The 67,960-nt window shown below is 43.4% G+C and overlaps 4 protein-coding genes and 1 long non-coding RNA gene across 7 annotated transcripts; 2 read left to right on the forward strand and 3 right to left on the reverse strand.

Annotated features, from left to right (window-relative positions):
- Window positions 1–19,884: 19,884 nt before the first annotated feature.
- On the forward strand, window positions 19,885–32,328 carry LOC106572715 (proton-transporting V-type ATPase complex assembly regulator TMEM9). Of its 3 annotated transcripts, none has more exons than XM_014147144.2 (6): window positions 19,885–19,948; window positions 20,525–20,694; window positions 21,483–21,574; window positions 21,882–21,990; window positions 28,862–28,993; window positions 30,789–32,328. In XM_014147144.2, exons 2-6 carry the CDS (start codon window positions 20,599–20,601, stop codon window positions 30,939–30,941), a joined length of 582 nt encoding a protein of 193 aa, XP_014002619.1. In that variant the 5' UTR covers window positions 19,885–19,948; window positions 20,525–20,598; the 3' UTR covers window positions 30,942–32,328. The 3 variants fall into 3 exon arrangements, with proteins under 3 accessions (XP_014002619.1, XP_014002620.1, XP_014002621.1); XM_014147145.2 differs by having other exon boundaries at window positions 19,920–19,983; XM_014147146.2 differs by having other exon boundaries at window positions 19,920–19,952.
- Window positions 23,394–23,969, reverse strand: LOC123727346 (perforin-1). The gene has a single exon (XM_045696339.1). It carries the CDS (start codon window positions 23,920–23,922, stop codon window positions 23,536–23,538), a length of 387 nt encoding a protein of 128 aa, XP_045552295.1. The 5' UTR covers window positions 23,923–23,969; the 3' UTR covers window positions 23,394–23,535.
- Window positions 32,329–40,363: 8,035 nt separating the features above from the next.
- LOC106572721 (structural maintenance of chromosomes protein 1A-like) lies at window positions 40,364–44,066 on the reverse strand. Its single transcript, XM_014147150.2, has 9 exons — window positions 43,900–44,066; window positions 43,442–43,595; window positions 43,269–43,312; window positions 42,992–43,055; window positions 42,553–42,709; window positions 42,138–42,292; window positions 41,625–41,846; window positions 40,635–40,742; window positions 40,364–40,438 (listed from the first exon to the last, which is right to left on the reverse strand). The coding sequence occupies exons 1-9, from the start codon at window positions 44,028–44,030 to the stop codon at window positions 40,364–40,366; spliced, it is 1,110 nt and encodes a 369-aa protein (XP_014002625.2). The 5' UTR covers window positions 44,031–44,066.
- Window positions 44,067–45,219: 1,153 nt separating this feature from the next.
- Window positions 45,220–58,457, forward strand: LOC106592353 (proton-transporting V-type ATPase complex assembly regulator TMEM9-like; the record flags this gene model as incomplete). Its single annotated transcript, XM_045696108.1, is given in 5 exon segments — window positions 45,220–45,326; window positions 45,634–45,742; window positions 54,931–55,062; window positions 56,925–56,991; window positions 56,994–58,457. Coding segments are annotated over 5 exon segments (480 nt in total), but the record flags the coding sequence as incomplete, so codon positions are not given.
- Window positions 46,407–48,244, reverse strand: LOC123727347 (uncharacterized). The gene is made up of 2 exons (XR_006759301.1): window positions 47,892–48,244; window positions 46,407–46,958 (listed from the first exon to the last, which is right to left on the reverse strand). It is a non-coding gene; the product is annotated as an uncharacterized lncRNA (long non-coding RNA).
- Window positions 58,458–67,960: the final 9,503 nt, after the last annotated feature.

Genomic DNA, 67,960 nt, shown 5'->3' on the forward strand with positions numbered 1-67,960 from the left:
CTCTAAATACACCTCTGCTGTTTTCAATCAAGATCTCAGCGATCACTGCCTCATTGCCTGCATCCATAATGGGTCCGCGATCAAATGACCACCCCTCATCACTGTCAAACGCTCCCTAAAACACTTCTGCGAGCAAGCCTTTCTAATCGACCTGGCCGGGGTATCCTGGAATGACATCGACCTCATCCCGAGAGTAGAGGATGCCTGGTTGTTCTTTAAAAGTGCCTCCCACACCATCTTAAATAAGCATGCCCCATTCAAAAAAATGTACAACCAGGAATAGATATAACCCTTGGTTCACTCCAGGCCTGTCTGCCCTTGACCAGCACAAAAACATCCTGTGGTGTTTTGCATTAGCATCGAATAGCCCCCGTGACATGCAACTTTTCAGGGAAGTTAGGAACCAATATACACAGGCAGTTAGGAAAGCTAAGGCTAGCTTTTTTAAACAGAAATTTGCATCCTGCAGTACAAACTCAAAAAAGTTCTGTGACACTGTAAAGTCCATGGAGAATAAGAGCACCTCCTCCCAGCTACCCACTGCTCTGAGGCTAGGAAACACTGTTACAACCGATAAATCCACTATAATTGAGAATTTCAATAAGCATTTCTCTACGGCTGGCCATGCTTTCCACCTGGCTACCCCTACCGCAGTCAACTGCCCGACACCCTCCACAGCAACCTGCCCAAGCCCCCACCATTTCTCCTTCACCCATATCCAGACAGCTGATGTTCTGAAAGAGCTGCAAAATCTGGACCCCTACAAATCAGCCGGGCTAGACAATCTGGACCCTCTCTTTCTAAAATTATCTGCCGAAATTGTTGCAACCCCTATTGCTAGCCTGTTCAACCTCTCTTTCGTATCGTCTGAGATTTCCAAAGATTGGAAAGCTGCCACGGTCATCGCCCTCTTCAAAGGGGGAGACACTCTAGACCCAAACTGCTACAGACCTATATCTATCCTACCCTGCATCTCTAAGGTCTTTGAAAGCCAAGTTAACAAACAGATTACCAACCATTTTGAATCACACTGTACCTTCTCTGCTATGCAATCTTGTTTCAGAGCCGGTCATGGGTGCACCTCAGCCACACTCAAGGTCCTTAACGATATCATAACCGCCATCGATAAGAGACATTACTGTGCAGCTGTATTCATCGACCTGGCCAAGGCTTTCGACTGTCAATCACCACATTCTTATTGGCAGACTCAACAGCCTTGGTTTCTCAAATGATTGCCTCGCCTGGTTCACCAACTACTTCTCTGATAGAGTTCAGTGTGTCAAATCGGAGGGCCTGTTGTCCGGACCTCTGGCAGTCTCCATGGGGGTGCCACAGGGTTCAATTCTTGGGCCGACTCTCTTCTCTGTATACATCAATGATGTCGCTCTTGCTGCTGGTGATTCTCTGATCCACCTCTACGCAGACGACACCATTCTGTATACTTCTGGCCCCTCTTTGGACACTGTGTTAACTAACCTCCAGACGAGCTTCAATGCCATACAACTCTCTTTCCGTGGCCTCCAACTGCTCTTAAACGTAAATAAAACTAAATGCATGCTATTCAACCGATCATTGCCCGCACCTGCCCGCCCATCCAGCATCACTACTCTGGACGGCTCTGACTTAGAATACGTGGATAACTACAAATACCTGGGTGTCTGGCTAGACTGTAAACTCTCCTTCCAGACTCATATTAAGCATCTCCAATCCAAAATGAAATCTAGAATCGGCTTCCTATTTCGCAACAAAGCATTCTTCACTCACGCTGCCAACCATACCCTCGTAAAACTGACCATCCTACCGATCCTCGACTTCAGCAATGTCATCTATAAAATAGCCTCCAACACTCTACTCAACAAACTGGATGCAGTCTATCACAGTGCCATCCGTTTTGTCACCAAAGCCCCATACACTACCCACCAATGCGACCTATACGCTCTCGTTGGCTGGCCCTCACTGCATACTCGTCGCCAAACCCACTGGCTGCAGGTTATCTACAAGTCTCTGCTAGGTAAAGCCCCGCCTTATCTCAGCTCGCTGGTCACCATAGCAGCACCCACTCGTAGCACGCGCTCCAGCAGGTATATCTCGCTGGTCACCACCAAAGCCAATTCCTCCTTTGGTCGCCTTTCCTTCCAGTTCTCTGCTGCCAATGACTGGAACGAACTGCAAAAATTTCTGAAGCTGGAGATTCCCATCTCCCTCACTAGCTTTAAGCACCAGCTGTCAGAGTAGCTCACAGATCACTGCACCTGTTCATAGTCCATCTGTATACAGCCCATCTATCTACCTCATCCCCATACTGTATTTATTTATTTATTCTGCTCCTTTTGCACCCCAGTATCTCTACTTGCACATCCATCTTTTGCACATATTCCATTCCAGTGTTTAATTGCCATATTGTAATTACTTTGCCACCATGGCCTATTTATTGCCTTAATTCCCTTATTTTACCTAATTTGCACTCACTGTATATATACTTTTTGTTTTCTTTTTTCTACTGTATTATTAACTGTATGTTTTGTTCATTCCATGTGTAACTCTGTGTTGTATGTGTCTAATTTCTATGCTTTATCTTGGCCAGGTCACAGTTGCCAATGAGAACTTGTTCTTAACTAGCCTACCTGGTTAAACAAAGGTGAAATGTAAAAAATTTTTTTTTACAAAAAATAAGGCCATCATGTCAAAGAATTGAGCATCATGTCGAAGAAAAGGCCATCATGTTGAAGAAAAGGCCATCATGTCAAAGAAAAGGCCATCATGTCAAAGAAAAGGCCATCATGTCGAAGAAAAGGCCATCATGTCGAAGAAAAGGCCATCATGTTGAAGAAAAGGCCATCATGTCGAAGAAAAGGCCATCATGTTGAAGAAAAGGCCATCATGTTGAAGAAAAGGCCATCATGTTGAAGAAAAGGCCATCATGTTGAAGACTTGGCCATCATGTAGGACAGTGGTTCCCAAACTTTGTATAGTGCTGTACCCCTTCAAACAATCAACCTCCAGCTGCGTATCCCCTCTAGCACCAGGGTCAGCTCACACTCAAATGTTGTTTTTTGGCATCATACTGTAACTCTGCAATGTTGGGTTGTATTGGAGAGAGTCTCAGTCTTAAATAATTTTCCACACACAGTCTGTGCCTGTATTTAGTTTTCATGCTATTGAGGGCCGAGAATCCAGTCGCACATTGGTACGTGGTTGCAAAGGGCATCAGTGTCTTAACAGCACGATTTGCCAAGGCAGGATTCTCTGATCGCAGCCCTATCCAGAAATCTGGCAGTGTCTTCTGATTTAATTCCATTTTTACAGAACCACTTGTTGCAATTTCGATGAGGCTCTCTTGTTCAGATATGGGTAAGTGGACTGGAGGCAGGGCATGAAAGGGATAATGAATCCAGTTGTTTGTGTCATCCGTTTCGGGAAAGTACCTGCATAACTCATGCGTAACTCATTCAAGTGCTTCGCTATATCACATTTGACATTGTCGGTAAGCTTGAGTTCATTTGCACACAAAAAATCTTACAATGATGGAAAGACCTGTGTGTTGTCCTTGTTAATGCAGACAGAGTAGAGCTCCAACTTCTTAATCATAGCCTCAATTTTGTCCCGCACATTGAACATAGTTGCGGAGAGTCCCTGTAATCCTAGATTCAGATCATTCAGGCGAGAAAAAACATCACCCAGATTGGCCAGTCGTGTGAGAAACTCGTCATCATTGAAGCGGTCAGACAAGTGAAAATGATGGTCAGTAATGAAAACTTTAAGCTCATCTCTAAATTAAAAAAAAACATGTCAATATTTTGCCCCACTTCTGTATGTTGTAAAAGAGTTACATGGTCACTGCCCATATCATTGCGTAGTGCAGAAAATACACGAGAGTTCAGGGGCCTTGCGTTAACAACTGCATGCACGCGCGTTACCACTCCACTAAGTTTCCCTGTCATGGCTTTTGCGCCATCAGTACAGATACAAACACATCTTGACCAACAAAGCCCATTTCATGTCACAAAGCAGTCCAGTACATTCAAAATATCCTTTGAAAATGTGAAAAAATATGTTTTGGCGTACCACCGACGGCATTGCGTTTACCCCAGTTTGGGAATACCTGATGTAGGAGATAAGGCCATCATGTAAAATATAAGGCATTCATGTAAAATATAAGATCATCATGTAAAAGATAAGACCATCATGTAAAAGATAAGGCCATCATGTAAAAGATAAAGCCATCATGTAGGAGATAAAGTCATCATATAGAAGATAAGGTCGTCATGTAGGTGATAAGGTCGACATGTAGAAGATAAGGTCATCATGTAGAAAATAAGGTCATCATGTAGGAGATAAGGCCATTGTGCAAAAGATAAGGTCATCATGTAGGAGATAATGTCATCATGTAGAAGATGTGTCACGCCCTGATCTGTTTCACCTGTCTTTGTGATTGTCTCCACCCCCTCCAGGTGTCCCCCATCTTCCCCATTATCCCCTGTGTACTTATACCTGTGTTTTCTGTTTGTTTTCTGTCTGTTGCCAGTTCGTCTTGTTTGTCAAGCTTACCAGCGTTCGTCCTGTCAGCTCCTGGCTTTTCCCAGACTCTCTTTTTCTCGTCCTCCTGGTTTTTGACCCTTGCCTGTCCTGACCCTGTACCCGCCTGCCTGACCACTCTGCCCGTCCCTGAGCCTGCCTGCCATCCTGTACCTTTGCTCCACCTCTGGATTACTGAACTCTGCCTGAGCCTGCCTGCCATCCTGTACCTTTGCTCCACCTCTGGATTACTGAACTCTGCCTGTCTCTGAGCCTGCCTGCCGTTCTGTACCTTTGCTCCTACTCTGGATTAACGACCCCTGCCTGCCTTGACCTGTCGTTGGTTACAATACACATTGTTACTTCACACAGTCTGCACTTGGGTCTTACCTTGATTCCTGATAATAAGGTTATCATGTAGGAGATAAGGCCATCGTGTAGAAGATAAGGCCATCGTGTAGAAGATAAGGCCATCGTGTAGAAGATAAGGCCATCGTGTAGAAGATAAGGCCATCGTGTAGAAGATAAGGCCATCGTGTAGAAGATAAGGCCATCGTGTAGAAGATAAAGTCATCATGTAGGAGATAAGGTCATCATTTAAAAGATATGGTCATCATGTAGAAGCCCAGCAATAGAGCCATTTTAACTCTTCCCACAATGTGTGGCCCTTTATGTGTTGTATATGATGTTTAGAGAGAGGACGGGGGAGCAGACAAGGAGAACGTTATAGTGTGATCAGAAAATCCTTTTAGCATGTTGGATGGAAACAAACAGAGACAGACAGAAATCCACATGCACCTCACACCGCCACAAGCAAGCCTGAGGGAGGGAGGGAGGGAAAACAGTCAAAAACAATACAGAGAAATGAAAGAGACATGGATTGAGAGGTGGTGTAAATAGCTAGAGGGAAGGATGGGACTTTGTTGTTGGAATAAAAGGATGGGGTGTAAGCTTTGGTCTCCAGTGACAGCTGCCAGTAGGTATAACACACATACATTTATAGCTGCTAATAGGTTTAACAGGGTTTGGCAGGAGGGTTGATAAACTGACAACCATTAATATCCACAGCACAGTCCCAAATGACAAAAAGACAGATTTATGAATCTGGAAATAAAATGTAATATCTGGCGGTTTGAGTAGAACTCTGTAATCAACAACAGATAGGCACTATGACCATCTCGCACATCTCAAATGAACACGTCCATGTCACAATAATGTGTGTCACCACTTTTGTATCTCTACTTTCTCCAAAGCCTTGTTGGTAACATGCTAAGCCATCAAAGGTCATTTAGACACCAGTTAAGGTGTTTGTTTGGTAAAAGACTGACAGATCAAAGAGGAGAAACGAGCGTGTTGTCAGTTCTAATCCTACATGGGGGAACCTCACAGCTCTCTTGTCTGGGGAGTAGCACACACACACACACACACACACACACACACACACACACACACACACACACACACACACACACACACACACACACACACACACACACACACACACCTGGGGAGGTGAGGGTGCTTCCTGACATGCTCCTCACTGGGGAGGTGCAGTGTTGTTGCTGCGAGGGTCCTGGAGCCCCCTGGAGCTGCAGCATCTGATCCATCTGGTCCATCTGGTCCAGCTGCGGCTCCAAGCTGCAGGCGTATAGGTCTGCAGGCAGGCAGGCAGGCAGGTCTCCACCGGGCCCTCCTCTTCTGCTTCCACACATGACACCACGCTATGGAACCTGGCAGCTCTGAAAGCACTCCACACCACCCTGCCCTGCGTCCCCCGAACACACTCACTGAGTGATACATGACAGAGCACTGTGGCTATTAAAGATGGTATATAAGGATTTCCTATTCTCACAGGACTTCATATTTTGTATGAAATGTAACAAGCCTGTTCTGATTAGGAAGTAAAGATTTTAGGCACAGAAAGAGGCAAACTTCTTACATAAATAAATACACATAGATATATTCATACAAGTTTGTGCGCACTCACGGACACACACACAGTCTTTCTCTGAGAGAAGCAAAAGGGCTTGCTGTGAATCAACTGTAAACAGACAGAGTCTGAAGTCAATAGAGCCCCCTTTCACACCTAATCCCCCCAACACTTGTGAAGCGATCTGGAGCTAACTGAAGAGAGGCCTGGGAAAAGGATTACAACCGATGTTACATTTATCATAGAGTTATCCAGAACCCCCAACCGATGTTACATTTATCATAGAGTTATCCAGAAACCCCAACCGATGTTACATTTATCATAGAGTTATCCAGAAACCCCAACCGATGTTACATTTATCATAGAGTTATCCAGAAACCCCAAACGATGTTACATTTATCATAGAGTTATCCAGAAACCCCAACCGATGTTACATTTATCATAGAGTTATCCAGAAACCCCAACCGATGTTACATTTATCATAGAGTTATCCAGAAACCCCAACCGATGTTACATTTATCATAGAGTTATCCAGAAACCTCAACCGATGTTACATTTATCATAGAGTTATCCAGAACCCCCAACCGATGTGTTACTTTTATCATAGAGTTATCCAGAACCCCCAACCGATGTGTTACTTTTATCATAGAGTTAACAAGAAACTTATACTTTGAATTTCCTCGTACAACAAACCTCCTTTTACCTCTTGTGTTATTCTCTCTCTTTCTGTCTCTCTCTGTCTCTCGCTCTCTCTGTCTCTCGCTCATTCTCTCTTTCTGTCTCTCTCATTTGTAATTCTGTACAGCCTTTGCATTTCTTATTAGGAAGCATATCTTATTAGAACTGAATCCACCCCTCACTCCTCTGCACCTATGTATTTTATACTGTTTTAAACCCTCCATTATGTCTCTCTCACATCTGTCTCGCTCCCTTATTGACTTCATCAAGATCTTTTCTAACTGCTGGGAGAGAGAGAAGTACAGAGTGGGTAGGAGAGAGGTAGAGACACAGAGAGAGAGAGAGAGAGAGAGAGAGATACATATATAGAGAGAGAAAGATTGTGGGAGAGAGAGACAGACTGAAAGAGAGAGAGACAGACTGAAAGAGAGAGAGACAGACTGAAAGAGAGAGAGACAGACTGAAAGAGAGAGACAGAGTGAGGTGCGTTGAGGTGGGTTAGGGTGAGACGCTCCAGTGCTTAGCTGCCAAACAGAAGGTCCCTCCAGAGCAAAGCAGATGAGAAGAGAGGAGCGAAAGAAACGGCTGAGAGAAAAGAAAAGGATGGGAGTTTGATGTGAGCAGTCAACCCCCCTCAACCACTTCACCCCCTTCTCTCTTTCTCCAGCAGAACGTCTATGCTTGCTTTCTTAGTATTCCTCTGAAGCCTCAAGGGAGAGAGAAATGCAGACATGTGGACTGCTGGTGAGGCCCAGGCTGGGTGGTGTGTGTGACGGGGTGTTTGTTAAGGCCTGACAGAGAGGATAGGGAGACTAGCGACTTGAAAGGCCGCCACCAGGGACTTGGGCTGGACAAGTCCTCCCTATACCTCACCCCACTCTACCTCTCCTCCCTCTACCTCACCCCCTCGACTTCTCCTCCCTCTACCTCTCCTCCCTCTACCTCTCCTCCCTCTACCTCTCCTCCCTCTACCTCTCCCTCTCCTCTACCTCTCCTCCACCTCTCCTCCCTCTACCTCACCCCCTCTACCTCTCCTCCCTATAACTCTCCTCCCTATAACTCTCCTCTACCTCTCCTCTCTCTACCTCTCCTACCTATACCTCTCCTCCCTTTAACTCTCCTCTACCTCTCCTCCTCTACCTCTCCTACCTATACCTCTCCTACCTATACCTCTCCTCCCTTTAACTCTTCTCTACCTCTCCTCCTCTACCTCTCCCTACCTCTCCTACCTATACCTCTCCTCCCTTTAACTCTCCTCTACCTCTCCTCCTCTACCTCTCCTACCTCTACCTCTCCTCCCTCTACCTCTCCTACCTTTAACTCTGCCCTATCTCTCCTCTATCTCTCCTCCCTCTACAGTACCTCTCCCACATCTACCTCACCCCCCTCTACCTCTCCTCCATCTCTGCCTCTCCTCCCTCTACCTCGCCTCTCTATCCTCCACCTCTCCTCTCCTCCCTATATCTGTCCTCTACCTCTCCTCCCTATAACTCTCCTCTGTCTCGCCTCCCTCTACCTCACCCCCCTCTACTTCTTCTCCCTCTACTCTCCTCCTCTTCTCCTCTCCTCCCTCTACTTCTCCTCTCCTCTCCTTCCTCCACCTCTCCTCTCCTTCCTCCACCTCTCCTCTCCTCCCTCCACCTCTCCTCTCCTCCCTATAACTCTCCTCTGCCTCTCCCCCCTCTACGTCACCCCCTCTACCTCTTCTCCCTCTAACTCTCCTCTCCTCTCCTCTAGCTCTCCTCTCCTCTTCTCTCCTCTCATCTCTTTCCCCTACCCTACCTCTCCTCTCCTTCCTCTACCTCTCCTCTCCTTCCTATAACTCTCATCTGCCTCACCTCCCTCTATCTCACCCCCTCTACCTCTTCTCCCTCTACCTCTCCCCTCTAACTCTCCTCTCCTCTCCTGCCTCTAGCTCTCCTCTACCTCTCCTCTCTTTCCTCCACCTCTCCTCCCTCTACCTCTCATCTCCTTCCTCTACCTCTCCTCCTTCTACCTCTACTCCCTCCACCTCTTTCCTCTACCTCTGCTCTCCTTCCTCTCCCTCTCCTCTCTTCTCTCTACATCTCTATCCTCTACCACTCCTCACCTCCCTTTACCTATCTTCCCTCAACCTCCCCTCCCTCTACATCTATCTCTCCTTCTCTCTACCTCTACCTTTCCTCCCTCTAATGCTCCTCTCACTGTCCACATGTCCTTCTCTAGTCCTTTCTGTGCACAGTTCTCATGCCGACCAGATTCACATGACCAGTTAAAATCCCATCAATAATACTGAGATATATTCACTTCTGTGTTCCAAGCCTCGGTAGAGGTGACGTATGTTGTCTTCTTTATTAGTGCGAATGGTAAAGTTTGTGTTTTAGTAACTATAGCTACAACAATGATTCCCTTACAGAACAATTACTATCCCAACTATCCTCTCTATTGCTACTACCAATAAACCATACACACAAACTTTGTCCGTTCCACTTCCTCCTCTCCCCCAAAGTGTCCCTCTTCTGTCACCTTGAGCCTGGTCGTCATGCTTCCCTGACCGTTCCAAAGGTCACAGCTTGTAGCCACTGTCATTACCTGTCACTCTTCCCACACTCCCTCCCTCCTTCCCGCCATCTCTCCATCTCTCCCTCCTCAAGACGCTCTCTGTCATGGATTTCATTCCTCGGCTCTGGGAGACACATCAAAGTGACATTCTTAGTTGGGCTTTGAAGGTTAAGAGCGGAGAGAGTGAGAAGTGATCCTACTAGGAAATGAGCAGAGTGTGTGTGTAGCGTGTAGCTTGTAGCGTGTAGCGTGAAGAATGTAGTATGTAGTGTGGACATGGGAGGGAATGGAGAACATGCAGATGCAGGGCAGTAGAGTCAAGTTGACCAAGGTTGCGCTCAACAGGACCCTGTTAAAGTGTTAATTTATGTGTTTCATTGTATCAGACAGTCTGCCATTTACAATTACAGTTTTATCTGATTCTCAGTCTATCCACATCTAAGGATTCATCATTCTAACATTTTTGGAGGAACAGATAGTTGTGTTTCAGCACAAAAGCAGTCTAGTCTAATCAGGGAATGTTGTTACTGCGGGAGGAACCAGATGAAAGGGAGGCACTGCAGACAAGTCACTGTCCTTCATATTACCACTGAAACACTCAGTAAACAAAGCTATTGTAACATCTTTGTTTAATTGAAACAAGCTTGATTGAGAGGAGAAGGGAACAACTTAAAGAGACAGGGATGTGAACACAGGCAACTGTGGTGTCATTTCATCAACCAGGAGAGAGAAGGGAGTGTCGCAAAACTTTAATCACATCAGATCAATTATTCATGTTGTGGGCCCTGGTGATACACACCACACACACACACACACACACACACACACACACACACACACACACACACACACACACACACACACACACACACACACACACACACACAGACCTGACAGACAGACTGGCGGGCTGGAATGAATAATGCAAGCAGCATTTACACTGGAAAGTCCATCTCTGATCTCTGCTCAGTCTGTTAGAAACATTATGTAACAACAGGGAATGACAAGTAGAGAGAGAGGCAATGTATCAAACAGGATGAGACAAAACCCTCAAACTAAACCTGCCAGGTCACACCAGACCCACTGCAGTATTATACGTTTGTCCTGGCAACAGGGTAAAATACATTGTAGATGTATCCTGGCAACAGGGTAAAATACATTGTAGATGTGTCCTGTAACACCACCACAGCATTTTTTAAATCAGTCTGTTATACACATTACGACAAATGAGGACATATCGCTACAAAATTCATTGCAACTTGGAAGTTATTGCTGTCAAGGGAGAAGGGAGACGACAAAGACAGAGAGAGGTTCTGGGGGAGGGAAGAGGAAGGAGAGAGGATGATGGGCGTGGAGTGGGGATGGGGGGGGCGAAAAGAGGCAGGGAGGGGAAAACAGGTAGGGTGAGATAGAGAAAAAAAGAGAAAAAAAGTGTAATTCTTGGCTGCCACCATTTATCGTTAAATCCATGACAGGCACCTACCATAAGTCACTAAATAATCGCACAGAGATCCCTCATGTCCTCCTCTCTCCTTCCTGATGCCCTTGGTACCACCGCAGTGATAGGTCAAACTACTGCCTGTCGGCACCGGATTTGCTATATGGTGCGTTGGTTTTGTCTCTGACTTGTTCATTCCACAGGAGTTGTGTTGGGTCTACTGTACAAAAGCAGCGGTGCGTTTTTACTTCCTTTTTTCATGGAACCCCTTAAATACCTACTAAAGATCTAGGGTTGAGAATCACCACTACAAGGTGGATGGATAAAAGACGATGGAATATAACAGGACACAGTGTGTTTCTAACACGGCATCACCAGATAGTGATCCTGCATTTCAGAGGCCACATTAACTGTATTGACATCTGCATGGGAAACGTTCCATTGCATTAGCAATTCTCAATTCACCTTTGTTCTCTTCTTAAATTCCATTAAAGTTTCAGATATGTGAGACGCAGGAAGAGTATCCTTCTTTCTGGACATATATGACATGTTTATATCTACAGTGCTTTCTAAAAGTATTCATGCCCCTTGACTTATTACATATTTTGCTGTGTTACAACCTGAATTCATAATGGATTAAATATAAAAAAAATTCTCACCCATCTACACACAATACCTCATAATGACAAAACCAAAACATGTTTTTAGAAATTTTTGCAAATATATAGAAATATCTCATTTACATAAGTATTCACACCCCTGAGTCAATACTTTGTCAATACTTTGTAGAAGTACCTTTGGCGATTACAACTGTGAGTCCTTTTGGGTATGTCTCTAAGAGCTTTGCATACCTGGATTCTACAATATTTTACCATTATTCTTTAAAAAATCTTCAAGCTCTGTCAAGTTGATTGTTGATCATTGCTAGACAGCCATTTTCAAGTCTTGCCATAGATTTTCAGGGTGTTTTAGGTCAAAACTGTAACTAGGCAACTCAGGAAGTCTTCTTGGTAAGCAACTCCAGTATAGATTTGACTTTGTGTTTTAGGTTATTGTCCTGCTGAAAGGTGAATTAATCTCCCAGTGTCTGGTGGAAAGCAGACCGAACCAGGTTTTCCTGTAGGATTTTGCCTTTGCTTATAGCTGTATTTTTTTAAACCCCCCTAGTCCTTGCTGATGACAAGCATTACCATAACATGATGCAGCCACCGCCATGTTTAAAAATATGAAGAGTGGTACTCAGTGATGTGTTGTGTTGGATTTGCCACAAACATAACACTTTGTATTTATTTCTTTACTACATTTTTTGCAGTATTATTTTAGTTAGTGCATTGTTGCAAACAGGATATATGTTTTGGAATATTTTTATTATGTACAGGCTTCCTTCTTTTTATTCTGTCATTTAGGTTAATATTGTGGAGTAAGTATGTTGTTGATCCATCCTCATTTTTCTCATATCACAGCCATTAAACTCTGGAGCTGTTTTAAATCCCTGAGCAGTTTCCTTCCTCTCAGGCAACTGAGTTAGGAAGGAGACCTGTATCTGTCACGTCCTGACCAGTGAAAAGGGTAATTTTGCCATAGTAGAATGGTCAGGGCGTGGCAGGGGGGTTGTTTTGTGTGTTTTGGGGTTGGTTTGTTTCTAGGGGAATTTGTTCTAGTTTTCTGTTTCTATGTTTCATTTTCCATGTGTGGCCGAGTATGGTTTCCAATCAGAGGCAGGTGTCTTTCGTTGAACAAAGTTGTCTGTTCTACAACTAATTAACTAAATGATAATCAAAACACAGAAGAATACAGTATGCATCGGTCATAAATGCTAATAACATAAAGAATTGTTATATACAGTACCAGTCAAAAGTTTGGACACACCTACGCATTCCAGGGTTTTTCTTTATTTGTACTATTTTCTTCATTGTAGAAAATAGTGAAGACATCAAAACTATGAAATAATACATATGGAATCATGTAGTAACCAAAAAAGTGTTTAAACAAAGTAGCCACCCTTTGCCTTGATGACAGCTTTGTAGACTCTTGGCATTCTCTTAACCAGCTTCATTAGGTAGTCACCTAGAATTCATTTCAATGAACAGGTTTGCCATTTTAAAAGTTCATTTGTGGAATGCATTTGAGCCAATCAGTTGTGTTGTGACAAGGTAGGGTTGGTATACAGAAGATAGCCCTATTTGGTAAAAGACCAAGTGCATATTATTGCAAGACCAGCACAAATAAGCAAAAGGAAAACAACAGTCCATAATTACTTTAAGACATGAAGGTCAGTCAATAGGGAACATTTCAAGAACGTTCAAGAAGTTTCTTCAAGTGCAGTCGCAAAAACCAAGCGATATGATGAAACTGGCTCTCATGATGACCGCCACATGAAAGGAAGACCCAGAGTTACCTCTGCTGTAGAGGATAAGTTCATTAGAGTTAACTGCACCTCAGACTGCAGCCCAAATAAATGCTTCACAGACTTCAAGTCACAGACACATCTCAACATCAACTGTTCAGAGGAGACTACAGTACATGAATCAGGCCTTCATGGTTGAATTGCTGCAAAGATACCACTACTAAAGGACACCAATAAGAAGAAGAGACTTGCTTGGTCCAAGAAACACGAGCAATTTACATTAGATCTGTGGAAATCTGTCCTTTGGTCTGATGAGTTAAAACTAGAGATTTTTGGTTCCAACCACGGTGTCTTTTTGAGACATGTCCAATCATTTGACTGGTAATGTATATGTCATGTTAATGCCTTTAAATGGGTTGATTATGTTTGTTGGGCCGCACTATGTATCCTTGTCATGTCCCTGCCTGTCACACCTGAGGTGTAGAGGAGCGATGAGCACCATGTTAGAATGATGTACGGTGTCTCCCTTTGACTCTGATAAAAAGGTAGAGTGTGTCTGTACAGACGGACCGATGGATGGAGAGAGGGATCAATTCTTCCCTCTGTCCTCTTCCTCTCCATGTGTGATATTTATCTCCCCTTCTCCCTGAACAGGGATATTTTGGACACTTTGTACCTGTCTACAGAGATTAGCATGAAGTTGGGGGACATGCATGAAAATGTCATTGTTTTCTTGTGTTTTATTTTCCTGATGCTGTTTATACAGTGTGGATGATTCTTCATCCCCGACGGGGAGAGAGAGAGAGAGAGAGATAAAAAAAAAACGAGTTTTGTCTTCCTGGAATGGGGAACAATAAATAAGTAGTAATGAGGGAAATGCATGCATGCATGCGCGTGTGTGTGTGTGTGTGTGTGTGTGTGTGTGTGTGTGTGTGCATGTGTAAATGTGTGTATGCTTGTGTGTGTGTGTGTGCGTGCCGGCGCATGTGTGTCTGTCTGTGTGGGTTTGTTAGGAATCGTTTTCTGTCATCACTTTAGAAGACTGTGACCCCAGAACACAGTGGCACTGAGCTGCTGTGTTATTCAGACAGTGGCTCACCCCCCCATCCTCTGGAGAAGGCTAGTCTGTGGTTGCTGGGAGCTGACTGACTGACATTTGCACATCAAAATCGACTCCGTTTCCCCCCTAAAGACCTACACTGCTTAAGGAAAACAGTGGAGGGACAAGGGTCTCTGTTTGTGGAGGTGGTGTGTGTGTGTGTGTGTGTGTGAGAGAGTCGTGTAATGAATGGAATCCTGCTGTGCCATATTAGCCTCACTTGAATGCCACACAAGGCTCTGCTGCAATTCTGCCTATTAATTTAGGTGAGTGTGTGTGTGTGAGAGAGAGTCGTGTATGAATGGAATCCTGCTGTGCCATATTAGCCTCACTTGAATGCCACACAAGGCTCTGCTGCAATTCTGCCTATTAATTTAGGTGAGTGTGTGTGTGTGTGAGAGAGAGTCGTGTATGAATGGAATCCTGCTGTGCCATATTAGCCTCACTTGAATGCCACACAAGGCTCTGCTGCAATTCTGCCTATTAATTTAGGTGTGTGTGTGTGTGTGTGTGTGTGTGTGTGTGTGTGTGTGTGTGTGTGTGTGTGTGTGTGTGTGTGTGTGTGTGTGTGTGTGTGTGTGTGTGTGTGTGAGTGTGTGTGTGTGTGTGTGTGTCCTGCATGCCTGTGTGTGTCCATCATGTGTCACGGTAGCTGCCAGGGCTTCGTGTTCTGTCTGGCTGAATCTCCTGCTCTGCTTCAGCAGTCAGTCTCCTCTCAGTTCCCTCAAAGAGCATCTCTGTCCCTTAGAGGCTCTACCTCTTCTACACTGCATCCATTTCAGATACACTCTCTTCTCCTCATCCTCTTCTCCTCTCCCCTCGGCACCAGACTCACCACAACTCCTCTCCTCCTTTCTTCCTCTCCTCCTCCTCCTCCTCTTCTCCCCCTCCTCCTCCTCTCCCGGGGCTCAGGTGTGTGATTGACAGCTGTCCACTTATATGAGGCAGAAGAACACCAATAGTTCTCGGACTGAACAACACTAAAACTATTCTAAACCAGATTAACTGTTTCCTCTAACATTTCTCAGTTTTTCTTTTTATCAGCGTCTTAAAAAGTTACAATATGCAGAAATCACTCAGCCATTTCCTGGTTGCTAAAATTCTAATAAACTAATCAGAAAAAGAAACGTCCTCTCACTGTCAACTGCATTTATTTTCTGCAAACTTAACATGTGTAAATATTTGTATGAACATAACAAGATTCAACAACTGAGACATAAACTGAACAAGTTCCACAGACATGTGACTAACAGAAATTGAATAATGTGTCCCTGAACAAAGGGGGGGGGGGGTCAAAATCACAAGTAACAGTCAGTATCTGGTGTGGCCATCAGCTGCATTAAGTACTGCAGTGCATCTCCTCCTCATGGACTGCACCAGATTTGCCAGTACTTGCTGTGAGATGTTACCCCACTCTTCCACAAAGGCACCTGCAAGTTCCCAGACAATTCTGGGGGAATGGCCCTAGGCCTCACCCTCCGATCCAACAGGTCCCAGACGTGCTCAATGGGATTGAGATCCGGGCTCTTTGCGGTCCATGGCAGAACACTGACATTCCTGTCTTGCAGGAAATCACGCACAGAACGAGCAGTATGGCTGGTGGCATTGTAATGCTGGAGGGTCATGTCAGGATGAGCCTGCAGGAAGGCTACCACATGAGGGAAGAGGATGTCTTCCCTGTAACGCACAGCGTTGAGATTGCAGGCAATGACAACAAGCTCAGTCCGATGATGCTGTGACACACCGCCCCAGACCATGACGGACCCTCCACCTCCAAATCAATCCCGCTCCAGAGTACAGGCCTCGGTGTAATGCTCATTCCTTCAACAATAAACGCGAATCCGACCATCACCCCTGGTGAGACAAAACCGTGACTCGTCAGTGAAGAGAACTTTTGCCAGTCCTGTCTGGTCCAGCGACGGTGGGTTTGTGCCCATAGGCGACGCAGTTGCCGGTGACGTCTGGTGAGGACCTGCCAGGTCCTCACCAGATGAACGTTCACGCAGATGAACAGGGACCCTGGGGATCTTTCTTTTGGTGTTTTTCAGAGTCAGTAAAAAAGCCTCCTTAGTGTCCTAAGTTTTCATAACTGTGACCTTAATTGCCTACCATCTGTAAGCTGTTAGTGTCTTAACGACCGTTCCACAGGTGCATGTTCATTAATTGTTTATGATTCTTTACAATAAAGATATGTGAAGTAATTTGGATTTTTATGAATTATCTGTGAAAGACAGGGTCCTGAAAAAGGGACGTTTTTTTTTTTGCTGAGTTTTGTTTGACTAATTTCACTTTATGTGACAAAACCTCCAGTCTTCGTGTAGAGAATCATTGTACCATTCTAAACAGCTCTTAAATATATTTTTCAGCTGTTTGAAGCTGGTGTACAAAACCCAAAGTAAAAGACGCAAAAACAAAACTTAAGAATGGGAAGCATAGAAATTGCTCCACAGAACAGATCTACCACTTCTTAGACTTACTTTCAATGAGAATGACAGATCTATAACTCACATTTCTATGTGAATTTGGTCAGGTGGCCCACAAAGTGACATATTGCAGCTTTTAACCACCACTTTGTTTTGAAAGGTTTTCTCAATAGCATGTCTATAGTTCCAGTTCTATTTTTTTAATAAATGATGCTTCTATACTTTATATATCCTAAATATAATGAAAATGGTAGTTGTACCTCTTTAATCCATGGGGTTTCGCAAAATCATGTTGTGACATCCCCCTAGGTTTTAGCATTTTCTAACGGGGTAGGAGGTGAAGTGCTCCATTTACTGCTCTATGGCTGAACCTTATTTTAGTGGTCTACAATAGAACCTTTAGTCTACTGCTCTACGGTAGAACCTTTAGTTCACTGCTCTATGGTAGACCTTCAGTTTAGTGCTCTACAGTAGAACCTTTAGTTTACTGCTCTATGGTACAACCTTTAGTTTACTGAACAGGTCAAACTGGCTCTAACCAGAATAGAAAGAGGAGTAGGAGGCCCCGTTGCACAACTGAGCAAGAGGACAAGAAATAAAAGATTAAGATGGGCAAAAAAACACAGACATTGGACAGAGGAACTCTGCCTAGAAGGCCAGCCTCCCGGAGTCACCGCTTCACTGTTGACGTTGAGACTGGTGTTTTGCGGGCACTATTTAATGCAGCTGCCAGTTGAGGACTTGTGAGGCGTCTGTTTCTCAAACTAGACACTCTAATGTACTTGTCCTCTTGCTCAGTTGTGCACCAGGGCCTCCCACTCCTCTTTTTATTCTGGTTAGAGCCAGTTTGCACTGTTCTGTGAAGGGAGTAGTACACAGCGTTGTACGAGATCTTCAGTTTCTTGCCAATTTCTCGCATGGAATAGCCTTGATTTCTCAGAACAAGAATAGACTGACAAGTTTCAGAAGACCGGTCTTTGTTTCTGGACATTTTGAGCCTGTAATCGAACCCACAAATGCTGATGCTCCAGTTGCAGAGGGAGGTGTTTTGTCCCAGAGTCCTTAGCTTAGCGATGAGCTTTGTGGATACTATGGTGTTGAACGCTGAGCTGTAGTCAATGAACAGCATTCTCACATAGGTGTTCCTTTTGTCCAGGTGAGAAAGGGCAGTGTGGAGTGAGATTGAGATTGCGTCATCTGTGGATCTGTTGGAGCGTTATGCGAATTGGATTGGGTCTAGGGTGTCTGGGAGGATGCTGTTGATGTGAGCCATGACCAGCCATTCAAAGGACTTCATGGCTATCGATGTGAGTGCCACGGGGCAGTAATCATTTAGGCAGGTTACCTTCGCTTCCTTGGGCAATGGGACTATGGTGGTCTGCTTGAAACATGTAGGTATTACAGACTCTGTCAGGGAGAGGTTGAAAATGTCAGTGAAGACACTTGACAGTTGGTCCGCGCATGCTTTGAGTACACGTCCTGGTAATCCGTCTGGCCCAGCAGCTTTGTGAATGTGGACCTTTTTAAAGGTTTTGTTCACGTCGGCTACTGAGAACATTATCTAGAACAGCTGGTGCTCTCGTGCATCCTTCAGTGTTGCTTGCCTCGAAGCGAGCATAAAGGCATTTAGCTCGTCTGGTGTGTGTGTGTGTGTGTGTGTGTGTGTGTGTGTGTGTGTGTGTGTGTGTGTGTGTGTGTGTGTGTGTGTGTGTGTGTGTGTGTGTCAGTCACCAGATCTCAACCCAATTGAACACTTATGGGACATCCTGGAGAGGCGCCTGAGCATCCCTCCAGTAGAGTTAACCTTCTGTCTTATGTAACTATACCAAACATAACATACTAATTTCTTTGTCCTGGATTTACTTTAACTATGTTCCGTCTAGTCTATGAGACCAGTCTGAAATACAGGACAGATTCAGGTGGAGGGAAATAGGAAGACAACCAGACAATACAGAGAAGTGTTTACACTGATGTTAAAGCTCATTAGAGAAGTATCAGTGTCTCCCTCTGTCATTTCTCCCCATGATGACTAGGACCTCAAGTGTTTTCAGCTGCATCTGTGCGTTATTGATTTGTATGATGTATTAAAGGTAGCCTAGAGTCTAGGCTGAAAGAATATATATGATAGGATTACCAGGAAATAGAGCTATTGATCGGGTCAAGAAGAAGAAGCAGGCTTTACGTTATAGGTAAAGAGAGGATTCGAGGGCGGCAGGTAGCCTAGTGGTATAAATATGAACTTGATAGAACTAAAAATGCATGCATTGTCTAACATAATGTCCTAGGAGTGTCATCTGATGGAGATTGTAAAAGGTTAGTGCATCATTTTAGCTGGTTTTATGGTTTTGGTGACCCTGTCTTTGAATTGACAAAACATTACACACAACTCTTGTAAATGTACTGTCCTAACATACTCTAAATTTATGCTTTCGCCGTAAAACCTTTTTGAAATCGTAAAACGTGGTTAGATTAAGGAGATGTTTATCTTTCAAAGGGTGTAAAATAGTTGTATGTTTGAAAAATTTGAATTTTGACATTTATTTGGATTCAAATTTGCCGCTCTTGAAATGCACCTGCTGTTGATGGAGTGCACCACGGGGGGGACGCTAGCGTCCCACCTAGCCCATAGAGGTTAAGAGCGTTGAACCAGTAACCGAAAGGTCACTGGTTTGAATCCCAGAGCCGACAAGGTGAAAGATCTGTCGCTGTGCATTTGAGCAAGGCACTTAACACATTTAGCCAGTATTTCCCATGCTGGACTGAGTCTTTTTTCCCAGCAGGCATTAAATTGCATTCAAATATATAAATAAATTGTGCATTGCCAGGAATCCTAAATACACCAGTCCTTTCCAGAGCAAAATCTATGGCTCTGATCTTTCTATTCCAGCCCAGAAGGTGGCGATCATGCACTCACAGTTCGCTACCAACCGCCATTACACTCCACTGAAGAAGAACAAGGAAAAACGGAAGTCCTGTGGTATGTGCGTAGCAAATAAATAATATTTTTCACAGGTATTTGCAAGCTAATACATATTACGCTGGTGTGGAATTTGTAATGCTACTTTTGCCACATATACATATTAATTAATGACACGAATGCCTTCGACTTAGCCTCTAATAAAGTCCTTTATCGACTGCATGCTAGCCAGCTATTAACATTAAAGCAGCAATCAGCAGTTAAAACAATAACAAAGCTGAGAAATGTAACCACCCTCAAAATCAGAGATATAGCTATGAATGCAAAGGCTGACCATCACATATCAAACTTAGGCTAAATAGTGTTTACGTTACTCAGTTTACAAACATTTGGGTAAAACATGCTTAGATTTGGGGTTCTGATGGTGTACGACAGTTGAACTAATCTCAAGAATATATAGGTACATATCGTTAATTCACAAGTCCAAAAATGGATATAGCAACTGCAGATTGCCCCCTTTAACGTTACTGTTGACAGCGGTTGTAAATACATTTGTTTATTTAAAAATGTAGCAAAAGCAAACCTGTGGGATAACTTGCCATAAAGAGTGTGCGTGTGACCACCTCTCCCTCCCAGATATAGCTAGGTCAGTGGTCTTCCTCCTCCAGTCCAGATTGAGGAGATTGCCACCTGTCTTCCTGTCTGTCAGTATGTCATCCAGGACAGAACAGAGTTGCAAGTCTCTCCTATTTGGCTTGCTGCTTGTGCTGCTCTGTGAGGTGTTCTCGTTTGCACACGCAAGCAAGGTATGTTAATTGACGGGGCCATACTCACTGGTGTACAGTGTCAATTTCTGATGATGCTCACACAAATCATTAGCCTGGTCCCAGATCTGTTTGTGCTGTCTAACCAATTCCTGCGGTCATTGTCAGTTGGCAAGACAGCACAAACGGATCTAGGACCACACTCTTAGAAAAAAGGGTTCTTCGGCCATCCCCATAGACAGGTTGGTTGTTTAGCAACTATGCAGCGAAACAGACACAAAACAGACAGTGTTGGCTTAGATTGTTGACATGTTAAATATATTTCGACTCCAATGTTTATTGAAAACATAAATAAGTTTACACAATGAGCGCTTGTTGTCTCTCAAATACATTGTTACAGTTGTTGGTTAGCTAGCTAGGGAATTTTTGCCATATTAGCATAGATCTCAAAACAGACACGGTATCAAGAACAAGATAAAACTAGCTGAAACGAGCGACCTATGGTTCCCACATGGCAGCTTTAGTCATTGTTGCTAGCTATCTGACCATCCAGAATCACAACAACACACGGACTTCTGCCCCATTGGAGCACATTGTTTTCGTGACGTTGTTAGCAAACCCATTTTGGTTTCAGGTAGAACCCTTTTGGGTTTCATGTAGAACCCTCTGTGGAAAAGGTTCTACATGGAACCAATAAGGGTTCTCCTATGGGGACAGCCAAAGAACCCTTTTAGGTTCTAGTTATCATCTTTTTTTCAAAGAGTACAGGCTAACAAATCACTGTGTTTTGAAGACCCCCATGACGATAATGTTATTCTCTATGTTCACAGAGTTTTGAAGACGTGCGCTGCAAGTGTATCTGTCCACCCTACAGGAACATCACTGGACACATCTACAGCAGGAACGTCTCCCAGAAAGATTGGTGAGAAATGTTCTATCACATAGGTCCTATGCACATCATGCAGAATTCACAATCTGGTCTAACTCAGTCACTCATCTTTGTTCGCTCCTATTGTCTTCCACAGTACATTTAACTAGTTCTGCCAATGAGCCGTGGATTTAAGGTTCCCCCACTCACACAATTTGCTGATCGATGTCTTCATGTTTCAATGTAGTTCTGGAAAGAATGAATAAAAGTGTGAAGCTTACATCTTGGACTAACATAGAGGCAGTAGACTAATAATAAGAGACTAGTTATGTATAATGTGTGTACCTTTGTCTGTGCTCAGTAACTGCCTCCATGTAGTGGAGCCCATGCCAGTGCCAGGCCATGATGTGGAGGCCTACTGTCTGCTGTGTGAGTGCAAGTATGAGGAACGCAGCAGCAACACCATCAAGGTACTACTGACCCTTTACAATGACACACAGAGTTGATTTCAACTGATATTACCTGGTCAAAATTGGCAATTTTAATGCTAAAGAGACTATGGTGTAGGGAAGGAGTATGATATTCAACAAGTTACATCATTAGTAAAGGAACAGATTGTACCACGGTAATATCACGGTACCAATACGTCATGATACTTATGATACCAACATTTTAGAATACTGTAGTACCATTTCATATGATACTACCACATCTTTCAGCCCTTAGATTTACTCAGCCTCTGAGTGCCAGAGAGGAAAAACAACCTTTTTTCAATCTGTCGCGGATTTTATATCATTTAACAAACCATGTTGCGGGCTGTTTTGAACTAATCCCGGGCCACTAATTATTGGTTTGATAACAAACAAACTTGTTCAGTCATGTGTTTCTGATTATATTTTGCCCAATAGGAAATGAATGGTGAATAATGTATATTGTAAATTTGGAGTCAGTTTTATTGTAAGTAAGAATAGATGTTTCTGAACACTTCTACATTAATGTGGATGCTACCATGATTACGGATAATAATGAATGAATCGTGAAAAATGATGATCGTATCCCCAAAATCATGACTAAAGATCATACATTACCCCTAAAGAAATCTCTCACTGATACCAATAATACTTTTGGGGGTATGGTATTTGTGTCCTCTGTAACTTTCTCATTCATCATTATTCACAATTCATTCATGATTATTCCTTACCATGGTAGCATCCACATTGACGTAGAAGTGTTCAGAAACATCTATTCTTATTTACAATAAAAGTGACTCCAAAATGACAGAATACATTACTCACCATTCAGTTCTTATTGAGAAAAACATCATCCGAAACGCAACCAAAACAAACTGTATATGCATCCAACAAGTTTGTAGTGTCACAAGCTTGATGTAGTCATTGTGTGCTAGGAATATGGGACCGAATACTAAACTTTTGACTATTTTAATACACTATTAGTGAATTTGTCCAAGTACTTAACTTCTTTAAATGGGGGAGTAGATGCAAAAAGTGCTTTCATTTCTAAACAGTAAAATAATCCTGCAGCAACAGGATTTGAACCTTTAGTCCATAAATGTGCTTGATCGGTGATTAAACTATTAGCTAGACAATAGTAGGATTCATGAAAGTGCAGTACTGTTAATATAACTGTGGGGTTTCAGTGAATTTATGTGGCTTAGGAAAATTCTCAGCAACAAAAGTGATCAAATTAAGATCCTATATCTGTATGTATGAAAATGCCCTCAAATAAAAGGTGACATTCTGTATTGTTGCCAAGTATGAAACATTTGATCTCGAATCCAAAATGCTATAGTATAAAGTAAAATGTAAAAAATGTAGCTTCTCTGTCCAAATAAATGAGAGAACCAGACTGAGACCATTGTTCAGAAATGCAAGTTTTTATTTAGGCCTTAATGTTCATCAGTAAAATTCATTAGAATTTCATTAAGGAATGTGATGGCCAAATGTTGTACATTATCTCTGGCTTACTGGTAACTGATGTTGTACATTATGGCTGGCTTACAGGTAACTGTAAGTGTAGTAGAAGGTTCCACTACTCAGACCGCAGGTTACGCTGTGACTGCCAAACTGGACCTTAGTGGTGCAGGTTCCCAGGTGGTCATCAAAGTTTAGGTCCTTGTCCCAGATCTCGAACTTGAGGGAAGCACTGGAAGGCACATTCAGAAAGTTGAATACAGCACTCCAGGATGGGTTTTGAGTATCCTTGTGCCAGTCTGTCATGCCACCGGGTTCGCCACCACACCAAACCTTGACGTAGGGGTCAGGGTAATTACCAGCAGGGTCCCCTCGAAGGCCGCTGGCTTGAAGGCCGGACACCCTGACGTTTGCACCATGGACGCCAACCAGCATACAGAGAAACAGCAGTCCCAGAGAGAGGGAGGCCATGGCTTTCAGTAGGGGAAAGAAAACTAAGAGAGGGAAAAAATAAAAGGGAGGGGTTTAAATACATTTGCATGTCAACAGGATGACAAAATATAGCCTATTCAAGCCACATGAGAGTCAGAAAGAACCTAAGTAAAAAACACTAACTGTCTTCAGAGAAGAGGAGATACAACACTAACTGTCTTCAGAGAAGAGGAGATACAACACTAACAGCCTTCACAGAGAAGAGGAGATACAACACTAACAGTCTTCACAGAGAAAAGGAGATACAACACTAACAGCCTTCACAGAGAAAAGGACATACAACACTGACAGCCTTCACAGAGAAGAGGAGATACAACACTAACAGTCTTCAGAGAGAAGGGGAGATACAACACTAACAGTCTTCAGAGAGAAGGGGAGATACAACACTAACAGTCTTCAGAGAGAAGAGGAGATACAACACTAACAGCCTTCAGAGAAGAGGAGATACAACACTAACAGTCTTCACAGAGAAGAGGAGATACAACACTAACAGTCTTCACAGAGAAGAGGAGATACAACACTAACAGTCTCCACAGAGAAGAGGAGATACAACACTAACAGTCTTCACAGAGAAGAGGAGATACAACACCAACAGTCTTCACAGAGAAGAGGAGATACAACACTAACAGCCTTCACAGAGAAGAGGAGATACAACACTAACAGTCTTCACAGAGAAGAGGAGATACAACACTGACAGTCTTCACAGAGAAGAGGAGATACAACACTGACAGTCTTCACAGAGAAGAGGAGATACAACACTAACAGTCTTCACAGAGAAGAGGAGATACAACACTAACAGTCTTCACAGAGAAGAGGAGATACAACACTGACAGTCTTCACAGAGAAGAGGAGATACAACACTAACAGCCTTCACAGAGAAGAGGAGATACAACACTGACAGTCTTCAGAGAAGAGGAGATACAACACTGACAGTCTTCACAGAGAAGAGGAGATACAACACTGACAGTCTTCACAGAGAAGAGGAGATACAACACTAACAGTCTTCACAGAGAAGAGGAGATACAACACTAACAGCCTTCACAGAGAAGAGGAGATACAACACTGACAGTCTTCACAGAGAAGAGGAGATACACCACTGACATCCTTCACAAAGAAGAGGAGATACACCACTGACAGTCTTCACAGAGAAGAGGAGATACAACACTAACAGTCTTCACAGAGAAGAGGAGATACAACACTAACAGTCTTCACAGAGAAGAGGAGATACAACACTGACAGTCTTCACAGAGAAGAGGAGATACAACACTGACAGTCTTCAGAGAAGAGGAGATACAACACTAACAGTCTTCACAGAGAAGAGGAGATACAACACTAACAGTCTTCACAGAGAAGAGGAGATACAACACTAACAGTCTTCACAGAGAAGAGGAGATACAACACTAACAGTCTTCACAGAGAAGAGGAGATACAACACTAACAGCCTTCACAGAGAAGAGGAGATACAACACTGACAGTCTTCACAAAGAAGAGGAGATACACCACTAACATCCTTCACAAAGAAGAGGAGATACACCACTAACAGTCTTCACAGAGAAGAGGAGATACAACACTAACAGTCTTCACAGAGAAGAGGAGATACAACACTAACAGTCTTCACAGAGAAGAGGAGATACAACACTAACAGTCTTCACAGAGAAGAGGAGATACAACACTGACAGTCTTCACAGAGAAGAGGAGATACAACACCAACAGTCTTCACAGAGAAGAGGAGATACAACACTAACAGCCTTCACAGAGAAGAGGAGATACAACACTAACAGTCTTCACAGAGAAGAGGAGATACAACACTGACAGTCTTCACAGAGAAGAGGAGATACAACACTGACAGTCTTCAGAGAAGAGGAGATACAACACTAACAGTCTTCACAGAGAAGAGGAGATACAACACTAACAGTCTTCACAGAGAAGAGGAGATACAACACTGACAGTCTTCACAGAGAAGAGGAGATACAACACTGACAGTCTTCACAGAGAAGAGGAGATACAACACTGACAGTCTTCAGAGAAGAGGAGATACAACACTAACAGTCTTCACAGAGAAGAGGAGATACAACACTAACAGTCTTCACAGAGAAGAGGAGATACAACACTAACAGTCTTCACAGAGAAGAGGAGATACAACACTAACAGCCTTCACAGAGAAGAGGAGATACAACACTGACAGTCTTCACAAAGAAGAGGAGATACACCACTAACATCCTTCACAGAGAAGAGGAGATACACCACTAACAGTCTTCACAGAGAAGAGGAGATACAACACTAACAGTCTTCACAGAGAAGAGGAGATACAACACTGACAGTCTTCACAGAGAAGAGGAGATACAACACTGACAGTCTTCACAGAGAAGAGGAGATACAACACTGACAGTCTTCACAGAGAAGAGGAGATACAACACTAACAGTCTTCACAGAGAAGAGGAGATACAACACTAACAGTCTTCACAGAGAAGAGGAGATACAACACTAACAGTCTTCACAGAGAAGAGGAGATACAACACTAACAGCCTTCACAGAGAAGAGGAGATACAACACTGACAGTCTTCACAAAGAAGAGGAGATACACCACTAACATCCTTCACAAAGAAGAGGAGATACACCACTAACAGTCTTCACAGAGAAGAGGAGATACAACACTAACAGTCTTCACAGAGAAGAGGAGATACAACACTAACAGTCTTCACAGAGAAGAGGAGATACAACACTAACAGTCTTCACAGAGAAGAGGAGATACAATACACTGCTTTTCAACCAGTCGGAAATAATTAGATGAATTCCGGGCTTGTAAAATTACACCAAGGCTAATTATAAGCCTTCAACCATAACACCCACTAATAATTGTATTATTTTATCAAAATAGTTCAACCTGCTTTTATTTCAATAATCACTGATCTGGCTTTCAAGTGTGTCTATGAAAATGTCATTTTTGTTACAAATGTAACCAGAACCATGCACATCCACTAATAGTGAACAACGTCTGGTAGCAGTCTTTATAGAACATTAACACAGGTTTCAAACAGTTTCTCAAGCACAAGCCCACCGCTAGCGAGTAGCCAGCTAATCTTGTATATTTAAAGTCTAGCCAACTTGGATCTATTTGTTTGTTAACAAGGTAGAACAGTTGACCTGTTATGAATACACCCTCCTGTCTGTCTCCAACTGTTTAAACAGCATAGCCTGCGACCTACATGGATAAAAATGTGCTTATTTCTCAGAATGAGAACGTGTCAATTCCTTATACAAACATATGCGGGAAGTACTTTCTATTTGAGTGTTTACCAGCATTTGTAGCTTGAGTCTGATAATTATATGTACAAAACAGTTAATCTGGTAATACTTGCGGAATACAAAAATATATTTTTGGTATGTTTTCCAGTTTCTTGAAATACTTTATAAATGCAACTTATTTCTATGTGAAATGGTCTATTCATTCCTTTTACATTTTTGTAGACGCTCTTATCCAGAGCAACTTACAGTAAGTAGTGAGTGCATACATGTTCATACTGGTCCCCCGTGGGAATTGAACCCAACAACCTTAGCGTTGCAAGGTGTGTCCAAACTTACAGTGCCTTCGGAAAAATATTCAGACCCCTTGACTTTTTCTAAATGCTGTTACGTTGCAACCTTATTCTAAAATGTATTAAATAAACTAAATTCCTCATCAATCTAATGACAAAGTGAAACATCTGCAAATGTATTGAAAATAAAAAACATAACTTATGTAAATAAGTATTCAGACCCTTTGCTATGAGACTCGAAATTGAGCTCAAGTGCATCCTGTTTCCATTGATCCTCCTTGAGATGTTTCTACAACTTGATTGGAGTCCACCTGTGGTAAATTCAATTGATTGGACATGATTTGGGAAGGCACACAGCTGTCTATATAAGGTCCCACAGTTGACAGTGCATGTCAGAGCAAAAACCAAGCCATGAGGTGGAAGGAATTGTTCGTAGAGCTCCGAGACAGGATTGTGTCGAGGCACAGATCTGGGGAAGGGTACCAAAAAATGTCTGCAGCGTTGAAGGTCCGCAAGAACACAGTGGCCTCCATCTCATCATGGTGGTGGCAGCATCATGACCATACTTGAACCCGATCGAACAGCTCTGGAGAGACCTGAAAATATCTGTGCAGCAACGCTCCCCATCCAACCTGACAGAGCTTGAGAGGATCTGCAGATAAGAATAGGAGAAACTCCCCAAATACAGGTATGCCAAACTTGTAGTGTCCTACCCAAGAAGACTCGAGGCTGTAATCGTTGCCAAAGGTGCTTCAAGAAAGTAATGAGTAAAGGGTCTGAATACTTATGTAAATGTAATATTTCATTATTTTTTTATATTTTTTTTGCAAAAATGTTTTAAAAAATGTTTTAGCTTTGTCGTTATGGGTTATTGTGTGTAGATTGATGAGGAAAAAAACTATTAAGACAATTTAGAATAAGGCTGTAACGTAACAAAATGTGGAAAAAGTTGAGAGGTCTGAATACTTTCCGGGGGTCAAAACTTAAATTAAAAAAAAATAGATAGGATTTTTAGGCCGTATCGCCCTGTCCTATGCAGGTGGTTGCTGTTTTCATCAAATGCCATAATTTATCATCAATTTACACATGCATTTCTATTCTATTAAGTATTCGATAGTTCATTGTTTTATTAATTGTTCCATTCTTTTTTTTTTACATACAATACTAACTATTACTGCATTTGTAAATAACATGAATAATAAATAATATTATTTATATTATATAAATAGCAAATAATATATGAAATATCACCCTTCTTTTTAGATACATCCTTCCTTTCCTCTCTTTGTACCCCTGCATGTTTAACTTGTCAAATGTTTGCCTTAGCATGTCAGAAAGCTAAACTTGAATCCAAGCTACATTTATTTTCCATCCCCCCCCAGGTGACGATCATCATCTACCTGTCAGTGGTGGGCTCTCTGCTACTCTACATGTTGTTCCTGCTGCTGGTTGAACCTCTCATCCGTAAACATGACCCCTACATCCAACCCCTTCACAACGAGGATGACTCTGAGGTATATAAACAGATATACAGTGCCTTCGGAAAGTATTCAGACCCATTGACTTCTTACACATTTTGTTTTGTTACAGCCTTATTCTAAAATGTATTTAACCAAAAAAAATCCTCATTAATCTACACACAATACCCCAAATCATCAAGTAAAAACAGGTTTTTAGACATTTTAGCAAATTTATTAAAATTAAAAAAACATACCTTATTTACATAAGTATTCAGACCCTTTGCTATGAGACTCGAAATTGAGCTCAGGTGCATCCTGTTTCCATTGATCATCCTATAGATGTTTCTACAACTTTATTGGAGTCCACCTGTGGTACATTCAATTGATTGGACATGATATGGAAAGGCACACCTGTCTATATAAGGTCCCATAGTTGACAGTGCATGTCAAAGCAAAAACCAAGCCATGAGGTCAAAGGAATTGTTCGTAGAGCTCTGAGACTATTGTGTCGAGGCACAGATCTGGGGAAGGGTACCAAAAAAAATTCTGCAGCATTGAAGGTCCCCAAGAATACAGTGGCCTCCATCATTCTTAAATGGAAGAAGGATGAAACCACCAAGACTCTTCCTAGAGCTGGCCGCCCGGCCAAACTGAGCAATTGGGGGAGAAGGGCCTTGGTCAGGGGGGTGACCAAGAACCCGATGGTCACTCTGACAGAGATCTAGAGTTCCTCTGATGAGATGGGAGAACCTTCCAGATGGACAACCATCTCTGTAGCACTCCAGCGATCAGGCCTTTATGGTAGAGTGGCCAGACGGAAGCCACTCCTCAGTAAAAGGCACATGACAGCCCGCTTGGAGTTTGCCAAAGGTCACCTAAAGACCTCAGACCATGAGAAACACAATTCTCTGGTCTGATGAAACCAATATTGAACTCTTTGGCCTGAATGCCAAGTGTCACGCCTGGAAGAAACCTGGAACCATCCCTACGGTGAAGCATGGTGGTGGCAGGATCATGTTGTTGGGATGTTTTTCAGCAGCAGGGACTGGGAGACTAGTCAGGATCGAGGCAAAGGTGAACGGAGCAAATTACAGAGAGATCCTTGATGAAAACCTGCTCCAGAGCGCTCAGGACCTCAGACTGGGGCGAAGGTTCACCTTCAAACAGGACAACGACCCTAAGCACACAGCCAAGGCAACACAGGAGTGGCTTCGGGACAAGTTTCTGAATGTCCTTGAGTGGCCCAAGCAGAGCCCAGACTTGGAGAGACCTGAAAATATCTGTGCAGCAACCCTCCTCATCCAACCTGACAGAGCTTGAGAAGATCTGCAGAGAAGAATGGAAGAAACTACAGGTGTGCCAAGCTTGTTGCGTCATACCCAAGAAGACTCGATTTTGTAATCACTGCCAAAGATGCTTCAACAAAGTACTGAGTAAAGGGTCTGAATACTTATGTAAATGTGATAGTTTTTTAAATGTGTATAAATGAGCAAACATTTCTGTTTTTGCTTTGTCTTTATGGGGTATCGTGTGTAGATTGATGAGGATTTTAGAATAAGGCTGTAATGTAACAAAATGTCAAGCGGTCTGAATACTTTCCGAAGGCACTGTACACCGCACATAGGAAACAAACTCGGGAAGATATGGTGTATGCTTCTTAACATATGCAACACAATGTTACGTCTGTCGGGAGGCTGTGGGATGTGAGGAACAATTCTACTGGTTTGCTGGTTTCTGCGTCACTGATTAACAGGTGTGTGTAACGTCCTGTACACTCTCTCTGTCTGTCTGTCTGTCTGTCTGTCTGTCTGTCTGTCTCTCTCTGTGTGTGTCCCCCCCTCCCTTACAGGACATGCGGCCGCAGCCTGAGTGTGCTGCTGCTGCCCAGGGAGGCAGAGGTAACACGGTACTGGAACGGGTAGAGGGAGCCCAGCAGCGCTGGAAAAAACAGGTCCAGGAACAGCGCAAGACTGTCTTTGACCGACACAAGATGCTTAGTTAAACCTCAATGGCTGACTTCAGATCAGAGGCTAGAGTCACCTCCCAAGCTTCGTCCACATCTGCTACTGTTGTAGTGTCATTAGCTACATGTTGTTCTTCAGGATTTCAGTCCCTTTGCCATTTCAATACAGTCCCTGCACATTTAGGATCATTTATGAGCGTTATGGTAATTCTGTTTGGAACGATCGCTGGCCCATTTGTCCTTTGTTTCCAAAATGGTGGTTGCTGTCATGAGAATATAGATGTGTATCAAAATGAGGAGAATAGCTAAACAGCAAAGTGGAAGTAGTGGTTGCATCATCATCTCTGCATCATCTGCATGGAAAGACAAAACAGGAAATGGAACTGGATATATTACAATCACTTTATCCAAAATAAGCTTTTGATAAAATAGGACTGATTCAGAATATTTGTAATGTGCTAAGCACATTTTACAAATAATTTTCAATCCTCATTGTAGCATTGTTTTGTGAAGCTACCTCAGCGTACCGGATACTTTAGGTAGGCTGAATGCTTGTGAATGATAGGCTCACTGTAAATAGGCTGCCGGTATGTAATTGGTTACCTTAGTTATTAGCTGGTGCTAAGCCAAGTTCATTCCTTAGTTTAAGCACTGTTTATCATCAGAACCACTTGTGGTTCATTTTGCACTTCCTGGTGATATCCTTTGCACTTAAAGACACAAGCAAGGAAAAGGTATTCCTTTATTTAGCCATGTAATGATGATTGGTAGTTTGGCTGGCTTTGAAGAATTTGTTGTTGATAGGCTGTCTCTACCTGGAGTGGACACAGATGAGTGAAACCTCTGAGGATGCTAAATGTGATTGGCTTAGCTTGTAACAATCATTGTTATGTAGTAATTAACTGTAGAATCATTGGTTCATGTTTTTTGGAATCACTGGAATGCCAAATGTCTTTGTATGATTCCAGAGTGGAATATTGCAGTCAGTGGATTGTCTCACATTCTATTAACTAGCACTGACTGAGGCTCTGTGCTGTGTGCGTGGAGGGGCGACATTTCCAGTCACAGTCTGAGGTGAAGTTATGCTAGCCTGCTTTACCTTAAACACACACACACACATTGATAATTGATGAAAAGGTCTATTGAATTATTATTGAATTCATGTTTTAGCTGACGTATTTTAATGCAGATGTACTCTTAATTGACATTATTTTGAATGTAATTATCAAACTGAATATGGTAGGTGTTGTATGTTGATGTTAAAGACATATCAACTGATATGTGTGTTTTGATATAGGCTAGGATTTTATTACATTGTTTATTTTAGTTGGACTCTGTTCTGAGATCTTGCAATGTTGAAAGAATGTCTGTGTAATTGTCTACATCATGCTTGGAAAACAGTAAAAATGGCCCTTGGTTGAGCTTATATTTATCCTGTTGGAGTTATTTGGTGAAATCAGTGTAACATAGTTTGATTGAAGCTGCTTATGTATTTATAGACGTCACTTGAGTTACCTGCCGCCATATCCCTCATCTTCAGAGGTGCCTGTATGACTCATGACCACTAGATGGCCACACGGCACATTATGATGTGGAAATGGAAGTGGTCCTATGTTAGGTACGGTATTAACTGGAACTGGGCCCATGATCTATAATACCACACCGTGCACATTTAGTCAATTCAGCACTTAGCTTTAGTCAATGACCATAATATATTTTATCTTTGAGACTTAGAGAGCTGTTTTTTGTGTGTCATTTTTAACTAAGATTGAGGTGGAGAGAGTATTGAGGGTGAGTAACAGGGTAGTATTATGAGATGGCACCGGAGAAGAAGGCTGAGGTAGAGTAGCTGTAGACCACACTATCTACTTAGAGATTTACGCCATAAGCAAACAAGAAAACGCTCACCCAGAGGCGACGCTCCTAGTAGCCAGTGACTTTAATGCAGGGAAACTTAAATCTGTAAACTGCATTATTGGTTACGGGCTCGTAAGTAAGCATTTCACTAAAAGGTCTACACCTGTTGTATTCGGCGCATGTGACTAATAAAGTTTGATTTGACCATAATGTATTTTTTATCTTTTACTAAGAGAGCTGTTTTTTAACTAAGATTGAGGTGGAGAGAGTATTGAGGGTGATTAACAGGGTAGGGGTGGATGGGGAGTATTATGGGTGTGTCGTGTCTCTGACTATGATTAAATGAGATGACATGCTATTTTCAAATCGATTATCCAACTTTTAATTATTTGATTCAATTACTCAGGCAATAACTAACTCATTAGGACTCCTGGGGCACCACGGAAGCATTAGTTTATATAGAGCGGCTATCTCCCAAATCCACCCTTAATTAAAGATCTGAAGATCTTTTATATCAATTGCAGTCAATTATTAAACGTCACCTTATTCAGTCTCATTCTGATTGTCGTAAAGTACTTGGTTATCTGCACGAACCCTGGCTAACAAGTTGAATCAGCAATGCACAAATTGGCTTAGTTATTTATTTACTAAATACCTAAATAAACCACATAGAATTACATATATATACACAGGATAGATCATACATTGATTACTAATCATGTCATGAAAAATCCCTAGTGGGCTAACCCGATATGACGGCTGGTTACACGAAGGAAGGGGGTTGGGTTTGAATGAAAGAGCGGGAAGACTGAGGGACAAAGGAATTGGGTTTCTATCGGACCTTGAGAAGCTATGCTACCGTAAATACAGAATCTCATGCATTCTAATAACCGCCCATTCGGAAAAGGAAAATGCAAGATATATATTTACTCTGAGCTGCGCTTCGATAGATGGATCGAAGATGAAAGACTGGTTTGCCCAGCAGAGATTACCATTGTCCTTTGAAGAATCTTTCTGGTCGTAGTGTTGTAGAGCAGATACGTTGTAGTACCCTGTCGTTCTTCGGAGATTGTCTGTCCTTTCCTAGGCCACGTATGTTTACAGCTACAGCTGATAACTCGACGTCTAGGATGTATCACTTCTTCTTTAGTGAATAATAGTTCAAAGTTCATACCAAGTTGCCATAATCAGCTCGTGCTGTATTCTGGCTGGTCTAGTCGAAATTCACCATTCCACTGTGGTGATCGTCACCTCCACGTGATCTGGTCTTATGTAAATTTTGTTAGATAGAGTAGTCATTCAACAATTCGCAACCCCAGCTCACGCAGGGGTTTGCTTAGTCTGACTAGAATTGGGTCACGGGGGGCTTTTGTACTGGGGAAGAAATGGGCGTGTTTCATCCCGCTCCAACCAATGTCTGTTCACTTGAGCGTGGCCACTGAGTGAGCATAAGTTTACTTATGAAAACAATTGTCTTGTTTAGGAGGAAAAAATTAAATTCATCGTTTCACAAATAGTTTCATATTTACAAATTTAAATTGCACAACAATTCCATGTGAAACTAGAATGTGTAGACTTTCCAAGATACAATTTATGCCGTCCTATCATCAGATATAATGTCCCAGACAACATCTGATCTGACATCATATTCTTTAAGTACCAACGGACACTTCCAAGTGGTTGAGAAAGGGAAGTATTGTTCCATTCCCAAACCTTTTGATGTTACTATACTTTCTCTGTAGTAACAAAAGGGCTTTCCAAGAGTCCATTCTGCAGAGTGGTGAGAGAAGGGGGACAGGTATTTATGGAAAGGTCATAAACCTCACCCAACAGGGCAACATCATGACAGGTGGCTAACAGACAATTCTGAGTTCAATCTTGGTTTCATCAGATCTTGTTTCTCATGGTCTGAGAGTGATTTAGGTGCCTTTTGGCAAACTCCAAGCGGGCTGTCAAGTCTCTTTTACTGAGGAGAGACTTCCCGTCTGGCCACTCTACCATAAAAGCCTGATTGTTGGTGCTGCAGAGATGGTTTTCCTTCAGGAAGGTTCTCCCATCTCCACAGAGGAACTCTGGATCTCTGTCAGTGTGACCATCGGCTTCTTGGTCACCTTCCTGACCAAGGCCCTTCTCCACCGATTGCTCAGTTTGGCTGGGCAGCCAGAGATAGGAAGATTCTTGGTGGTTCCAAACTACTTCCATTCAAGAATGATGGAGGCCACTGTGTTGGAGGGTATTGGGGGTAGCTAAAGGTACGGGAGGGTCAGGGATATTGGGGAGGGGGGGATGGGGAGGCTGGGGATGGGTATAGGGTGGGGTTGAGAGTCAGAGAGGGGGATAGGGGTGGGGTGGAAGGTTGAGAGACGGGGGTGGAAGGGGGAAGCAGGTCAGAGCAGGGGGTCAGGGGAGTCCTCCTGAGGCAGCCTAGCTGCCCCCCAGACAGAGAGAGGTGTAACTGTCCCCCTACCAACCAGAGATCTAAAGAAAACCCTCATCTGTCAACATGAAGAAGTAGATGAAAGAAGGAGGTACTTGTAGCAGCTCTAGCAGAATTGTCTCAACACATGAAAAAGAAGAGAGGAGAAAAGAGGGATGAGAGACAAAGCGAAGGAGTTGTGGGCAGCACTTCTAGAACCCTCTGAGAAAAGAGGGAGGAGGAGAAATGAAGGGAATTGAAGGTAGAGGAGCACGCTGCAGCCCTGTCTACCCTCATGAAAGAGAAGAGGAGAGAGTGAGGGAAAGAGGTGTGGATGTTCTTTCTTGCCTTCAGTGGCCAGGGCAGGGTAACTTTTGCTTCTGTGACACAGTGCAGATGAAGGATTGATTCTACTATAGATTGCCAACCCAAACTAATCTACAGTATAAACGTTCTTCATCTGAACAGTACAGTGAGTGGGCAGCCAGGAACACAGAGGTTGCTTCCCAAACGGCACCACATCCCTACTGCCTATGGGCTCTGGTCAAAACCAGTGTTGGAAAAAGTACCCAATTGTCACACTTGAGTGAAAGTAAAGATACTTTAATATAAAATGACTCAAGTAAGCATTGAAAATGTAACAAGTACTTTTGGGTGTCAGGGAAAATATATGGAATAAAAAGTACATTATTTTCTTTAGGAATGTAGTGAAGTAAAAGTTGTCAAAAATATAAACAGTAAAGTACAGATACCCCAAAAAGTGACTTAAGTAGTACTTTAAAATATTTTTACTTAAGTACTTTACACCACTGGTCAAAAGTAGTGCACTATATAGGGAATAGGGACAATACCATTAGGGAAGCAGACAAAGACTATCAGCAGTCCTCTCAGGTTGTCATGATCTCACAGACACGGTCCGAGGTGAGGGGCTTTTCCACCCGTTCTAGTATTCTATTTCAATGACAGTTAGCTTGAATCTGAAGACAGGTTGTTGAGGGATGCCTTCCTCCTCTGGGGTTTCCTCCCTGCTTTTGGATCAGTCTCGCATGCTACAGCTGCCTGCTGGTTATACATTGGTGTATACATTTCATCTACATTATATTCATTCAACACTATTTCTCCTGGACAGAGGCAAAGGTTTGTCTTCAGTTCACAACTTTTCATGGTGAGATGGAGATGGATATTTCTGCCTTTAGATCCACTGCTTGTTTACATCATAACATATGGTTTGTGAGATGATTTGCCTGCTGATAGGATTTCCAACTAGATTAAAGATAATACATTTGTATTTCCATAGTCATGTTCTGTGATATTTTATAGGATGAAACATTCATGGTATGTTTAAAAGGAGGGCGCGACAGGCAGATTCATGGTCTGTTTAAAGCTGTTCTGATTGTAACATAATTACACTGAGTATACCAGAAATTAGGAACACCTTCCTAATATATTTTTTGTTGTTGTCAGATCTAGCTTTTACAACATTGGCAAAACCAACAAATAAAACATCTAAAAACATGTGTGACTTGATTTTCTTGTCTGCAAATAAATATGAAGCCAAGATCAATGAAATAAAAAAATTGAAAAAAACTGGAGTACTGTACTTTAAGACAAATTCACCTCCATCTTTCATCGAATCAGATGGCTTATTCATCACAAAACCATTTGATGTTGCCAATTATTTTAATGATACCTTCATTGGCAAAGTGGGCAAACTTAGGCAGGAAATGCCAACAGCGAACAGTGAGCCATCGTATTCACACATAAAAAAACTAATAATGAAAGAAAAGCATTGCAAGTTTGAATTTTATCAAGTTAGTGTGGGAGAGGTGGGAAAATTATTGTTATCGATCAATAATGACAAACCTCCTGGCATTGAAAAGTTAGATGAGCTACTGAGGATGGTAGCTGACTCTATAGCCACACCTACCTATCTGTCATATCTTTAATCTGAGCCTAGAGGAAAGTACTTGTCCTCAGGCCTGGAGGGAAGACAAAGTCATTCCGCTACCCAAGAGTGGTTAAGCAGCATTTACTGGTTCTAATAGCAGACCTAGCAGCTTACTGCCAGCTCTTAGTAAACTGGTGGGAAAAATTGTTTTTGACCAAATAGAATGCTATTTCTCTGTAAACAAATTAACAACAGACTTTCAGCATGCTTATGGAGATGGGCACTCAATATGTACTGCACTGACACAAATGACTGATGATTGGTTGAAAGACATTGATAAGATTGTAGGAGCTGTACTGTTAGAATTCAGTGCAGCCTTTGACATTATTGACCATGACCTATTATTGAGAAAACATATGTGTTATGGCTTTTCAACCTCAGCTCTGAATCCACAATATGGCAATCTATCTAATAGAACTCAGAGGGTTTTCTTCAATGGAAGCTTCTCTAATGTCAAACATGTAAAGTGTGGTGTACTGCAAGGCAGCTCTCTAGGCCCTCTACTATTTCCTATTTTTACTAATGACCTGCCACTGGCATTAAACAAGGCATGTGTGTCCATGTATGCTGATGACTCAACCATATACGCATCAGCAACCACAGCTAATGAAGTCACTGAAACCCATAACAAAGAGTTTTGCAATGGGTGACCAGTGAAAAACTGGTCATAAGCATCTCTAAAACTAAGAGCAGTGCATTTGGTACAAATCATTCCCTAAGTTCTAGACCTTAGCTGAATCTGGTAATGAATGGTGTTGCTGTTGAACAAGTTGAGGAGAATAAATAACCTGAGATTGTTACCTGAGATTGTAAACTGTCATGATCAAAACATATAGATTCAATGGTTGTAAAGATGGGGAGAGGTCTGTCCGTAATAAAGACATGTTCTGCTTTTTTGACACCACACTCCAAAAAGCAAGTCCTGCAGGCTCTAGTTTTATTTTATCTTGATTATTGTCCAGTCGTGTGGTCGAGTCCTGCAAGGAAAGACCTAGATAAGCAGCAGCTGGCCCGGAACAGAGTGGCACATCTTGCTCTTCCTTGTAATCAGAGGGCCAATATAAAATTCTATGCAATCCAGTCTCTCTTTGCTAAGAGTTGAGGAGAGACTGACTACATCAATTCTACTTTTTATTAGAAACAATGTGTTGAAAATTCCAAATTGTTTGCATAGTCAACTTTAACACAGCTTTGACACAGACACTTACCCCACCAGGAATGCACCAGAGGTCTTTTCACAGTCCCCAAATCCAATAAAGCATACAGTATTATATAGAGCCATTATTGCATGGAACTCCCTTCCGTCTCATATTGCTCAAATGAACAGCAAACCTGGTTTCAAAAAGCCGATAACGTAACAGCGCATGGCACAACGCCTCTCCCCAATTTGACCTAACTAGTTTGTGTGTATGTATTGATATGTAGGCTACGTTTCTCTTTTTTTAAATGTATGTAGTTCTGTCCTCCAGCTGTTCTTGTCTATTAATGTTCTTGATTATGTCATGTTTTGTGTGGACCCCAGGAAGAGCAGCTGCTGCTTTCACAACATCTAATGAGGACCCTAATTAAAAACCCCTCCAAAAATATATAATATCGTGAGATATCAATAAATACTAAGAAATATCATGAGTGAGTGAACCTAGCCAGTCCACCAGAGTAGTCCTTTCTGGAGTGCATCGCAGAACAACAGATGAGTTCGCTTGAATTGTGCTGAACAATATGATAACATATGCTGCAGAATAACATGACAAAGGTCATGCTGCTGCTGCTACTGCTACTCAATTGGAACACACAAGTTCTAAAATAGTTGTGTTTATTAACTGAAAATAATCAATCCACTGTCAATGGAATACGCAACATTTCTGAAGCAGGATTGACCCATAACTGGAGTTACCCCATATGTCTTGGACTGATTAAAAATAAATACCATGGGACACTTTCAAAGCCACTATCAAAAGCAGACATCACTTCCCCAAATCAATGGTACTCAGCTACTAATAACTTTATCCCCTAAATAAATTGTCCAAAAGTGATAATACAATTCATAAAGATTGGATAGGAACTTTCTGCTAGAAACAGATGTACCTAGACGTGCTACAGTAGAAACACATTATTAGCAAAGCCTAAGGTAATAATTGCTTTTCATGATCATTTTAAAGTGATGTTCACCAGTTGTCACCTCTATTTAGGTGATAAAATGATATTGGTCACCCTAATGGAGTTCCATGATTATCTCACGACAGTTTGTAATGTACTCGATGCAATTAAAGATCATTAAACAGTATAAAATAAGTAGGGTCCTGTATTTTGCACAGTCATGTGACATGCCTGGATTTTAACCTTCATCTAAAGCTTTTTCATCAAACTGTCCCCTTTTATTTTAGGTCAGATGGTCCAGCACCATCCTCAGACAATAGCTTTCATTTTTGGTGCATTCTCATTTCAAAATAACCCTTAAAATACATGATAAAATCTTGCTGTGGCAGATAATTGCGCAAAACACAGGGCCCAAATGTGTGTCTGCTCTCTTCATCCACCTCAAACTCGACAGGTTCTCCATCTCCAACACTGAGAAAGGTATTATACTGTTTTTCTCCAACACTGCAAAGGTATTTCCTTGGGTTGTTTTTCTTTATGGTTGTACATTGTACAAAAACCTCTTATTTGGTGCCATTCCTGTTGGTGAAACCAACTAGCCATTCCTGACTTGATACTACACTTGATCTTAGGCAAAAGGCAGAGAAATGATAACCATAGGCATTGCTGACATTGAACCACATCGTGAAGAAGTGAAACAACCAGAACAACTCAGTTTGGATCCAAGCTAGTTCGACTTGGGGGGAATCAGATGACATCCGACTGGCAATGAAGCAGACATCAAATGAGACCTAAGGCTTTTCCAATTCTAACACAAATCAGATAATGAAAGTAGCACAATAAATGAAAAATGCCCAAGCAGGCTGTACTTACCAGGATTTCAGATACATACATTTCAGTGAGTTTTTAAAAAAAGAGGTAGAAAATGGGCAGAAACAGCGAGGGACTAGCTGGACTTTAAAAAAACACTCATTTCCATTGTCAGTTACAAAATGTTTTAAAACGTTTTCAGTTGCCTGCATTAAGGAATACAACCATGGTTCAGTTGACCAAGCAGAGTGTCAAAATGCCAATGAGTTAAAAGGTATGTCTGTCATTTAATTTCGCTCCTCTCCTCCGAGTGATGTTCTGCTCGTTGGGGTTCTACTCATTGGGGTTGGCGTCATGGTACACAGACAGGTCAAAGGTTAGTACTTTGCTGATGACGCAATCTCCTTGCTGTGGGGGGGGGGGGGGGTGCTGTCAGTTTTGCCATTATTTCATAGAAAACAGCTAGCACACAACTACATTTTATTATCTAATATGTGAGAGAAAGTATTATGGAAAGTATTGTTTTTATGCAAAAGTCATAAAAAGGATTTATGGATAGGTGTGTTGCATCTTATGTTTATGCGGTGCTTGTGTGTGAGCATACTTCTGGATAGACCCCTATGAGCGAGTCAGCCTTGGTGTAGAACTCTTCCTTCAGAGAGATCACTATAGCCTGAGTATTCACTGACTGGTCCTTAATGTAGTTGGCCACCTGCAGAGTCACATATTTAGAGAGTTAGGACGTTGAGGTTTCTGCATTATGATGCATTTATTTACCTACATTCCTTGGCAGCCATGTTAGCACCCCCTGGGCAATATTGACCAACAGCAGTCCACTGAATAATAAAGCAATGATAAATACAATATTCTAAATTCTCGTCATGAATGGATAAATGGAACGCTCGAAGGCGCCAACATGGCATCCATTCTTATAGTTGGCCCAACTTTCTAAATATATGGCTCTGGTCACCTGTATAGATGGACAGTATTAGACATAACAGCATGGTCATTACATAAGGGATGTAGTTGGCCACCTACAAAATCTCCAACTCTGTTAGACATAACAATAACATGAGGCACGTCTGAAATGGCATCCTATTTCCAACCTATCCCCTTTATACACTAAGAATATGTGCTTTTTCCATGACAGAATGAGCAGGTGAATCCAGATGCTATGATCCCTTATTGATGTCACTTGTTGAGGCAACTGAGAATACACTGTGTATGTGTGTTATTCAGAGGGTGAATGGGCAAGACTAAAAAATATAAGTTCCTTTGAACGGGGTATGGTAGTGGGTGCCAGGCGCACCGATTTGTGTCAAGAACTGCAACGCTGTTGGGTTTTTCACGCTCAACAGTTTCCCGTGGGTATCAAGAATGGTCCACCACCCAAAGGACATCCAGCCAATTTGATACAACTGTGGGAAGCATTGGAGTCAACAAGTGCCAGCATCCCTGTGGAACGCATTCAACACCTTGTAGAGTTCATACCCTGATGAATTGAGGCTGTTCAGAGGGCAAAATGGGGGGGGGGTATTAAGTATGGACATTTCATGAGATTAAAATGTAATTTTTGCAGCAGGGTTTTAGACACCTTGCCGATGTTGGTGTTGTCCAGAGCAGCATCAATCTCATCCAGGACGAAGAATGGGGCAGGCTTGTAGCTGTGTATGGCAAACAGCAGAGCCAGGGCGGCTACAGTCTTCTCCCCTCCAGACAGGTTGTCCATGGGTCTGAACCTCTTTCCAGGGGCAACACAGTTATAGTTGATCCCATCCAGGTAAGGCTCCTCAGGGTTCTCTGGCCCAAGGAAGGCCTGGGGGTAGACAGATATTTAACCAACATGTACACACAGGTGCAGCCAAATATCACAACATCCAAGAAGGAATAGTTGTCTCGCTCACAATTAAAAGCTGATGGTTTTATTTCTTTAGACTAAAAGCAGAACTTTTAGTCCCAATTTTTGTACATTATTTTGAATAAGTTAAATTTTATTTGTTCTGGGAACACAGTTAACCGTTTAAAAGTCAGCCCCTGCCAAGGACACTCCATTTGACTCAACCCAATAGGACAAAACGATATGCTATCTGGTCACAGAGAGTGATACCTGGGCAGAGCTGTTGCGTGACAGGGCTTTGTAGATCTCATCAATGTTGGTGGATACAGCCTCAAAACAGGCGTTAAAGCGGTCAAACCTCTCCTTCTTGATCTGCTCAAACGCCTGCTTGGCTTTCTTGGCTCTCTTACGGGCCGCCTCAAACTCTGGAATACAGAATAGATCATCATGAACACCTTATGCAATAATTATAAATTCTTTCTTGTTTCAGAAACATTTCATACAGTCAGTGAGAGAGAGGGAGGGATTAAGTTAGCCCATGTCTCCAGACTCAAGTGTAAGCCAGGGTTCTACATTTCTAAATTCCCCCACCTCCTCCTCTGTCCCTGACAGACTGTAGTTTCTCCATGGTCTTCATGTTGGGTTCCACACCTAACTAAACCCTGTCCTCCTCTCTCCTTCTTACCATCGCTGGTCTCCTGGAACTTGTCCCTGACAGACTCTAGTTTCTCCATGGTCTTCATGTTGGGTGCGCTGATCCTCTGCAGTATAGACTGCTGCTCATTGAGACGCTGCTGCAGTGTGTGCATCTCTGCTTTGATCTCATCCTCCGCCAGCGCGTCCTGAGTGCACACACACACACACACACACACACACACACACACACACACGTTAAGTGACTCATATCCTCGGCACACACTGCATTTCAAACTCACCTAAAACAACCTTATTGCTGGGTATTGAATCATGACTGAAACAGCTACAGTACACACAGATATAGAGTCTGAGTCTATGTGGAGAGAGAAACTATGTCCCAATTCTCCACACATCTCCTAAAGTATCTACTTGCACACTCCCAGACACAGCCTTAGTATGCAGGGCTCAGACATGTGTGTACTTCTTACCTTGAGGTTTTCAGACAGGTTGCTGTAGTCTCTCTCTATGAGAGCCTCTTTAGCCAGGACAGTACTGGATGGTCTGGACTGGTCTCCTGGAACTGACTGCTATTTGGGGCAGCAGGTAGCCTAGTGGTTGGAGCGTTGGGCCAGTATCCGAAAGGTTGCTTGATCGAATCCCTGAGCTGACAAGGTAAAAATCTGTTGTTCTGCCCCTGAACAAGGCAGTTAACCCACTGTTCCTAGGCTGTCATTGAAAATAAGAATTTGTTCTTAACTGACTTGCCTAGTTAAATACAAATAAATAGACTCCTCCTGCTGAGAGCTCCCCTAGAGGGAGAGAGGGAGAGAGAACAGTGAGGCAGTCAGGTTGGTCGGAAGGGAGGAGTGAGAGAAAGAAAGCTGAGAGAAAGAAAGCAGGAGTGAGAGCACAAGAAAAATAAAGAGTGTGTTTAGCACCTCTCCCTGGCCGATGTCGTCCATGGTCCCAGAGCGTAGCGGCAGTCTGATGTCCTGCATCTTACAGGCCTGCAGCAGGTTGTGGCGGTCGCTGCGTTTCTGCTCCAGCTTGGTCTCGATGGCCGTCACCTCTTTCTGCAGCTGGGTCAGCTCCCTGTGGAAATAACACATTGGTCAAACAATGCCAAACTACAATGCTACAAACTAGTAGCTATCTTTCTGAGTCAACTCCTTGAGGGAATAATATGCATTGCTCAAAGAATACTGCTGCAAACTACAAACACAAACGTAAACACACACTGAAGCAAAATGGCAACGCTACAACTGTCCTTTTTTCTTAAAACACATAAATAAAGCAATGTAGTAAGTAAAAAAAAAGTTCCTTGTAGAAATGGGTGGAAAAAAGAGGATGAGGGTTTGGTTTGTGTGCTTGGGCGTGTCTAAACTTTGAGACTCACTTGTTGGCTCCTCCTAGTTTCTTACGTATCTCCTCCATCTGGTGGTTCTTGTCGTTGACCTCTGACTTCTTGGTGAGGTGCTGGTTCTTCAGGTCCTGCAGCTGGGACATGATCTCATCTATGGTCTTCATGTGGCGGTGCTCCTCCTGGGAAAGACAGACACAGGGAGAAAAGGTTTGAAAGCTCTTCCAATCTGACCAAGAAAGAAAGAAATGACACATTTGATTGACTCCATCGGTCTGAGAATTTAGGTTGCATCCCGATTATCCACCCTTCTTCTGAAGCGTGCACATTTCCTCATCATGGATTTAAAAGCATTGGATTGGTGGATGGTGGTTGGCAGGAGTGTCCACCATTGTTAAATCCATGAGAAGGAGTGTGCACACTTCAGGAGAAGGGTGACAAATCAGGAAACAGATTTACAGTGCCTTCAGAAAGTATTCATACCTCTCAACTTCTTCCACATTACAGCCTGAATTCAAAATCGATTCAATATACATTTTTTTTCAATATCTCATTTACATAAGTATTCACAAACAGACATATGACACAATATATTTAGCTAATTTAGGCTTTTTCTCCAGCAGGATATTAGGATAGATGTGACAGTCAAAACACCTCAAAACAGACACGGTATCAAGAACAAGATAAAACTAGCTGAAACGAGCGACCTATGGTTCCCACATGGCATCTTTAGTCATTGTTGCTAGCTATCTGACCATCCAGAATCACAACAACACACGGACTTCTGCCCCATTGAAGCATTCACATCGTTTTCGTGATCTAACCCTTCTATAAAATAACCCTTTTTGGTTTCAGGTAGAACCCTTTTTGGTTTCAGGTAGAACCCTTTTTGGTTTCAGGTAGAACCCTCTGTGGAAAGGGCTCTACATTGAACCCAAAAGAGTTTTACCTGGAACCAATAAGGGCTCTACATTGAACCCAAAAGAGTTTTACCTGGAACCAATAAGGGCTCTACATTGAACCCAAAAGAGTTTTACCTGGAACCAATAAGGGCTCTACATTGAACCCAAAAGAGTTTTACCTGGAACCAATAAGGGCTCTACATTGAACCCAAAAGAGTTTTACCTGGAACCAATAAGGGCTCTACATTGAACCCAAAAGAGTTTTACCTGGAACCAATAAGGGCTCTACATTGAACCCAAAAGAGTTTTACCTGGAACCAATACGGGTTCTTCAAAGGGTTCTCCTATGGGGACAGCCAAAGAACCCTTTTAGGTTCTAGTTATCATCTTTTTTTCAAAGAGTACAGGCTAACAAATCACTGTGTTTTGAAGACCCCCATGACGATAATGTTATTCTCTATGTTCACAGAGTTTTGAAGACGTGCGCTGCAAGTGTATCTGTCCACCCTACAGGAACATCACTGGACACATCTACAGCAGGAACGTCTCCCAGAAAGATTGGTGAGAAATGTTCTATCACATAGGTCCTATGCACATCATGCAGAATTCACAATCTGGTCTAACTCAGTCACTCATCTTTGTTCGCTCCTGTTGTCTTCCACAGTACATTTAACTAGTTCTGCCAATGAGCCGTGGATTTAAGGTTCCCCCACTCACACAATTTGCTGATTGATGTCTTCATGTTTCAATGTAGTTCTGGAAAGAATGAATAAAAGTGTGAAGCTTACATCTTGGACTAACATAGAGGCAGTAGACTAATAATAAGAGACTAGTTATGTATAATGTGTGTACCTTTGTCTGTGCTCAGTAACTGCCTCCATGTAGTGGAGCCCATGCCAGTGCCAGGCCATGATGTGGAGGCCTACTGTCTGCTGTGTGAGTGCAAGTATGAGGAACGCAGCAGCAACACCATCAAGGTACTACTGACCCTATACAATGACACACAGAGTTGATTTCAACTGATATTACAGTGAGGGAAAAAAGTATTTGATCCCCTGCTGATTTTGTACGTTTGCCCACTGACAAAGAAATGATCAGTCTATAATTTTAATGGTAGGTTTATTTGAACAGTGAGAGACAGAATAACAACAAAAAATCCAGAAAAACGCATGTCAAAAATTGTATAAATTGATTTGCATTTTAATGAGAGAAATAAGTATTTGACCCCCTCTCAATCAGAAAGATTTCTGGCTCCCAGGTGTCTTTTATACAGGTAACGAGCTGAGATTAGGAGCACAATAATCCTGCAGCAACAGGATTTGAACCTTTAGTCCATAATGTGCTTGATCGGTGATTAAACTATTAGCTAGACAATAGTAGGATTCATGAAAGTGCAGTACTGTTAATATAACTGTGGGGTTTCAGTGAATTTATGTGGCGTAGGAAAATTTTCAGCAACAAAAGTGATCAAATTAAGATCCTATATCAGTATGTATGAAAATGCCCTCAAATAAAAGGTGACATTCTGTATTGTTGCCTAGTATGGAACATTTGATCTCAAATCCAAAATGCTGCAGTATAATGTAAAATGTAAAACATGTAGCTTCTCTGTCCAAATAAATGAGAGAACCAGACTGAGACCATTGTTCAGAAATGCAAGTTTTTATTTAGGCCTTAATGTTCATCAGTAAAATTCATTAGAATTTCATTAAGGAATGTGATGGCCAAATGTTGTACATTATCTCTGGCTTACTGGTAACTGATGTTGTACATTATGGCTGGCTTACTGGTAACTGTAAGTGTAGTAGAAGGTTCCACTACTCAGACCGCAGGTTACGCTGTGACTGCCAAACTGGACCTTAGTGGTGCAGGTTCCCAGGTGGTCATCAAAGTTTAGGTCCTTGTCCCAGATCTCGAACTTGAGGGAAGCACTGGAAGGCACATTCAGAAAGTTGAATACAGCACTCCAGGATGGGTTTTGAGTATCCTTGTGCCAGTCTGTCATGCCACCGGGTTCGCCACCACACCAAACCTTGACGTAGGGGTCAGGGTAATTACCAGCAGGGTCCCCTCGAAGGCCGCTGGCATGAAGGCCGGACACCCTGACGTTTGCACCATGGACGCCAACCAGCATACAGAGAAACAGCAGTCCCAGAGAGAGGGAGGCCATGGCTTTCAGTAGGGGAAAGAAAACTAAGAGAGGGAAAAAATAAAAGGGAGGGGTTTAAATACATTTGCATGTCAACAGGATGACAAAATATAGCCTATTCAAGCCACATGAGAGTCAGAAAGAACCTAAGTCAAAAACACTAACTGTCTTCAGAGAAGAGGAGATACACCACTAACATCCTTCACAGAGAAGAGGATATACAACACTAACAGCCTTCACAGAGAAGAGGAGATACAACACTAACAGTCTTCACAGAGAAGAGGAGATACAACACTGACAGCCTTCACAGAGAAGAGGAGATACAACACTGACAGTCTTCACAGAGAAGAGGAGATACAACACTAACAGTCTTCAGAGAGAAGAGGAGATACAACACTAACAGTCTTCAGAGAAGAGGAGATACAACACTAACAGTCTTCAGAGAGAAGAGGAGATACAACACTAACAGTCTTCAGAGAAGAGGAGATACAACACTAACAGTCTTCACAGAGAAGAGGAGATACAACACTAACAGTCTTCAGAGAGAAGAGGAGATACAACACTAAAAGTCTTCACAGAGAAGAGGAGATACAACACTAACAGCCTTCACAGAGAAGAGGAGATACAACTCTAACAGTCTTCAGAGAAGAGGAGATACAACACTGACAGTCTTCAGAGAGAAGAGGAGATACAACACTAACAGTCTTCAGAGAAGAGGAGATACAACACTAACAGTCTTCAGAGAAGAGGAGATACAACACTAACAGTCTTCAGAGAGAAGAGGAGATACAACACTAACAGTCTTCACAAAGAAGGAAAAAAATACAAATTATTTCCAAAAAAGTGAGGAAGGACAAACTATGTTAATTGTCAAGGAAATCCTTTTGTTAGTGGTACAATATGCAAAATGCTATAAAGTACACATGTTTACAGGACTCATTAAAACGATATGAAGATGAGACTGGAGTAGATCTTACCTGTGCTATGTAGAGTCTGTAGACGAGGGTCTATATCTCAGGGGAACCAACCACTGATGGTTTTTCCTGTGCCCAATCGCTGTTTATAAGTACTTCATCGGGCTTCTCCAATTCAACCCCAACATACAGTATGCCCCCAGTATGCCCCCAGATAACCCACAGGTGGTCTTTTCTCAGGGATTCCTCAACCAATGAGAGCACACGGAGGCAGCAACACCTACAATACAGGTGTTACATTTAAACCTTTAATGCTGATTAAATGATGGCCAGACTTTTAACCAATAAGGCAATACCAAGTGGCATATTAAGACAAACAGACCTTGGCATCACCTCAGGGTTGTTGGCATCACCTCAGAGTTGTTGGCATCACCTCAGGGTTATTGGCATCATCTCAGTTACCACCTGCCCCTTGAGTCACTAAACCCCCAAGCGCCACTCTGCGCCACGTGCAGCACAGAGTCAGCCATAGAGCAGCACCTGTGGAGCAGGTTAAGGGTTAAGTGGTCTCTGAGTTGGTGGCACCTGTTTTCGACAAACATCATCACTGTCTAATGTGTATATAAACTTCTATTCTGTTGTGTATTCGACACTGAACAAAAAAATAAACGCAACATGTAAAGTGTGGGTCAAATGTTTCATGTGGTGAAATAAAACATTCAAAAGGCACTCGCACATCTGAGCAAGATTTCATGTGGTGAAATAAAATATCCCAGAAATGTTCCATATGCTTATTTCTCTAAATATTTATTCACAAATTTGTTTACATCCCTGTTAGTGAGCATTTCTCCTTTGCCAAGACAATCCATCCACCTGACAGGTGTGGCATATTAAACAGCATGATCATTACACAGGTGCACCTTGTGCTGGGGACATTAAAAGGCCACTCTAAAATGTGCAGTTTTGTCACACAGCTCAATGCCACAGATATTTTGAGGGAGCATGCAATTGGCACGCTGACTGCAGAAATGTCCACCAGAGCAGTTGCCAGAGAATTGAATGTTAATTTCTCTACCATATGCCGCCTCCGATGCAGTTTTAGAGAATTTGACAGGACGTCCAACTGGCCTCACAACCGCAGACCACGTGTACATTTTCTGGCAACAGCTCTGATGGACGTTCCTGCAGTCAGCCTACCAATTGCACGCCCCCTCAAAACTTGAGACATCTGTGGCATTGTGTTGTGTGACAAAACTGCACATTCATTTTTAGAGGGACCTTTTATTGTCCCCAGAACAAGGTGCACCTGTGTAATGATCATGCATTTTAATTAGCTTCTTGATATGCCACACCTGTCAGGTGGATGTATTATCTTGACAAAGGAGAAATGCTCACTAACAGGGATGTTGTCACATCTGTCGTCAGGAATGGACCAAGGCGCAGCGGGTTGCGTGCTCATCATTGTTATTTATTAGTGAACACGAAAAAAAACAAAGAAACACGACAGTACAACAGTCTTGCAGGCTATACTAAAAGCAATGCAAAAACAACTACCCACAACCACAAAGAAAAACACACACCTGTTTATAGGACTCCCAACCAGAGGCAACTAGAAACACCTGCCTCCAATTGAAAGTCCAGCACCCAACCTACACATAGAAAACCTCTGCCACGTCCTGACCAAAACTAATACAATTACTCCCTCTGCTGGTCAGGACGTGACAGTCCCCCCCCCCCAAAGGTGCAGACCCCGACTGCACCTAAAAGAAAAGAGAAAAACCCCCAAACAACAAAAAATATCCCCCTAAACTAAAGGGAGGGAAGGGAGGGTGGCTGCCGTCAACGACGGCACTGTGCGACACCCCCCTCCCCAACCCACCTATATAGGAGGCGGCTCAGGTGCGGGACGTGGACCTCGCTCCATCTTCGGCGTCGCCCACTTAGGCGGCGCCGATGGCTGCTCTGGGCAGACAGGCGACTCTGGCTGACCCGGGCAGACGGACCACTCTGGCTGGGCCGGACGACAGGCGGGCCGCTCGGGCTGGGCCGGAGGACAGGCGGGCCTCTCGGGCTGGGCCGGAGGACAGGCGGGCCGCTCGGGCTGATCCGGGCAGACGGGCCGCCCTGGCTGATCCGGGCAGACGGGCCGCCCTGGCTGATCCGGGCAGACGGGCCGCCCTGGCTGATCCGGGCAGACGGGCCGCCCTGGCTGATCCGGGCAGACGGGCCGCCCTGGCTGATCCGGGCAGACGGGCCGCCCTGGCGTCTCCTGACTGGCGGGCAGCCCTGGCGACTCCTGACTGGCGGGCAGCCCTGGCGACTCCTGACTGGCGGGCAGCCCTGGCGACTCCTGACTGGCGGGCAGCTCTGGCGACTCCTGACTGGCGGGCAGCTCTGGCGACTCCTGACTGGCGGACAGCTCTGGCGACTCCTGACTGCGGGCAGCTCTGGTGACTCCTGACTTGCGGGCAGCTCTGGCGGCCCCAGACTGGCGAGGCTGGGCTGACACACTAGATGCCTGATGCGTGGGGCTGGTACAGGACGTGCCAGCCTGGAGACACGCACCTCAAGGCTAGTGCGTGTAGCGGGAAACACTGGACCGTAGAGGCGTACTGGCGGTCTCGAGCGCAGGGTTGGCATCACCCCTTCAGGCTTGATGCCCACTCTCCCCTGGCACATGCGGGGCGCTGGTACTGCGCATACCGGCCTGAAAATACCAGGCCTCACCACAGCACCTACCCCAAAGCACGGGACCTGTCCAGTCTGTTTCAGTCCAAAAAGGGTACGAGGAGCTGGCCTGAGTCTCCAATCTCGCCCCGCCAAACAGCCCTTGTGCCCCCCCCAAAATAATTATTGGGGCTGCCTCTCGGGCTCCCTTACCCACCATGTTCCCCAGTCTTCGCCAGAATTCCTCCGCTGCTTGGTCCTGGTATGGTGGGTAGTTCTGTCACATCTGTCGTCAGGAATGGACCAAGGCGCAGCGGGTTGCGTGCTCATCATTGTTATTTATTAGTGAACACGAAAAAAAACTAAGAAACACAACAGTACAACAGTCTTGCAGGCTATACTAAAAGCAATGCAAAAACAACTACCCACAACCACAAAGAAAAACACACACCTGTTTATAGGACTCCCAATCAGAGGCAACTAGAAACACCTGCCTCAATTGAGAGTCCAGCACCCAACCTACACATAGAAAACCTCTGCCACGTCCTGACCAAAACTAATACAATTACTCCCTCTGCTGGTCAGGACGTGACAGATGTAAACAAATTTGTGCACAACATTTCAGAGAAATGTGCTTCTTGTGCATATGGAAAATCTCTGGGATCTTATATTTCAGCTCTTGGAACATGGGACAAACACTTTATATGTTGCGTTTATATTTTTGTTCAGTGTATAAATAAAAAATTATATATGAAATATCCCTCTCCTCCAACAGACACATCTCAACATCAACATCAGGCCTTCATGAAATTTCTGCAAAGAAACCACTTCTAAAGGACACCAATAATAAGAAGAGACTTGCTTGGGCCAAGAAACACGAACAACGGACATTAGACCGGTGGAAATCTGTCCTTTGGTCTGATGAGTCCAAATTCTAGATTTTTGGCTACAACCGCCATGTCTTTGTGAGACGCAGAGTAGGTGAGCGGATGATCTCCGCCAGTGTGGTTCCCGCCATGAAGCATGGAGGAGGAGGTGTGATGGTGTGGGGGTGCTTTGCTGGTGACACTGTCAGTGATTTATTTAGAATTCAAGGCACACTTAACCAGCATGGCTACCACAGCATTCTGCAGCGATACGCCATCCCATCTGGTTTGTGCTTAGTGGGACTATCATTTGTTGTTCAACAGGACAATGACCCAACAAACCTCCAGGCTGTGTAAGGGCTATTTGACCAAGGAGAGTGATGGAGTGCTGCATCAGATGACCTGGCCTCCACAACCACCCGACCTCAACTCAAATGAGATGGTTTGGGATGAGTTGGACCGCAGAGTGAAGGAAAAGCAGCCAACGAGTGCTCAGCATGTGGGAACTCCTTCAAAACTTTTGGAAAAGCATTCCAGGTGAAGCTGGTTGAGAGAATGCCAAGACTGTGCAAGCTGTCATCAAGGCAAAGGGTTGCTACTTTGAAGAATCTCACATCTAAAATATATTTTGTAGAAAATAGTAAAAATAAAGAAAAACCCTTGAATTAGTAGGTGTGTCCAAACTTTTGATTGGTACTGTACATAGTGAGTCGCCCAGCCCATATCTCCCAGCCCTAAGCAGATGGCACCTGTTTTTGACAAATATCATAATTTATCATCAATTTATACATTAACATCTTTTCTTCAGTTTTTTATTAAAACAAATGTCCATTCTTTTTTACATACAAGACTAAGTATGTCACGTCCTGACCAGTATAGGGGTTATTGGTTATGGTAGTTTGGTCAGGACGTGGCAGAGGGTATTTGTTTTATATGGTTCGGGGGTTATGTGTATGTAGAGGGGTATTGTATTTATGTGTTCCGGGGTTTTTAGTGTATGTTCTTGTTTGGGGTTTCTAGATTTTCTAGGTTTTGTATTTCTTTGTTGGCCTGGTGTGGCTCTCAATCAGGAACAGCTGTACATCGTTGTTCCTGATTGGGAGTCATACTTAGGGAGCTTGTTTTCACTTGTCTCTTTGTGGGTAGTTGTATTTGCACTGCTGTTATTATAGCCTGTGAAACTGTCAGTCTGTCGTTCTTTGTTTCTTGTTTCCGTGGTCACTTTAGTTAAATAAAATAATGATGAGCACGCGCCTTGGTCCCCTTCTCTCTTCAACGACGGCCGTGACAGAACTACCCACCAAACACGGACCAAGCAGCGGAGGAAGGAGCAATGGGTGGACTGTCGTGAGTCATGGACTTGGGAGGAGATTCTGGCCGGAGAGGGCCCATGGAGGAAGTCTGTTGAGGACCAGGAACGCTACTGGGGAACACGGCTGGCGAGGAAGCCGGAGAGGCATCACCAATAATTTTTTTTGGGGGGGGCACAAGGGTAGTTTGGCTGGGCCAAGGGTGAGCCCTAAGCCAGCTCCCCGTGGTTATTATGGGGAACATATGAAGTGGAGAGCGCTGAGGTATGCTGAAGTGCGTACAATCTCGCCCATACGCACGCACAGTCCGGTGCGAGTGATCCCAGCCCCTCGCAGGTGCCGTGCTAGAGTGGGCATCCATTGTGCTACCTGTCCCAGACCTGTTGTCCCAGACCTGCTGGAACCCTGACCTATTCACCGGACGTGCTACCTGTCCCAGACCTGCTGTTTTCAACTCTCTAGAGACAGCAGGAGCGGTAGAGATACTCTCAAAGATCGGCTATGAAAAAGCCAACTGACACTTACTCTTGTGTTACTGACTTGTTGCACCCTCGACAACTACTATGATTATTATTATTTGACAATGCTGGTCATTTATGAACATTTGAACATCTAGGCCATGTGCTGTTATAATCTCCACCCGGCACAGCCAGAAGAGGACTGGCCACCCTTCATAGCCTGGTTCCTCTCTAGGTTTCTTCCTAGGTTTTGGCCTTTCTAGGGAGTTTTTCCTAGCCACCGTGCTTCTACACCTGCATTGCTTGCTGTTTGGGGTTTTAGGCTGGGTTTCTGTACAGCACTTTGTGATATCAGCTGATGTCAGAAGGGCTATATAAATAAATTTGATTTGATCCAGCCTGGTAGGAGGATGCCTGCGCAGCGCATCTGGTCACCGGTGCGCCTCCTAGGTCCAGGCTACCCTACGCCCTCTCTACGCACGGCAACCATCAGGCCCCTGCACAGCCCAGTTCGCCCTGTACCAGCACTCCGCTCATACAGGGCTACTAGTTCCATCCAGCCAGGACGGGTTGTGCAGGAGGTGCGATCGAGACCGCCAGTGCGTCTCCACGGCCTGGTATATCCAGTACCAGCACCACGCACCAGGCCTCCAGTGCGTCAGCCCAGTCCAACTCAGCCTGTTCCCGCTCCTCGCACTAGCCTTAAAGTGCCTGTCTCCAGTCTGGTAGCTCCACTACCAGCCCCACGCATTAGGCTTCCAGTGCGTCAGCTCAGTCCAGAGTGTCCGGCAACAGTGTCCGGCAACAGTGTCCGGTCCAGAGTGTCCGGTCCAGAGTGTCCGGTCCAGAGTGTCCTGTCCAGAACCGAGTAAGTCTGCCTACAGCCCGGCACCGAGTGAGTCTGCCTACAGTCCAGGGTCATCAGTGAATGGCCTCAGGCAGAGGATTTCAGTGGGGGTGGATGGGTCAGGTAGGGGACTGAGGCCTGAGCCGGAGCCACCTCCATTGTAGGTTTGGGGAGGGGGGGGGTGTAGCACAGGAGCTGTCGGTGACGGCAGCCACCCTCCCTTCCCTCCCTTTAGTTAGGGGTTTATTTTTGGGGTTTTTGTTGTGAGGTGCATCCGGGGTCTGCACCTTTGGGGGGGGGGGGGGTATTGTCACATCCTGACCAGTATAGGGGTTATTGGTTATGGTAGTTTGGTCAGGACGTGGCAGAGGGTATTTGTTTTATATGGTTCGGGGGTTATGTGTATGTAGAGGGGTATTGTATTTATGTGTTCCGGGGTTTTTGGTGTATGTTCTTGTTTTGGGTTTCTAGGTTTTGTATTTCTTTGTTGGCCTGGTGTGGCTCTCAATCAGGAGCAGCTGTACATTGTTGTTCCTGATTGGGAGTCATACTTAGGGAGCTTGTTTTCACCTGTCTCTTTGTGGGTAGTTGTATTTGCACTGCTGTTTAGCCTGCAAATCTGTTAGCTATCGTTCTTTGTTTATTGTTTTTCCGTGTTCGCTATAAAATAAATATAATCATGAGCACGCAACCCGCTGCGCCTTGGTCTAATCACTTCAACAGTCGTGACAAAGTATTACTGTATTTGCAAATAACCTGAATAGTAATATTATCTATAATATTTAAATAACAAATCATATGAAATATCCCTCTCCTGCTTTTTAGATACATCCTTCCTTTCCTCTCTTTGTACCCCTGCATGTTTAACTTGTTTGCCTTTGCATGTCAGAAAGCAACCAAAGGCTTTGTCTGCTAAACTTGAATCCAAGCTACATTTATTTTCCATCCCCCCAGGTGACGATCATCATCTACCTGTCAGTGGTGGGCTCTCTGCTACTCTACATGTTGTTCCTGCTGCTGGTTGAACCTCTCATCCGTAAACATGACCCCTACATCCAACCCCTTCACAACGAGGATGACTCTGAGGTATATAAACAGATATACACTACACAGAGGAAACAAACTCGTCTAACCCATCAATTAAGTTTCTAGTTGCTTTCAAGGTGCATTTTATTTATTGTACCCCTCTTACTGGGGTTAGTAGATATGTGATTGTCCTACCTAGCTATCTTAAGATGAATGCACTAACTGTATGTCACTCTGGATAAGAATGTCTGCTAAATGATTAAAATGTAACCTCGGCAAAAAAAGAAACGTCCCTTTTTCAGGACCCTGTATTTCAAAGATAATTCGTAAAAATCCAAATAACTTCACAGATCTTCATTGTAAAGGGTTTAAACACTGTTTCCCCATGCTTGTTCAATGAACTGTAAACAATTAATGAACATGCACCTGTGGAACAGTCGTTTAGACACTAACAGCTTAGGTAATTAAGGTCACAGTTATGAAAACTTTGGACACTAAAGAGGCCTTTCTACTGACTCTGAAAAACACCAAAATAAATGAAAGTGCCTTAGGCATGCTGCAAGGAGACATGAGGACTGCAGATGTGGCCAGGGCAATAAATTGCAATGTCCGTATTGTGAGACGCCTAAGACAGAGCTACAGGGAGACAGGACGGAGAGCTGAATGTCCTCGTAGTGGCAGACCACGTGTAACAACACCTGCACAGGATCGGTACATCTGAAAATCACACCTGCGGGACAGGTACAGGATGGCAACAACAACTGCCCGGGTTACACCAGGAATGCACAATTACTCCATCAGTGCTCAGACTGTCCGCAATAGGCTGAGAGAGGCTGGACTGAGGGCTTGTAGGTCTGTTGCAAGGCAGGTCCTCACCAGACATCACCGGCAACAATGTCGCCTATGGGCACAAACCCACCGTAGCTGGACCAGACAGGACTGGCAAGAAGTGCTCTTCACTAACAATTCGCGGTTTTGTCTCACCAGGGGTGATGGTCGGATTTGCGTTTATCGTCGAAGGAATGAGCGTTACACAGAGGCCTGTACTCTGGAGCGGGATCGATGTGGAGGGTCCGTCATGGTCAGGGGCGGTGTGTCACAGCATCATCGGATTGAGCTTGTTGTCATTGCAGGCAATCTCAATGCTGTGCGTTACAGGGAAGACCTCCTCCTCCCTCATGTGGTACCCTTACTGCAGGCTCATCCTGACATGACCCTCCAGCATGACAATGCCACCAGCCACACTGCTCGTTCTGTGCGTGATTTCCTGCAAGACAGGAATGTCAGTGTTCTGCCATGGACCGCGAAGAGCCCGGATCTCAATCCCATTGAGCATGTCTGGGACCTGTTGGATCGGAGGGTGAGGGCTAGGGCCATTCCCCCCAGAAATGTCTGGGAACTTGCAGGTGCCTTGGTGGAAGAGTGGGGTAACATCTCACAGGAAGAACTGGCAAATCTGGTGCAGTCCATGAGGAGGAGATGCACTGCAGTACTTAATGCAGCTGGTGGCCACACCAGATACTGACTGTTACTTGTGATTTTGACTCCCCTTGGATCAGGGACACATTATTCCATTTCTGTTAGTCACATGTCTTTGGAACTTGTTCAGTTTATGTCTCAGTTGTTGAATCATGTTATGTTCTTACAAATACTTATAAAAAAAATATTTGTTTGCTGATAATAAATGCAGTTGACAGTGAGGATGTTTCTTTTTTTGCTGAGTTAAAAATGTATGGTGTATGCTTCTTAACATCTGCAACACAATGTTACCTCTGATGGGAGGCTGTGGGATGTGAGGGTTATGAGGAACAATTCTGGTGTGCTGGTTTTTGTGTCACTGATTAACGTGTGTGTGTGTGTGTGTGTAACGTCCTGTTCTGTCTCTGTCTCTTTGTCTGTGTGTGTCCCCCCCTCCCTTACAGGACATGCGGCTGCAGCCTGAGTGTGCTGCTGCTGCCCAGGGAGGCAGAGGTAACACGGTACTGGAACGGTAGAGGGAGCCCAGGTCCAGGAACAGCGCAAGACTGTCTTTGACCGACACAAGATGCTTAGTTAAACCTCAATGGCTGACTTCAGATCAGAGGCTAGAGTCACCTCCCAAGCTTCGTCCACATCTGCTACTGTTGTAGTGTCATTAGCTACATGTTGTTCTTCAGGATTTCAGTCCCTTTGCAATTTCAATACAGTCCCTGCACATTTAGGATCATTTATGAGCGTTATGGTAATTCTGTTTGGAACGATTGCTGGCCCATTTGTCCTTTGTTTCCAAAATAGTGGTTGCTGTCATGAGAATATAGATGTGTATCAAAATGAGCAGAATAGCCAAACAGCAAAGGGGAAGTAGTGGTTGCATCATCATCTCTGCATCATCTGCATGGAAAGATAAAACAGGAAATGGAACTGGATATATTACAATCACTTTATCCAAAATAAGCTTTGATAAAATAGGACTGATTCAGAATATTTTTTATGTGCCTAAGCACATTTTACAAATAATTTTCAATCCTCATTGTAGCATTGTTTTGTGAAGCTACCTCAGCGTACCGGATACTTTAGGTAGGCTGAATGCTTGTGAATGATAGGCTCACTGTAAATAGGCTGCCAGTATGTAATTGGTTACCTTAGTTATTAGCTGGTGCTAAGCCAAGTTCATTCCTTAGTTTAAGCACTGTTTATCATCAGAACCACTTGTGGTTCATTTTGCACTTCCTGATGATATCCTTTGCACTTAAAGACACAAGCAAGGAAAAGGTATTCCTTTATTTAGCCATGTAATGATGATTGATAGTTTGGCTGGCTTTGAAGAATTTGTTGTTGATAGGCTGTCTCTACCTGGAGTGGACACAGATGAGTGAAACCTCTGAGGATGCTAAATGTGATTGGCTTAGCTTGTAACAATCATTGTAATGTAGTAATTAACTGTAGAATCATTGGTTCATGTTTTTTGGAATCACTGGAATGCCAAATGTCTTTGTATGATTCCAGAGTGGAATATTGCAGTCAGTGGATTGTTTCACATTCTATTAACTAGCACTGACTGAGGCTCTGTGCTGTGTGCGTGGAGGGGCGACATTTCCAGTCACAGTCTGAGGTGAAGTTATGCTAGCCTGCTTTACCTTAAACACACACACACACACACACACACACATTGAGAATTGATGAAAAGGTCTATTGAATTATTATTGAATTCATGTTTTAGCTGACGTATTTTAATGCAGATGTATTCTTAATTGACATTATTTTGAATGTAATTATCAAACTGAATATGGTAGGTGTTGTATGTTGATGTTAAAGACATATCAACTGATATGTGTGTTTTGATATAGGCTAGGATTTTATTACATTGTTTATTTTAGTTGGACTCTGTTCTGAGATCTTGCAATGTTGAAAGAATGTCTGTGTAATTGTCTACATCATGCTTGGAAAACAGTAAAAATGGCCCTTGGTTGAGCTTATATTTATCCTGTTGGAGTTATTTGGTGAAATCAGTGTAACATAGTTTGATTGAAGCTGCTTATGTATTTATAGACGATGTTAAACCCCTTGTTGTCACTTGAGTTACCTGCCGCCATATCCCTCATCTTCAGAGGTGCCTGTATGACTCATGACCACTAGATGGCCACACGGCACATTATGATGTGGAAATGGAAGTGGTCCTATGTTAGGTACGGTATTAACTGGAACTGGGCCCATGATCTATAATACCACACCGTGCACATTTAGTCAATTCAGCACTTAGCTTTAGTCAATGACCATAATATATTTTATCTTTGAGACTTAGAGAGCTGTTTTTTGTGTGTCATTTTTAACTAAGATTGAGGTGGAGAGAGTATTGAGGGTGAGTAACAGGGTAGTATTATGAGATGGCACCGGAGAAGAAGGCTGAGGTAGAGTAGCTGTAGACCACACTATCTACTTAGAGATTTACGCCATAAGCGTAGCACACCATGTACATTTTGTCAATCCAGCACTTAGCTTTAGTCCATGACCATAATGTATCTTTGAAACTTAGAGCTGTTTTTTGTGTCTTTTTAACTAAGATTGAGGTGGAGAGAGTATTGAGGGGGAGTAACAGGGTAGGGGTGGATGGGGAGTATTATGAGATGGCGCCGGAGAAGAAGGCTGACGTTTTATGTGTTCCCAACCATTTGTGTTTTTGTTCGTTTCTAACTTATTTCGTACATAATGTTGCCGCTACCATCTCTTATAACTTCTGGACATCAGGACTGCGATTACTCACCATGGACTGGCAGAATCCTTTTTTTCCTTCAACGAGTTTTTCAAGCCCGACGTGAATGATGTACTGCTTTCCCGGGAACAGGCCCAGATCCCCGTGAAGAGAAGGCGGAGAAAAAGGGGCCAAAGGGCGTGCTGCCTTCTGAGAATTCGGAGGCGATCGAATAAACCTTCACTTCCTTCCATTCTGCTAGCAAACGTGCAATCTTTGGAAAATAAAATCAATGACCTACGCGGAAGATTAAACTACCAACGGGACATTCAAAACTGTAATATCTTATGCTTCATGGAGTCGTGGCTGAACGACGACGCTATCAACATATTGGTAACACTCTGTACCGGCAGGATTAAACAGTGGCGTCTGCTAAAACAAGGGGCGGCGGACAATGTATTTTTGTAAATAACAGCTGGTGCACGATATCTAAGGAAGTCTCGAGCTATTGCTCGCCTGAGGTAGAGTAGCTGTAGACCACACTATCTACCTAGAGAGTTTCCATCTGTATTTTCGTAGCTGTTTACATACCACCACAGACTTAGGCTGGCACTAAGACCGCATTCAATGAGCTGTACTCCGCCATAAGCAAACAAGAAAACGCTCACCCAGAGGCGACGCTCCTAGTAGCCTGTGACTTTAATGCAGGGAAACTTAAATCCGTTTTACCAAATTTCTATCAGCATGTTAAATGTGCAAACAGAGGGGGAAAGAAAACTCTGGACCACCTTTACTCCATACACAGAGACGCATACAAAGCTCACCTTTGCCCTCCATTTGGCAAATCTGAACATAATTCTCTCCTCCTGATTCCTGCTTACAAGCAAAAAATAAAGCAGGAAGCACCAGTGACTCGATGAATAAAAAAGTGGTCAGATGAAGCAGATGCTAAACTACAGGACTGTTTTCCTAGCACAGACTGGAATATGTTCCGGGATTACTTCAATGGCATTGAGGAGCACACCACATCAGTCATTTGCTTCATCAATAAGTGCATCGATGTCATCGTCCCCACAGTGACCGTACGTACATACCCCAACCAGAAGCCATGGATTACAGGCAACATCTGCACTGAGCTAAAGGCTAGAGCTTCCGCTTTCAAGGAGCGGGACTCTAACCCGGAAGCTTATAAGAAATCCTGCAATGCCCTCTGATGAGCCATCAAACAGACAAAGCGTCAATACAGGACTAAGATTGAATCGTACTACACCGGCTCTGACACTCGTCGGATGTGGCAGGGCTTGCAAACCATTACAGACTACAATGGGAAGCACAGCCGAGAGCTGCCCAGTGACACGAGCCGACCAGACGAGCTAAACTACTTCTATGCTCGCTTCGAGGCAAATAACACTGAAACATGCATGAGAGCACCAGCTGGTCCCGGGAAGACTGTGTGATCACGCTCTCCACAGCCGATGTGTGTAAGACCTTTAAACAGGTCAACATTCACAAGGCCGCAGGGCCAGACAGATTACCAGGACGTATACTTCGAGCATGCGCTGACCAACTGGCAAGTGTCTTCACTGACATATTCAACCTCTCCCTGTCCGAGTCTGTAATACCAACATGTTTTAAGCAGACCACCATAGTCCCTGTGCCCAAGAACACTAAGGTAACCTGCCTAAATGACTACTGACACATAGCACTCATGTCTGTAGCCATGAAGTGCTTTAAAAGGCTGGTCATGGCTCACATCAGCACCATTATCCCAGAAACCCTAGACCCACTCCAATTTGCATACCACCCCACAGATGATGCTATCTCTATTGCACTCCACACTGCCCTTTCCCATCTGGACAAAATGAACACCTATGTGAGAATGCTATTCATTGACTACAGTTCAGCATTCAACACCATAGTGCCCTCAAAGCTCATCAATAAGTTAAGGATCCTGGGACTAAACACCTCCCTCTGCAACTGGATCCTGGACTTCCTGACGGGCCGCTCCCCAGGTGGTAAGGGTAGGTAAGAACACATCCGCCACACTGATCCTCAACACAGGGGCCCCTCGGGGGTGCGTGCTCAGTCCCCTCCTTTACTCCCTGTTCACTCATGACTGCACAGCCAGGCACGACTCCAACACCATCATTAAGTTTTCAGATGACACAACAGTGGTAGGTCTGATCACCGACAACGAGGAGACAGCCTATAGGGAGGAGGACAGAGACCTGGCCGTGTGGTGCCAGGACAACAACCTCTCCCTCAATGTGACCAAGACAAAGGAGATCATTGTGGACTACAGGAAAAAGAGGACCCGAGCACACCCCCATTCTCATCGATGGGGCTGGAGTGGAGCAGGTTGAGAGCTTCAAGTTCCTTGGTGTCCACATCACCAACAAACTAACATGGTCCAAGCACAAGAATACAGTCATGAAGAGGGCACGACAAAACCTATTCACCCTCAGGAGACTGAAAAGATTTGGCATGGGTCCTCAGATCCTCAAAAGGTTCTACAGCTGCACCATTGAGAGCATCCTGACTGGTTGCATCACTGCCTGGTATGGCAACTGCTCGGCCTCCAACCGCAAGGCACTACAGAGGGTATTGCGAATAGCCCAGTACATCACTGGGGCCAAGCTTTCTGCCATCCAGGACCTCTATACCAGGCGGTGTCAGAGGAAAGCCCTAAAAATTGTCAAAGAGTCCAGCCACCCTAGTCATAGACTGTTCTCTCTGCTACTGCACGGCAAGCGGTACCGGAGCGCCAAGTCTAGGTCCAAGAGGCTTGTAAACAGCTTCTACCCCCAAGCCATAAGACTCCTGAACATCTAATGTAATGGCTACCCAGACTATTTGCATTGCCCCCCCCCCCTTTACACCGCTACTACTCTCTGTTGTTATCATCTATGCATAGTCACTTTAATAACTCCCCCTACATGTAAATATTACCTCAGCTAACCAGTGCCCCCGCACATTGACTTTGTACCGTACCCCCCTGTACGGTATATAGTCTCGCTATTGTTATTTTACTGCTGCTCTTTAATTATTTGATACTTTTATTTCTTATTCTTATCCTTATTTTTTTAAACTTCATTATTGGTTAAGGGCTCGTGAGTAAGCATTTCACTGTAAGGTCTACACCCCTGTTGTTTTCGGCGCATGTGACTAATGCAATTTGATTTGACCATAATATATTTTTTATCTTTTACTAAGAGAGCTGTTTTTTTTTATCTAAGATTGAGGTGGTGAGAGTATTGAGGGTGAGTAACAGGGTAGGGGTGGATGGGGAGTATTATGGGTGTGTCGTGTCTCTGACTATGATTAAATGAGATTACATGCTATTTTCAAATCGATTACCCAACATTTAATTATTTTATTAAATTAATAAATAACTAACTCGTTAGGACTCCTGGGGCACCACGGAAGCATTAGTTTATATAGAGCGGCTATCTCCCAAATCCACCCTTAAAGATCTGAAGATTTTGGGTTATATAAATAGCAGTCAATTATTAATCGTCAACTTATTCCTTATGCACGAACCCTGGCTAATAAGTTGAATCAGCAATGCACAAATTGCTTAGTTATTTATTTACTAAATACCTAAATAAATCACATAGAATTACATATATATACACACAGGATAGATCATACATCAATTACTAATCATGTCATGAAAAATCCCTAGTTGACTAACCCGATGTGACGGCTGGTTACACGAAGGAAGGGGGTTGGGTTTGAATGAAAGAGCAGGAAGACTGAGGGACAAAGGAATTGGGTTTCTATTGGACCTTGAGAAGCTATGCTACCGTAAATACAGAATCTCATGCTTTCTAATAACCGCCCATTCGGAAAAGGAAAATGCAAGATATATATTTACTCTGAGCTGCGCTTCGATAGATGAATCGAAGATGAAAGACTGGTTTGCCCAGCAGAGATTACCATTGTCCTTTGAAGAATCTTTCTGGTCGTAGTGTTGTAGAGCAGATACGTTGTAGTACCCTCAGTTCTTAGGAGATTGTCTGTCCTTTCCTAGGCCACGTATGTTTACACGTATGTTGAGCGTGGCCACTGAGTGAGCATAAGTTTACTTATGAAAACAATTGTCTTATTTAGGAGGAAAAAATTACATTTCATCGTTTCACAAATAGTTTCATATTTACAAATTTAAATTGCACAACAATTCCATGTGAAACTAGAATGTGTAGAGCAGATACGTTGTAGTACCCTGTCGTTCTTCGGAGATTGTCTGTCCTTTCCTAGGCCACGTATGTTTACAGCTACAGCTGATAACTCGACGTCTAGGATGTATCACTTCTTCTTTAGTGAATAATAGTTCAAAGTTCATACCAAGTTGCCATAATCAGCTCGTGCTGTATTCTGGCTGGTCTAGTCGAAATTCACCATTCCACTGTGGTGATCGTCACCTCCACGTGATCTGGTCTTATGTAAATTTTGTTAGATAGAGTAGTCATTCAACAATTCGCAACCCCAGCTCACGCAGGGGTTTGCTTAGTCTGACTTGAATTGGGTCACGGGGGCTTTTGTACTGGGGAAGAAATGGGCGTGTTTCATCCCGCTCCAACCAATGTCTGTTCACTTGAGCGTGGCCACTGAGTGAGCATAAGTTTACTTATGAAAACAATTGTCTTGTTTAGGAGGAAAAAATTAAATTCATCGTTTCACAAATAGTTTCATATTTACAAATTTAAATTGCACAACAATTCCATGTGAAACTAGAATGTGTAGACTTTCCAAGATACAATTTATGCCGTCCTATCATCAGATATAATGTCCCAGACAACATCTGATCTGACATCATATTCTTTAAGTACCAACGGACACTTCCAAGTGGTTGAGAAAGGGAAGTATTGTTCCATTCCCAAACCTTTTGATGTTACTATACTTTCTCTGTAGTAACAAAAGGGCTTTCCAAGAGTCCATTCTGCAGAGTGGTGAGAGAAGGGGGACAGGTATTTATGGAAAGGTCATAAACCTCACCCAACAGGGCAACATCATGACAGGTGGCTAACAGACAATTCTGAGTTCAATCTTGGTTTCATCAGATCTTGTTTCTCATGGTCTGAGAGTGATTTAGGTGCCTTTTGGCAAAATCCAAGCGGGCTGTCAAGTCTCTTTTACTGAGGAGAGACTTCCCGTCTGGCCACTCTACCATAAAAGCCTGATTGTTGGTGCTGCAGAGATGGTTTTCCTTCAGGAAGGTTCTCCCATCTCCACAGAGGAACTCTGGATCTCTGTCAGTGTGACCATCGGCTTCTTGGTCACCTTCCTGACCAAGGCCCTTCTCCACCGATTGCTCAGTTTGGCTGGGCAGCCAGAGATAGGAAGATTCTTGGTGGTTCCAAACTACTTCCATTCAAGAATGATGGAGGCCACTGTGTTGGAGGGTATTGGGGGTAGCTAAAGGTACGGGAGGGTCAGGGATATTGGGGAGGGGGGATGGGGAGGCTGAGGATGGGTATAGGGTGGGGTTGAGAGTCAGAGAGGGGGATAGGGGTGGGGTGGAAGGTTGAGAGACGGGGGTGGAAGGGGGAAGCAGGTCAGAGCAGGGGGTCAGGGGAGTCCTCCTGAGGCAGCCTAGCTGCCCCCAGACAGAGAGAGGTGTAACTGTCCCCCTACCAACCAGAGATCTAAAGAAAACCCTCATCTGTCAACATGAAGAAGTAGATGAAAGAAGGAGGTACTTGTAGCAGCTCTAGCAGAATTGTCTCAACACATGAAAAAGAAGAGAGGAGAAAAGAGGGATGAGAGACAAAGCGAAGGAGTTGTGGGCAGCACTTCTAGAACCCTCTGAGAAAAGAGGGAGGAGGAGAAATGAAGGGAATTGAAGGTAGAGGAGCACGCTGCAGCCCTGTCTACCCTCATGAAAGAGAAGAGGAGAGAGTGAGGGAGAGAGGTGTGGATGTTCTTTCTTGCCTTCAGTGGCCAGGGCAGGGTAACTTTTGCTTCTGTGACACAGTGCAGATGAAGGATTGATTCTACTATAGATTGCCAACCCAAACTAATCTACAGTATAAACGTTCTTCATCTGAACAGTACAGTGAGTGGGCAGCCAGGAACACAGAGGTTGCTTCCCAAACGGCACCACATCCCTACTGCCTATGGGCTCTGGTCAAAACCAGTGTTGGAAAAAGTACCCAATTGTCACACTTGAGTAAAAGTAAAGATACTTTAATAGAAAATGACTCAAGTAAGCATTGAAAATGTAACAAGTACTTTTGGGTGTCAGGGAAAATATATGGAATAAAAAGTACATTATTTTCTTTAGGAATGTAGTGAAGTAAAAGTTGTCAAAAATATAAACAGTAGAGTAAAGTACAGATACCCCAAAAAGTGACTTAAGTAGTACTTTAAAATATTTTGACTTAAGTACTTTACACCACTGGTCAAAAGTAGTGCACTATATAGGGAATAGGGACAATACCATTAGGGAAGCAGACAAAGACTATCAGCAGTCCTCTCAGGTTGTCATGATCTCACAGACACGTCTTTTCACCCCCCCAGGGTGCTTATCCAAGGGTCAACCCTCCGCTATTTTAAAACCCCAGTCAGTAACAGTTAATGAAGCCAGTTCATTTAGTGTTAAGTATCTGTCTGGCTGACTAGCTGGTTTTAATCCATTTTGTTGAATTTTTAGGGCACAGTTAGCCAAAGATAAATAATATACTGGTGTCATATTGTTGAGTACCCATGAGTGTACTATCAAATTGCCACGGTCTGAGGTGAGGGGCTTTTCCACCCGTTCTAGTATTCTATTTCAATGACAGTTAGCTTGAATCTGAAGACCGGCTGTTGAGGGATGCCTTCCTCCTCTGGGGTTTCCTCCCTGCTTTTGGATCAGTCTCACATGCTACAGCTGCCTGCTGGTTATACATTGGTTTATACATTTCATCTACATCTCATCTACATTATATTCATTGAACACTATTTCTCCTGGTCAGAGGCAAAGGTTTGTCTTCAGTTCACAACTTTTCATGGTGAGATGGAGATGGATATTTCTGCCTTTAGATCCACTGCTTGTTTACATCATAACATATGGTTGGTGAGATGATTTGCCTGCTGATAGGATTTCCAACTAGATTAAAGATAATACATTTGTATTTCCATAGTCATGTTCTGTGATATTTTATAGGATGAAACATTCATGGTATGTTTAAAAGGATGGCGCGACAGGCAGATTCATGGTCTGTTTAAAGCTGTTCTGATTGTAACATAATTACACTGAGTATACCAGAAATTAGGAACACCTTCCTAATATATTTGTTGTTGTCAGATCTAGCTTTTACAACATTGGCAAAACCAACAAATAAAACATCTAACAACATGTGTGACTTGATTTTCTTGTCTGCAAATAAATATGAAGTCAAGATCAATGATCAAAAACTGGAGTACTGTACTTTAAGACAAATTCACCTCCATCTTTCATCGAATCAGATGGCTTATTCATCACAAAACCATTTGATGTTGCCAATTATTTTAATGATACCTTCATTGGCAAAGTGGGGAAACTTAGGCAGGAAATGCCAACAGCGAACAGTGAGCCATCGTATTCACACATAAAAAAACTAATAATGAAAGAAAAGCATTGCAAGTTTGAATTTTATCAAGTTAGTGTGGGAGAGGTGGGAAAATCATTGTTATCGATCAATAATGACAAACCTCCTGGCATTGAAAAGTTAGATGAGCTACTGAGGATGGTAGCTGACTCTATAGCCACACCTACCTATCTGTCATATCTTTAATCTGAGCCTAGAGGAAAGTACTTGTCCTCAGGCCTGGAGGGAAGACAAAGTCATTCCGCTACCCAAGAGTGGTTAAGCAGCCTTTACTGGTTCTAACAGCAGACCTATCAGCTTACTGCCTGCTCTGAGCAAACTGTTGGGAAAAATTGTTTTTGACCAAATAGAATGCTATTTCTCTGTAAACAAATTAACAACAGACTTTCAGCATGCTTATAGAGATGGGCACACAACATGTACTGCACTGACACAAATGACTGATGATTGGTTGAAAGACATTGATAAGATTGTAGGAGCTGTACTGTAAGAATTCAGTGCAGCCTTTGACATTATTGACCATGACCTATTATTGAGAAAACATATGTGTTATGGCTTTTCAACCACAGATTGCCATATTGTGGATTCTGAGCTATCTAATAGAACTCAGAGGGTTTTCTTCAATGGAAGCTTCTCTAATGTCAAACATGTAAAGTGTGGTGTACTGCAAGGCAGCTCTCTAGGGCCTCTACTATTTCCTATTTTTACCAATGACCTGCCACTGACATTAAACAAGGCATGTGTGTCCATGTATGCTGATGACTCAACCATATACGCATCAGCAACCACAGCTGATGAAGTCACTGAAACCCATAACAAAGAGTTTTGCAATGGGTGACCAGTGAAAAACTGGTCATAAGCATCTCTAAAACTAAGAGCAGTGCATTTGGTACAAATCATTCCCTAAGTTCTAGACCTTAGCTGAATCTGGTAATGAATGGTGTTGCTGTTGAACAAGTTGAGGAGAATAAATTACCTGAGATTGTTACCTGAGATTGTAAACTGTCATGATCAAAACATATAGATTCAATGGTTGTAAAGATGGGGAGAGGTCTGTCCGTAATAAATACATATTCTGCTTTTTTGACACCACACTCCACAAAGCAAGTCCTGCAGGCTCTAGTTTTATTTTATCTTGATTATTGTCCAGTCGTGTGGTCGAGTCCTGCAAGGAAAGACCTAGTTAAGCAGCAGCTGGCCATGAACAGAGCGGCAC

The sequence above is a fragment of the Salmo salar genome, chromosome ssa15, assembly GCF_905237065.1.
Source record: "Salmo salar chromosome ssa15, Ssal_v3.1, whole genome shotgun sequence".
Taxonomy (NCBI): domain Eukaryota; kingdom Metazoa; phylum Chordata; class Actinopteri; order Salmoniformes; family Salmonidae; genus Salmo; species Salmo salar.

Bases quoted from the DNA above. Each gene is read 5' to 3' on its own strand.
- LOC106572715 (XM_014147144.2), top strand. From the start codon at position 20,599: ATGTCATCCAGGACAGAACAGAGTTGCAAGTCTCTCCTATTTGGCTTG. The intron at 21,991-28,861 runs GTACTACTGACC...ATCCCCCCCCAG, and splicing joins GCAGCAGCAACACCATCAAG to GTGACGATCATCATCTACCT. The intron at 28,994-30,788 runs GTATATAAACAG...CCTCCCTTACAG, and splicing joins ACAACGAGGATGACTCTGAG to GACATGCGGCCGCAGCCTGA.
- LOC123727346 (XM_045696339.1), bottom strand. From the start codon at position 23,922: ATGGCCTCCCTCTCTCTGGGACTGCTGTTTCTCTGTATGCTGGTTGGC.
- LOC106572721 (XM_014147150.2), bottom strand. From the start codon at position 44,030: ATGAAGACCATAGATGAGATCATGTCCCAGCTGCAGGACCTGAAGAAC. The intron at 42,293-42,552 runs GTAAGAAGGAGA...TCTGTATTCCAG, and splicing joins GTTCCAGGAGACCAGCGATG to AGTTTGAGGCGGCCCGTAAG. The intron at 41,847-42,137 runs GTATCACTCTCT...GTCTACCCCCAG, and splicing joins CACGCAACAGCTCTGCCCAG to GCCTTCCTTGGGCCAGAGAA.